Source organism: Myxocyprinus asiaticus, chromosome 1 (assembly GCF_019703515.2).
Source record: "Myxocyprinus asiaticus isolate MX2 ecotype Aquarium Trade chromosome 1, UBuf_Myxa_2, whole genome shotgun sequence".
Classification (NCBI taxonomy): domain Eukaryota; kingdom Metazoa; phylum Chordata; class Actinopteri; order Cypriniformes; family Catostomidae; genus Myxocyprinus; species Myxocyprinus asiaticus.
In genome coordinates, this window is record NC_059344.1 from 5,418,893 (window position 1) to 5,478,578 (window position 59,686).

A 59,686-nucleotide genomic window follows, 5' to 3' on the forward strand; every position below is an offset into this window, starting at 1 on the left:
GATCGGTATCGGCCGATACTGAGATTTCCGATGTTGGAATCGGATCGGAAGAGAAAAAGTGGTATCGGTGCATCCCTAGAATTCATAGGAAAAAAGGACTTAAAATATTGATCTGTTTCTCACCCAAACCTATCATATCTTCATTTGTGTTCTGCAGAAGAAAGGATGTCATACACATCTGAGATGGCATGAGGGTGAGTAAATGAGAGAATTTTCAATTTTGGATGAACTGTCCCTTTTATTCACGTTTCTGGTCTGATTGTGCACGATTCATCAGTGCACATCACTCCAAAGAAAGAAATGTATGTCTTGCAATGTTTCACCAAAATGTAATAACTTGCTCAACCTCTCAAACCTTTCCTTTTTAGCTGATGTCACAGTCAAACAGGCTCCTTGTAAATGTGTGCCAACGGTGTTTCCGGAGGGCAGTAGTCCTCCACAATTAACTGCAAACTCACATTCAGGTCTGGCTTTATTCTGGTTTGAAATGTCCACTTTTTAAATTCAGTAATGTATAAAATCAAATGCCGTTTCATGTTGACTTTAATTTTGTTTACTAGTGAGTGCATATGTATGCAATAGAATAAATATTTGCATATAACACTAAATGTGTACTAGCGATTGCATATGAAATGTAATAGAACAGGTGTTTGCACTTACACTATGTGTGATTGTTACTAAATTGAATGTGCTCTTCGTGGGCTCTATTAATACTGATATGCAAAAATATAAAATGGATGGGAACTTGCATTGCTTCATTCGATGCACACAGAACGTAAACAACTGTAGGGAAGTACTGTATGAAATAATTCATGTCACTCAAAATTGCACGTCATACAGCCCAAATCTGTAGTTGACTAAGCATCTAATTACGACAAGGTGATCTTATCAAATTACTGCCATTTGAAATGGCTCTTTTTTTGCACTTTTATTTCAGATGCTCCACAGACACCACCACAGTATACTCTCTCATCTCCTCTCCATGATGAAACTGCTAAAGTGGACAAGATAAACCTTATTGTGAAATGTGCTGGAAAGCTCATAACAGTGGACATGTTCCCACTTGAAAGCATCTCAGTTTTACTAAAGGAGGCCTGTGAAGTGGCTGAGAAAAAACCAGAGAAAATGTCTCTTGTTTTTGAAGGTAAATAAAGGTTGATCTGATGTATACAGTGTTCTTACTACGTTGCAATAAGTTATGCAATGGATGCACATTGGAATACTTGGTATATAAGTAAATGAAAACATTTAAGCTGCAATATGTCGTCTTGAACTTCACTGACACCTAGGGACATGGATGCAGCATCATTCAGATGCAATTTATGAATGAGACTGCAAAAAATGTAATTACATACTAACCTTATTTTCAGGAGATCATCTTGATGTGAATAAGACAGTGAGCCAGTATCCTAACCTACGAGGAGGAACCATAGTGCACCTAATTCATGCTTGCTAGCAGGTGTATAGACATAAATGCAACAGGAATAAGCTTTCTTATGTTTCTTTTTACACTCACACTGATTATGCTTTACTATTTATATGATTTGCCATTCTGTATTGTGGGCCATGAGAGCTAGTTATTTACACTAATGGCTGTGCAATATTTCACGTCACAAAAATCTGATTGAATAGTTAAACTGGAATACTCTTTCCATTGAATGTGTCTTTGTATATTGTCCAGTACAGTTCACTCATGTTAATCTCTTGTTTGTTTGTTTCTTGCCCCCGAATAAATAAAATTAAATAAATTACAGTGGTATGTTTTTTTTCTTCTCAGGATATGGCTGGGTCAAGACAGGCTATGTCTGTTTGAAATGCTAAAATTTAAACAGCGCTTAAAATGCTTTTTGAAAGTGAAAATTTGCTCTTCTAGTAAAAATGTTGTGCAATATGGAGTTTTTTTTTTTTTTTTTTTTTGAGTGAAAGTGGAAATTTGAGTTAACAAAATGACTCAAATTTTGATCAGTTTCTCACCCACACCGATCATATCACTTCAGAAGACATGGATTAAACCACTGGAGTCTTATGGATTACTTCTATGATACCTTTATGCAATTTTTGGAGCTACAAAGGTCTGATCACCATTCACATGCATTGTATGGACCTACAGAGCTGAAATATTCCTCTAAAAATCTTAATTTGTGTTCAGCAGATAAAAGAAAGTCATACACATCTGGGTTGGCATGAGGGTGAGTAAATGATGTGAGAATTTTCTTTGTTAGGTGAACTAACCCTTTAAGACCATAAATAGGGTAACATTTTAACTTTGTGATGCATTAAATATTGCAGTTTGAGACTGAAAATACATAATATACTGGCCTATATATATATATATATATATATATATATATATATATATATATATATATATATGCACCTGTTTCTTTTGGCAGCGCTGTTCAGAATGGGCCAATCACAAACAGTTGTTACTGGAGGATTTAAAAAATATATATTTTATAGATACTGCTGTGGTGGATTTAACAAGTACAAATTCTTGCAACCATCAGTTTTAATTAAAAATTACTCTCCAGAGTGAAAAAATTAGATGAGATGTAAAATGTTCGGAGATTTGAATGCAGATCAATGGAAGATTCAGTTTTGTGAGCCGTCTAGCGCCCCGTGGTGTAAAGAAAGCTTTGTGTCTCACAAAATAGGTTATTTCTGACAACATTTGGGTCAATATCAAAATATGTTGACAAACATGTCCCTTGACTTTTTTAGTTATGAAATAGCTTTCAAATAGCGAAAAAATAAAATAAAAGGTATCATTCTATAACCTAACCTTTAATGATATGAAATGGCTTGACTCTGTTTTGATTTTTTTTTTTTTTTAGAAAATTTATATATTAAAAAAAATCCTTGTTCCCTTCATCTGGTACACCATAACTATGACATTTAAAGTTATTTATGTATTTATTTTGTACTTATTTTTAATACAAGCATTAGTGCAAGGCCGAACAAGTGTGCAAAAAAGCAAAACCAAATTATTATTAATAATTTGAATAATTTAAAAAGAATGTTTGTCCCTTAATTTCATGGCATTGGTGTTATCAATGTTAAAACTTTTTTATTTGTTGGAACGCGAAGTGCGTTTTAAGGGAGCACACTACAATAACACATCCATTTCGTCATGAATCAACCAAGGATTGTTACTGAGAATATGTAGTTAAAGATGCTCATTGTTGTACTTGTAATAAGTGGTGTTTTATAAAAATAAATTAACTGAGTGAATAAAATATTTTTATTTAACATTAACAATTAAAGAATTATTTTTAATGACATCTCGAGCATAGTCCTTGAAAACAAGTTAAAATGTGCTTGAAAAGTCCTTTAAAGTCCTTGAATTTAACTTTGAAGCATCTGTACGAACCCTGCATAATACTGAACTGACCCCATATTATGTTTCAGCTGACCCTGCGGTCAGGGTCAATTGTAACATTTCATTTGCTTGTCTGTCTATCTATCTATCTATCTATCTATATCTATATATATATATATATATATATATATATATATATATATATATATATATATATATATATATATATGTATGTATATGTATATATATGTATATATGTATGTATATGATATATATATATATATATATATATATATATATATATATATATATATATATGTATATATATGTATATATGTATGTATATGTATATATGTATGTATATATATATATATATATATATATATATATATATATGTATGTATATGTATATATGTATGTATATGTATATATGTATGTATATGTATATATGTATATATATGTATGTATATATATATATATATATATATATATATATATATATATATATATATATATGTATATGTATATATATGTATAGGATTTTGTACATTGTCCTTAAATAAAACCACAAGGAATTATTTGCAAATTGTGTGCCCTTGTCTCCAAAGTCTTTCTAGCAAGTCCTGTCGGCCATCTTCATTTCAAGTCATGCCAGTTGCAGCTCCCTTCTACTTGAATGGAGAAAGACCAAAATCTCAAAAACGGTTGGTCAAGATTACTATCAAAGAACATATTTTAAATCAACAGTAAAATCTGACAATACTGAAATCATAAATTGTAATTCCTTACCTCATATTACCTAAAAAACACAATTTTCCCGGCTTGTATAGCTAATGCGCATGCGCGTTCAAGGTTTGATTGGCAGGTGATGTCTGTATCTAAAAGGTGATCGGCTCCTTTAACTGAAAGGCGGGACTTCTTTTCTACATCCGTTGACCGTTGGGCGCTCAGAGCTCCTTTGTTGGGCGTTCCAATTTCTCCCATTCATTTTAATAGAAGTGGCCCATCTCTGCTAAATAATCTCTGCTTGTATCCGAGTCGAGTGTGTCCGTTGCATTTTTGTGCCCAGCAGATGCCGTTAGCGTGCTGTGCATTTCGAACGCTTTCAAACAGGTTTATTTGATACAAAACTTCTGAGAGCCTCGATTCTCCTGTCACTCTCTTGCAACTTTGTAAATTATTTCATTGCAGGATCGAGTGGAACAGTTGCGTAGTGGAAATGGTGCAGTCACTCATAATAAGGCGTTTTAAAGACGCTGTAAATACATATGTAGTGCCGTTAAAGACCCACGTGATTAACGCGGAAGCTGTGTTTCATAAATTATATTTGAAGTCGGGCAGTGCTTACAGATCACGTCGACCGCTGAACCGGATCTGGTGATTTGGTGTGCATACAACTTGTGAAGGATCTGGAGGCTTTAACGTGAGATTCACCGACTTTACGCTCAAATCTGGAAAGACAGTTTGGAGCTACATTAAAATTGGTGAATAAATTTCAAACCGTTTTATTTTACTAAATGCATGACTATTCGAGGACGAACCGACGCCAGACACGCGTCTATCTGTCGCTTTCACTGGGTGTAGTTGCATATGATTTGACCCGCTCTGCTTTATAAGCTCTAAAAGTCGACATTTCATTGTTTCAGTGTATTTTCAGTATGATGCATACGGGTTTAATAGACCAGCATGCATTTATTGCTTTTTCAACATAAAACAGGAATTGAAAGCTTTTTGCTGTCACATCAAACTCCTGTGATGCAACAGTGAAACTAAAGTGGGTTTCTAATTGTTAAGGAAATAGACGTGTAGAAGTTTCATTTGATGTGATAATAATTGCATGGCATGCACATACTGTATGCAGTCCAGGTTATGGTTCCAGTTTGATCTCAAAATGCCTCCGGAGAGTCACAGTGTAGCTTCAAAATAGAAAATTAGAATTCTCTCATCAGATGTGTATGATTTACTTTCTTCTGCAGAACACAGATGAAGATTTTTAGAAGAATATCTCAGCTGAATCTGCTTTGTAGGTCCATACAATGAATGGTGACCAAACATTTTAAGCTCCAAAATGCACGTGAAAAGCAGCATAAAATCTGTAAGACTCCAGTGGCTAAATCCATATCTTCAGAAGTGATATGATAGGTGTGGGTGAGAAACAGATACATTTTAAGTCCTTTTTTTCCTAAACATTCTCCTCCCTGTCCAGTAGGTGGCGATGTGCACGAAGAATGCGAATTGCCAAAAACAATAGAAGAACTCTTAGGAGAAAAGAGCGCATAGGCTGTTTGAAAGAGGAAAGTTATAGTAAAAAAAGGACTTAAATATTATATTGTTTCTCACATACACCTATCATATCGCTTCTGAAGACATGGATGAAACCACAGGAGTCTTATGGATTACTTTAATGTTGCCGTTATGTGCTTTTTGGGCTCCAAAGTTCTGGTCACCATTCACTTGCATTGTATGGACCTACAGAGCTGAGATATTTTTCTAAAAAAATTAATTTGTGTTCAGCAGAAGAAAGAAAGTCATACACATCTGGGTTGGCATGAGGGTGAGTAAATGATGTGAGAATTTTCTTTGTTAGGTGAACTAACCTTTTAAGAATGCATTCACAGCATGTTGCAGCATATCCTACTTGTTTCTACTCCTGGAATTTCAGTGTTTTTTTTTTTGTTTTTTTTCAGATGGCAGGGCTTTCAGGATTAAGATGAACACTATATTTAGTTGAATGATGATTTGTGTATTTTAGTCCTAAAGGGTTATGACTGGGGCAGTTATGTCCTTGTTAAAGCAATCCATATGGGAAATTGACCCAGTTTCCACACTCTCTCAATATGTTTGTGCAGTCAGTAACTGGAATATATATATATATATATATATATGTTGTGGCACTTGTGTTAATGTAAGAATTGTGCTATCTGACTGACGGTAGATGTATTCGGTAGATAATTTCTGGTCACAACGTAGCGGAAAAGGACAGAAGAGAAGATATTGTTACTGCACTTAGGAATCAAGTAACCTTGGCTTTAAAAAGTGTAACTTTTGTGAAGGTGATGTGTAATTTCTAGAGCCTGACCAATATGGGATTTTTGAGACCGATACCGATTTTAGAGAGGGAAAATTCATTGATTACCGATATGGTGGCCGATTTATTTAATTTTTGAGCTGGTATGAAAACAGACCTTTTCTATGTGGATTTTGCACCGATATGACTAGGCAAAGGTACTCAGAAGGCTGCTTTCTTAAATATTTTAATCAAAGAATATTTGACATTATAATTATACATTGTCAACAAATTCTGAAATGAACACTGAGAAAATAAATAAAAATACAATAAATAGCTAAATAAACATCAGTACTGTATGTTTAGTATAAGTGAATTGCTGACCATTTAAATAAAGAATAAATAAAAATAAAACAAATAGCTAAATAAACATCAGTACTGTTTAGTATCAGTCAAATGCTGACCATTAAAATAAAGAATAAATAAAAATAAAATAAATAGCTAAATATACATCAGTACTGTTTAGTATCAGTCAAATGCTGACTATATTAATACTGCCGAGTCAAGTGGTGTTACCCCGTATTCTGCTATGCAAGTTCAGGGGAAACTTTCAACGGTGGAAAACCAGACTTTTAAATATTACATTTTGTAAATGCATGACTGGAATTGTTCGGTTGAAGGGGGTATCAAACTGTGTATCCTGAACAAAACAGTTTGGTAAATACATGTTTACTCATTAACTTCCACTCAGCTGACAACAATGAAAGTAGCTGCGTGATTAACTAGTTAGCTATAAGCTCGTTGTCACGGAGAGTAAAAGACGGATGTTGTTTATTTTACTTTCCAGCATTGTGTCTCACCAACTAGGTAATAACATAGCGTGAAATCAACACTCAGCAGACACAATCCACCACCGCACCGTTGTCTGCTAAGCTGCAAAAAGATGCTCTGATTTTTACCTTTCAGTCATTACTGACTGCACTGACAAACTATAGCTGGCTAACAGAGCAAACAATAGCAAATATAAACATGAGTGACATGGTTGTCAGGGACAGGGTTAACGTTATATTAGTAATATTGAAAAGGGAAAATGATGGGGTTATTGTTTATTAAGTTTCCATTATGTATTTCACAAACTAGTTAACAACTTACCTGAAGACACCGCTGAACTCCACCCTGTCTGCAGAGCCACCGTCAGTTCAGAGTCAGCTCTGTAAACAGTGGAGTCGGAGCACGCTCTGCTGGACAAACTACGCTATGACACCAATTCTAAAGCATTGTTTTCTGCATTATATGTTCTGAAAAAAGTTTACATATCGGCGCATATCGGTAAACATACGGCGATACCGATATATCGGTGAAAGGCTAATATCGGCCGATACCTAACCCTAACCCAATATATTGGTCGAGCACTAGTAATTTCAGCTTATTCAGCTGCATCTTTCAGAATTGCAATAAGATTTGTATTTTTTTTTTCCTCCTCTTTTCTCCCCAATTTGGAATGCCCAATTCCCAATGTGCTCTAAGTCCTCGTGGTGGCGTAGTGACTCGCCTCAATCCGGGTGGCTGAGGATGAATCTCAGTTTCCTCCGCGTCTGAGACCGTCAATTCGCGCATCTTATCACGTGGCTTGTTGAATGCGTTACCGCGGAGACGTAGCGCGTGTGGAGGCCCATGCTATTCTCCGTGGCATCCACGCACAACTCACCACGCGCCCCACCGAGAGTGAGAACCATATTATAGCGACCACGAGGAGGTTACCCCATGTGACTCTACCCTCCCTAGCAACCGGGCCAATTTGGTTGCTTAGGAGACCTGGCTGGAGTCACTCAGCATGCCCTGAATTCTAACCCAAATAAAAGCAAAATGTCATGCAGAGGTTGCTGTCAGAATCCGCATAGCTGGTCTGCGTCAGGCCAACTGTAGCTATTCTGAAGTTTACAAGACCCTAAAGGCAGAGAAAATCCCTATTTCTCTTTCATCTATTAAGAAAACAGGTCAATGCTTTGAAACAACATTGATGGTGATGTTGCCAGGATGAAAGTATCTGGAAGGTCCAAATTCTCTTCATGCAGGGATGACCACCTGCTGAAATTTACAGTTCTCAAAGATGGGAAAAGAAGCCTACAAAAACTGTCAGCAGTTTCAAGACCTCAGAAAACAAGACTCTTTCGAGAAGAAGAATAACCAGAAGTAGGGCTGGGCGATAAAATTATCTAGATATTTATCGTGATAAAATATCGATGATAGGGTCTGGACCCTGGATTGATTCCATCTGGACCGCAAGACTTTATGACGACGGTTGCGCCCTCTAATCATCTCTAGTGAGCAGCGTGACAAAACAACAGTGCTGTGTACACCAGCTTTGATCTTTCTATGCTGTATTCTTGAATATTTTTCTCTAGCACCGAACACGCTTCATTTATGCTCTTTTCCCCTCATGCGAGTAGACATGAGGCGCAGCATGATTCCGAAGCGCCTTTAGAATGTAAAGTTTTTTCCTTTTAAATTTAGCATTCAGCATGTTACAAGCTTTTGATAATAAACAAATAGATTTCTGTTCTAATTTTGTGAAAATTAATCAGATGTCATCATCTCTGGCATGGATGACATGGAAAGACAATACAATTACTAGTTGGTAGCCTAGAATTTCTCACTTTAATGAAAATGTAAAAATGGTCCAATCAGACTTTTTCTAAATTGTAATAATACCCCTGAACCTACATACAGTATCATTCCTCAATCACATGGGCATCTATGCCCCCATACTTGGGTATTTGAATGAAAAGAAATATAAAAATATTCAAAAAATATTTAAACAAATGCTGGACTGCTGTCATTATGCTTTAAAATGAACAGATGATCTTTTAACATTCATATCCAACTGCACTCGATTGATAAACTTGGTGGAAGGTCCATCAGACCCCACTGCTTTGGCTGTCTCTGGGCTCCCAATGCAGTTTTTTTAGAGACTATTTTGACTGTTTAGAATTTTTTTTTTCTTCTGCCAACTTGGAAAATAAAAAAACAAAATATGCAAATGTGAATGTATATCACGATAAATATCGATATCGAACGATATGAAAAAGAATACCGATAATAAAGCGTAAAAGAATAATGATAAGATTTTGGGCAACATCGCCCAGCCCTAACCTAGGGTTGCATGGTATACCGGTGCTACGGTAGTATCGCGATACTAAAGCTTCAATATGCTGCCGGTGCCACAGTATTTTTAAACGGTAGTACCATTAATACGGTAGTACCGTAAGCTATGTAGTATATGTGGTAGTGAATATTATATATAACCTTCATTTGAATCAGACTTATGTCTGTAATAACATTAAAAATGTAGTCTTTTCGAGTGGCGTCCCCTTTGTGCGGTGCCCTTTAAGAGTGCAAAATGCTGTTTAGTATTTGCCCCTTTATATGGTATTGTTTATTTTTCAATGTGTGATTTTTCCATGCTTCAAACACTCACGTCTAAATCCCAGCATGTTAACTTGGCGGTCGTGTCTCCTAATGGATAATATTAATTGAAATAAAACTTTGGAGAGTGAGAAGCTTTTAAAAAAACACAATTCATGCAATGAGATTTGGAATTATTTTGGGTTTTGCCTGATGAGCAAATAGGAAAACCTATTTGCCAAGAATGTCTACAGAGATTTCAAGCCAAAGTGGGAAACACCATCAACCTTATTAAACACCTTCAGACACACACCACTGCTTTTGCAGGATACACATGGTTAGTGCCACTTCATTTAACCTAAATGCTTTATCTTAAGATTTACAGTTTCTCTGAAAAATGGAACGTTGCACTTATTTTTTCCAATTACAAATGCATTGTGGCAGTAACTTCACACTTATGATCAGGGCTGCATTTCCCAAAAGCATTGTAAGCTTAAGTTGATCGTAGAGACCATTGGTGTCAGTGGTTTCTACGGTCTACTTCGCTTATGATGCTTTTGGGAAATGCAGACCAGATCGGTTTGATCACGTCCCTGAGGTGTGCGATCAAACTGGTGTGTATGTGTAATCGGCATTCTCATTTGCGAGAGGGGCTGAAGCGGTTGTAATAATGAAACAGTTGCTCAAAACAGTCTTTTCAACATTACAATCTCTTTATTTTTATGTTACCAACATTCAAATAATCACAGAAAGTGTATAAAAGTTTAAAGCCATTGCCATTTGAACTGGTTGTTTTGATGTGGGGATGATAGATAAAAAGTTAGTCCATTTGAGCCTTTTCCCATTACATCCATCAGTTATTTTCACCACTTCTGGAGCAACAAGTGGAATGGCTAGTTTCTAAGAACCACTGTGACAAACTGTGTTAAAAATTAACACTATTGTGTGGTATCGTGATACTACTAGGTATTGTGATACTTTAGCTGGTGTAGTATCGTAAGATATGATTATGGTATCTTGACAACCCTACCCTAACCAGAAGTTTATCTAATGCAGGTTTTGTTTCTAGAAGATGTTAAAAAGCATCAAAACATCAAAGACAGAATTAAGTTTTTGTCAGAATATGGAAAGTTTGATTCAGAATGGTTCAGCAGAGTTGTGTGGAATGATGAATCATTATTTAAGTTGCATGGTGATGCTCCAGAGAGGTGTCTTCAAAGGTCTGGTGATAAATACAATAGTGAATGCATCTCTACCACAGTGAAGTATGGAAGAAAAGGTGTCATGGTGTGGGGAGCCTTTTCAGCTGCTGGTACTGGTGAGCTGCTTCACTGTGAAAAGTCAATTAATGCTTTGGAGTACAGGAGAATATTGCAAGACTTAAACGTTTAAAGAAATCAAAGAGAAAAACTTTCCCATACTAAGTTACTAAGTTATCTATTTGTTCAATTCTTGCTAATTTCCTGACCAATGATTTGTGGTTAAGACCGTTAAAAGCTTGATGTTTTGCCATTTTGGGCTTGGCCCTTTTTTTGCTCAGGAGTATAGTTCTAATTTGAAGCATGTTCACATGTAAATAGTCCTCAAGTAACCAACTGTGTTGGGCATGATGACCATTATACACATTTGACTGTTCATGCGCATAGCTCCATGAGATACAAGAGAGCTCGCACCTCACATTAGATGTTGTAATGTGTCCTTTAACAATTTAAGTGCTGCGTAATTCCACCTTGTTTCACAGCTTCAGCTCCGTATGGACTTTCAGGTGGACCTCAATTGAAACACTGATCATTGAGTTTATGACCTTTTAAGAAATCTCTTGGTTTTCTCACACACTTTTGAGTCTGCCCTCTGTCCTGGTCTTCCATCTCTCGTATAACATGGTTTTTCTCCGGGGCGAGAGCGTGGCCATACAGCGGCGTGTGACTCGTTAGCGTATGTGGCTCTTTCACATAAACTGGTGGACTCTGCCATTCACCAAACACTGAAGACGCCTGATGCAAAGCAACCCCAAGGGTGTGACTGTGGCTGCAGCAACCTTTCAGGCCCAGAATGCGCTAAAAACATGTAAAGTTGCAGGTTCAGCCTGAGTTTGAAGAATGTCACCTCTATCGAATGGTGTGAATGCATGCTCCTGAGAGCCATGCCCTCATGGTAAGTGAATCAGGCTCTACTCCGAAGAAGGAGATCTTTTGACTGAGAGTCAAAGAGCTTTTGGACCAGTTGACCCTGAGTCCCAAATTCATAAGGTGAAACAGCAGTCCCTGTGGGCTGCAGCCGACTCTCAAGTCAGGTCATTTATATTTGTATAGCGCCTTTCACAACACATCATTTCAAAGAAGCTTTACAGAAAATCATACATTAACAGAAAATGAAACTGTAATATCTATAAAGTCTTAGAGTCATCATTGTGTAGTTTAATAAAATACGATTGTGAATTGTGTTTAAAAATAATTAATTAAATAATAATTGTATTTAGAACCCCAGTGAGCAAGCTGAAGGCGACTGTGGCAAGGAACACAAAACTCCATAAGATGTTGGTTAATGGAGAAAAATAACCTTGGGAGAAACCAAGCTCACTGTGGGGGCCAGTTCCCCTCTGCCAACATCATAAATATAATGCCAATATTTCTTATGTATAGTGCAAGTCATGGTTTAAAATTATTAAACTAAGTAAGTGTTAAGGGTCAGTGTTTAAATAAAGATTTTGTATGAACTGTAAGATTAATGACTAATGTCCTGGATTAACTGCAGAAGTTCACATCGATGCATTGTCCTTGTTAGTTGGCTGATGAAGCGTTTTGTTGGCAATTAATTGATAGTCTGTGTATTCCATTATAAGAGTGTAGTCCATCATTAGACCGAGGTGATGCAGGCAGAGATCAGTGAGGTGCATCGCAGTTCAACCGTCCGGCAATTTCGGTGAGGTCTATCCTATATCCAAGGTTCAAGCAATGGCATGTGATGTATCCCATGTCATATGGTTGGAGTTGTCATCAGTTCACCCTCTGAAGTCCATCGTAATTCATTCTTATTTATATTAATTGATTATTAATTTATTCTACCATGCCTTTATACCCCTGTTTTGTAGCCCTTTTCCAAACGGGCTGTTTTAGTATCTGTAGCTTTAAATGCAAAGGAGCTGCTGCTCCCCACACCCCTTTCTGGAAGTGAGCTGTGCCTTTTCTGCAGGTGCCATGGATACCCCAGCGACAACCATGCAGGAGAACTTAAACAGTTAAAAATGTATAAATAACACGAAGAACACACTAAGTCAATCATCTTACCGTATTGTGCATAACAAATGTTGGGTTATGAAATATGAAAAATATGGCTATAGTTGTGGCTATAGTTGTTGAAAATACCACTATCGTTTCATAATCATTTTTGAAATAATGACCGGTTTTATTACACAGAAAATCTTCATTGCATGACCACTCAAGTAGGATTGTGGAGGACGCCAATCAGTTTATATTGTAACCGAAACAGAGCTACAGCTTCATTGTTATGGAATAAGGTAGTTAGGGACTAGTTGCTATGTTACACAAAGCACAATGTTTTCACAACAAGTGTTTTTCGCGCAACGTGCAAACAAGCAAATTCAGAAAACCAAATTGCAAACATTAAAAAATTATAAAGTGGAAAACTTATGACTTGCAAATCTGAAGTTGGGTCACGGAGAGTTTGTATCGATCCATCCTTGATCCTTAGCTTTGAAGCAAATCCAGCCTTGTGTTGACCATCTTTGATGAAGCAGTCTGAGTTAGCACAAGCGGCTCTAGCGAGGAGTTAAATCTGGCGGACTGTGCGCTGCTCGCTCAGGTTTTAATGAGGGCTGATCTAAGCTGCTCGGGTGGCTCTCCGTGGGTGGAACCTTTCCCCTTTTGACGTCATAAGGGGCTGCAAACTTGAACGGCTCGTTCAGAGACTCTGTATTTTATTGATGGGGAAAGGAAAGAAAAGAGGGAATGGTCTTTTACCATATTTTGTAGTTGTCTACACACACTGGGGACGCACAATTATGTGAAAAAAATAAAAATAAATTAAAAGTTGATTTTGCATAATATGTCCCCTTTGTGTTAAGTGAATATGATTTTCCCCCTCTCTTGTATTTTATAATCCCTTCAAAACATTGTTCACAGTGTATTATTTTTTTTTTATCTTTTGTCTCTCATTGTACTACTTACACCTTCATCTTCTGTTCTTCATTTTGTCTCTCTCAGGGTGATTTTAAAGGCAGAGGATATCTGTGATGAGGCTGTGACTGAGCCTTTTTCTGAGTTTGGTCCTGATTGAAGCCAGAATGGCCACTGCCAAGAAAGGTAAGCCTCTCTCTTTTTTTTCTCACTATTTCTCTCTTTGCCTCACTCAAATTTTAAGGTTGATTTTTTTTTGTAGCAGCTTTGCATTCAAATTGTCAACTTGACATGTATTCAAATATGATCGTGACTTACTTTCCTATAGAAACTAAGAAACTTGATTCCCCCATCATGTCACATGCTATATATACTGTGCTACTGAAAAAAAAAAGTAATAAACCATATCACAAATTATAAGTGGTGTTCTCTAAAACAAGCATCACTAGTATTATTGTTCATACTTGGGTCGAGTGTTTGTTCAAGTCCCTGTGCCAAGGACATGATACTGTACCTCAAATTATGTGGCTTGTTTTCAATGCTATTACATTTCTAAGCGATTGGACATATTCCTGGTGGATGATAACATTAGCGAAAAAATCACAAAGACTTTACATTGAAGAAAGAACCCGAGCCATATCTAGGGATCAGAATATCATAGAGACTTGTTATAGAATGTAGGGTCAGTAAGCAATAACCTACGAACAGCCACCTAGAACAGCAACCACATAACAATGTGCTAAAGACCATTTATAATGCTATATCTATGGCATTGCAACACCTTGACAACAACCCACAAAACTCTTGCATCATGTTGGCAATTTTTGCATGGGCAGTCACCACTCATCTTTTTCTACATAAGTAAATATCTACAGTGGTAAGAAAAAGTATGTGAATTACCTGCATTTATGTATAAATTTGTCTTAAAATTTGGTTTAATCTTCATCTGAACAAACACAATCTGTTTTAACTAATAATGCACAAATTATTGTATTGTTCTTGTACATATTGAAAACATAATTTAAAAATTCATAATTTACCCCCGTGGAGACCCGGGGTAGAATAGGTCCCCAGCAACCCTTGCTGATCGTAAGAGGCGACAAATGGGGTGACTTCTTTCAGAAGAATCAGAATCAGCTTTATTGCCAAGTATGCTTACGCATACAAGGAATTTGTCTTGGTGACAGGAGCTTCTAGTGTACAACAATACAAAAACAATACAAAAACAGCAGCAAGACATAGATAATAATAAAAAATAAAAAATTGTTATACACATATGTACATACACATACGTAGTGCAATCTAATACAAATCTGTTATCTGTTATGTACAGTGCAAATACAAATCTGTTATGTACAGTGCAAATGTTTGTTTTTTTTTTCTCAGAGGAATGAAATTGCAGAAGAGGTTGGTTGTATTGGATAAATATAAAAAAGACTAAGCTGTGTATTGCACATAGTTATTGCTCAATGGGGCATTTTAACTTCATGAGATGGATAGCCTGAGGGAAAACGGTTCTGACGGTTCTGGTGCTCAGAGCTCTGAAGCGTCGGCCAGACGGCAACAGTTCAAAAAGGTAATGGGCAGGGTGAGTGGGGTCCAGAGTGATTTTTCCAGCCTTTTTCCTCACTCTGTAAGTGTATTGTTCTTGAAAGGAGGGCAGGGGGCAACCGATAATTTTCTCAGCAGTCCGAACTGTCCTTTGTAGTCTTCTGATATCCGATTTCGTAGCTGAACCAAACCAGACAGTTATAGAAGTGCAGAGGACAGACTCAATGACTGGTGAGTAGAACTGTTTCAGCAGCGCCTGTGGCAGGTTGAACATCCTCAACTGGCGAAGGAAGTACAACCACTGCTGGGCCTTTTTCGCAATGGAGTCAATGTGTGTCTCCCACTTCAGGTCCTGTGAGATGGTAGTGCCCAGGAACCTGAATGACTCCACTGCTGCCACAGTGCTGTGTAGAATGTGAGGGGGGACAGTGTTAGGTGGTTCCTCCTAAAGTCCACAATCATCTCTACCATTCTGAGCGTGTTCAGTTCAAGGTCGTTTTGACTGCACCAGCCAGCCAGCTGTTCAACCTCCCTTCTGTATGCAGACTCATTATCATCTCGGATGAGGCCGATGACAGTGGTGTCGTCTGCAAACTTCAGGAGCTTGACAGAGGGGTCCTTGGCAATGCAGTCATTGGTGTAGAGGGAGAAGAGTAGTGGGGAGAGCACACATCCCTGGGGGGCAGCAGTGCTGATTGTACAGGTGCTGGAAGTTAATTTCCCCTGTCTCACAAGCTGCTGCCTGTCTGTCAGAAAGCTGGTAATCCACTAACAGATAGACGTGGAACAGAGAGTTGGTGTAATTTAGTCCGGAGATTAGCTGGGATGATGGTGTTGAAAGCCGAACTGAAGTCCACAAAAAGGATCCTTGCATATGTCCCTGGTCTGTCCAGATGTTGCAGGATATGATGCAATCCCATGTTGACAGCATAATCCACAGACCTGTTTGCTCGATAAGCAAATTGAAGGGGATCTAGAAAGGGTCCAGTGATGTCCTTCAGGTGGGCCAGCACCAGTCTCTCAAATGACTTCATGACCACAGACGTCAGGGCGACAGGTCTGTAGTCATTAAGTCCTGTGATCTTTGGTTTCTTTGGGATGGGGATGATAGTGGAACATTTGAAGCAGCATGGGACTTCACACTGCTCCAGTGATCTATTGAAGATCTGTGTGAAGATGGGGGCAGCTGGTTAGCACAGGATCTAAGACATGCAGGTGAAATGCCATCTGGGCCCTGTGCTTTTTTTTATCCTTTGTTTTCGAAAGACACGGCACACATCATCTTCACAGATCTTAAGTGCAAGTTGAGTAGCAGGAGGGGGAGGAGGGGGGTTCCAGGAGGTGTTTGTGTGAAGTGAAGGTCAGAGTGGGTGTGGGGTGTGAGATTGGGCCTTTCAAATCTACAGTAGAACACATTCAGGTCGTCAGCCAGTTGTTGGTCCACCACAGGGTTGGGGGCAGGAGTCCTGTAATTTGTGAGTTGTTTCATGCCACTCCACACTGATGCAGGGTCGTTAGCTGAAAACTTGTTTTTCAGCTTCTCAGAGTGTCTTCTTTTAGACACTCTGATTTCCTTGTTCAGTGTGTTCCTGGCCTGATTGTACAAGACTTTATCCCCAACTCTGTAAGCATCCTCTTTGGCCTGACTAAGCTGCCTGAGCTCTGCTGTAAACCATGGTTTGTCATTGTTAAATGTTAAATAAGTCCTAGTAGGAATGCACATATCCTCACAGAAACTGATATATGATGTAACCGTATCTGTGAGCTCGTCCAGATCTGTGGTTGCAGCTTCAAAAACACTCCAATCCATGCAATTGAAGCAGGCTTGTAGTTCCCGCTCTGCTTCATTGGTCCATCTCTTTACAGTCCTTACTACAGGCTTAGCAGATTTTAATTTCTGTCTGTAGGTTGGAAGAAGATGAACCAGACAATGATCAGAGAATCCTAAAGCTGCTCTAGGGACAGAGCGATATGCATGTATGCTCCTGTCTCTGGTGGGGCATGTAATGTGCTGTTTGTATTTGGGCAGTTCACGTGTGAGATTTGCTTTTTTAAAATCCCCAAGAATAATAATAACTGAGTCCGGGTTCTGTTGTTCTGTGTCTGTGATTTGATCATTCAGCTATTGTAGTGCTGTGTTCTTGCACACGTTTGGCGCGTTATACACACTCACCAGAATAAATGAGGAAAACTCCCACAGCGAGTAGAATGGCTTACAGTTAATAAAGAGTGCTTCCAAATTAGGACAGCACACCCTCTTTAATGTTGTTACATCTGTACACCAACTTTTATTGATGTAAAAGCATGTTCCACCGCCTCTCGTTTTCCCCGTTTCCTCCGCTCTGAACAGCTGAAAGCCCGGCAGATGTAACGCATTGTCCGGAATGGCTTCACTCAGCCAGGTTTCTGTGAAGCACAAGGCAGCAGAGGTTGAAAAGTCCTTGTTTGTGCGGGTGAGGAGATGCAGTTCGTCTGTTTTGTTAGGGAGAGAGTGGAGATTCGTAAGATGAATGCTCGGCAGCGCTGTTCAAAATCCGCGCCTCCAGCACCTGCTCGTCTCCCTCGCCTGCGTCTCCCAAAAAACACATCCGCGCCTCCAGCAAAATGTCTGAATATTCAATATCCGGGAAAAGATTGACTGGCATATGCTGTCGAATGTTCAGCACTTCGTCTGTGGTAAAACTGACTGGAAAAATATTACTAAACACAGGACAAACAAACAAAAAACAACAAAACAATAGGAGCACTCCACACCGAGCCGGCCATCTGCGGCACCATCATGATGTATAGATCATGACCCAATAAAGAGGTTTATGGATACTTTAATAGAAATTGCCGAAAAGGCTGTTCCAAAAACATCAACAAAGCCATAACGACGGACTAACCCATGATTTGATGGAAATTGCAAAAAGGCTATTGAAGAACGGAAAAAGGCAGAAAGGATGTTTAACAAACACGCAACAACAGAAAACCTCATTAAATTGAAAATTTGCAGGTCCAAAGCACGTAGAATAATTAATGAAACAAAAAGACAAAGCTTGAAAAATATGTATCAAGTTTAACATCACATGCACCAACAAAGAAAGTATGGGACATGATCTGAAAGATGAAGGGTAAATAAGGTGGATCACAAATAGGACATATTAAGAGTCAAGGCACTTTATTAACTACAAAACAAGAAATTGCTAACAAGCTTGCAGAGACTTTTGAGAGGAACTCTTCACTAGAAAACTGTCTCCCTGAGTTCCAATAAAGATACAACAGGAACAGAACCAACCTGACTTTTCTTCTGATAACACAGAGCCATACAACCATCCCCTTATAATGGAAGAGCTTCTTAAAGCTTTAAAGCACTCAAATGCTACTGCTGTTGGACCAGATAAAGTTCATTACCAGTTCCTAAAGCACTTACCCCATAATATATTATAAATTCCTTTGGACAATTTTAACACCGTTTGGAAATCAGGAGAAATACCATCCTATTGGAAAGAAGCAACAGTCATACCCATACCTAAACTGGGCAAAGGTCATACAGACTCAAACAAGTACCACCCTATAGCCCTCACCAGCTGCCTTTGTAAAACCATGGAAAGAATGGTCAATGACTGGCTTGTGTGGATACTAGGGAAAGACCATAAGATCAGTGATTACCAGTGTGGTTTAGACGTGGAAGAAGCTCTTTAGATCATCTCATAAGACTGGAATCAATTGTATGTAATGGTTGTATAAAAAAAAGAGCACGCGGTGGCAGTTTTCTTTGATCTAGAAAAAGACTATGATACTACTTGGAGATCTGGCATTTTAAAAGATCTGTATGAAATGGGATTTTAGAGGGTACTTACCTATTTACATTTCAAATTTATCTAATAGAATTTTTTGTGTCCGAATAGGAACTACCTTGACGAATATACACACACAAGAATTAGGTGTGTCTAAGGGAAGTATTCTTTCAGTTACCTTGTTTAGTATTAAAATTAACAGTATTGCAAATGTTATTGGGTCAAATGTATTCTGTAGTCTATATGTCGACGATTTGTACATCTGCTACAGGGGGGAAAAAATATGAATTTTATTGAAAGGCAGTTACAGCTGTGCATAAAATATGTGATTGGTCAGTTAGAAATGGATTTAAATTCTCCAAATCAAAAAATGTCTGTATGCATTTCTGCTTGCTGCGGTCTCTACATCTGGACCCAGAGCTCTTCATGGAGGGCAAATTGCACTACACTTCTACGTCTCTACAGAATGCTAGTGCGATCCCAAATGGACTATGGGAGCATAGTTTATGGATCTGCCAGGAAAACTTACATTAAAATGCTGGATACTGTACACCATATAGGATTACGACTTTCTTTAGGGGCATTCAGGACTTCACCTATTCAAAGTTTGTATATTGAAGCAAAGGAACATCACTTGACAACAGGCGCTTGAAACTTGCTCTTCAGTATGCAGTTAAGATGAAAACAAAACAATGCAATCCAGCTTACTCTTCAGTTTTCCATCCTTAACATCCAGATTTGTATGAAGCCAGACCCAAGTATATTAGTCCTTTTGGCATCCGTATAAAACCCCACTTGGAGAACATGGACATTAATCTAGACATACTAACACAAACCCATCTATGTCCTATTCCTCCCTGGAATCTAAGAAAATTAAACATCATGTTGAATTTGGCCCAGCAAAAGAAGACAATGATCCATCCAAATAAACACAAACAGGAATTTATAGAAATGAGATATAATTTTCCGCTTCATAAACCTGTGTACATAGATGGATCCAAAACAGAGAACGGTGTATCTGCAGCTGCAGTATTTGGACAAAAGATCTTTAGTATCCGTATTCCAGGAGAAAGCTAAATTTTTACAGCGGAGCCCGTGCTTTACTCTTCGCTTTAGAGCAGATAGAGAGAGCACAACAACGGAATTTTTTTTATTTGTACAGATTCCAAATCTTGCCTCCAAGCACTTGAATCATTAAAAACAGATCACCCCATAATTGTTAATATAACAGCAAAACTGAATCTCTTAAAAGAAAAATATTTTAATATTGTTTTCTGCTGGATTCTGGGTCATATGGGACTGTTTGGTAATGAACAGACAGATACTGCTGCAAAGAAAGCTCTCACTCTGAGAATTACAGACTGTCAAGTCCCACCAACAGATCTCAAACCTGTACTAAATATGTACATTACCAGTCAAAAGTTTAGGGTCACTTACTTATTCTTTATTATTATTATTTTTCACATTTAAGGATAATAGTAAAGTCATCAAAACTATGGAAGAACAGAAATGGAACTATAGGAATTGTGTTGTGACTAAAAAAAATCCAAAATAAATCAAAACTGTGTTATATTTTAGCATCTTCACAGAAGCCCCCCTTTGCATAGACTTTGCAGAAATGTACTCTTGACATTTTCTCAACCAGCTACTTGAGGTATCACCATGGGATGCTTTTTAAACAGTATTGAGGGAGTTCCCATCAGTACTGGGCACTTATTAGCTGCTTTTTTTTTTTTTTTTTATTCGGTCCAATTCATCCATTATAAAAACTTTTTTTTAATTTTTATAAATTTTTAGTTTTGTAATGAAATAAATTAATATGTTGGCACAATTATATTTTTGTCTACAAAACTAATTTCAAACATTTAATCATACGACTTCAAATCAAAAGGTTTTTAAGATCATGAGAAACATTTCAGTCAAGTGACCACAAACTTTTAAATGGCAGTGTACAGTTGTGCTCAAAAGTTTGCATACCCTGGCAGAAACTGTGAAATTTTGGCATTGATTTTGAAAATATGACTGATCATGCAAAAAAACTGTCTTTTATTTAAGGATAGTGATCATATGAAGCCATTTATTATCACATAGTTGTTTGGCTCCTTCTTGAAACATAATGATAACGGAAATCACCCAAATGGCCCTGATCAAAAGTTTACATACCCTTGAATGTTTGGCCTTGTTACAGACACACAAGGTGACACACACAGGTTTAAATAGCAATTAAAGGTTAATTTCCCACACCTGTGGCTTTTTAAATTGCAATTAGAGTCTGTGTATAAATAGTCAATGAGTTTGTTAGCTCTCACGTGGATGCACTGAGCAGGCTAGATACTGAGCCATGGGGAGCAGAAAAGACCTGTCAAAAGACCTGCGTAACAAGGTAATGGAACTTTATAAAGATGGAAAAGGATATAAAAAGATATCCAAAGCCTTGAAAATACCAGTCAGTACTGTTCAATCCCTTATCAAAAAGTGGAAAATTCGGGGATCTCTTGATACCAAGCCAAGATCAGGTAGACCAAGAAAGATTTCAGCCACAACTGTCAGAAGAATTGTTCGGGATACAAAGAAAAACCCACAGGTAACCTCAGGAGAAATACAGGCTGCTCTGGAAAAAGACGGTGTGGTTGTTTCAAGGAGCACAATATGACGATACTTGAGCAAAAATGAGCTGCATGGTCAAGTTGCCAGAAAGAAGCCTTTACTGCACCAATGCCACAAAAAAGCCTGGTTACAATATGCCCGACAACACCTTGACATGCCTCACAGCTTCTGGCACACTGTAATTTGGAGTGACGAGACTAAAATAGAGCTTTATGGTCACAACCATATGTTTGGAGAGGGGTCAACAAGGCCTATAGTGAAAAGAATACCATCTCCACTGTGAAGCATGGTGGTGGCTTACTGATGTTTTGGGGGGGTTTGAGCTCTAAAGGCATGGGGAATCTTGTGAATATTGATGGCAAGATGAATGCAGCATGTTATCAGAAAATACTGGCAGACAATTTGCATTCTTCTGCACGAAAGCTGCGCATGGGATGCTCTTGGACTTTCCAGCATGACAATGACCCTAAGCACAAGGCCAAGTTGACCCTCCAGTGGTTACAGCAGAAAAAGGTGAAGGTTCTGGAGTGGCCATCACAGTCTCCTGACCTTAAATCATCGAGCCACTCTGGGGAGATCTCAAACGTGTGGTTCATGCAAGACGACCAAAGACTTTGCATGACCTGGAGGCATTTTGCCTAGACGAATGGGCAGCTATACCACCTGCAAGAATTTGTGGCCTCATAGACAACTATTACAAAAGACTGCACGCTGTCACTGATGCTAAAGGGGGCAATATACAGTATTAAGAACTAAGGGTATGCAGACTTTTGAACAAGGGTCATTTCATTTTTTTTTCTTTGTTGCCATATTTTGTCTTATGATTGTGCCATTCTGTTATAACCTACAGTTGAATATGAATCTCATAAGAAATAAAAGAAATGTGTTTTGCCTGCTCACTCATGTTTTCTTTAAAAATGGTACATATATTACCAATTCTCCAAGGGTATGCAAACTTTTGAGCACAACTGTGTGTGTGTGTGTGTGTGTGTGTGTGTGTGTGTGTGTGTGTGTATATATATATATATATATATATATATATATATATATATATATATATATATATATAGTGGAAAATGGAATGGAACAATTGCATCCATAAGTTGTATGAAGTCAACCCAATTATAAATGAAAGATCTTTCACAAGTTTCCCTTTTGAGTGTAGATAGGACCAGACTGTTTACACAAGATGCCGTATTGGTCATTCCAGACTTACTCATGTTTTTATTGAAAGGTGAAGTGCCACCAACATGTGATTTTTGTTAGACACCACTGTCATAAAATAAAACACATTTTACTGGAATGTCCTACTTTTAATGCCACCATACAATGTTTTTACTCAAAGTTTTTTAGTGGATGTTTTCAAAAATGTCTCTTTCAAAAACATTTATCAAGTATTGAAAAGAATGGTCTTGTATAATGTTCATTGTGTATATTACTGTATTATATACTATATTGTGTATATTACCCTTTAAAACTACCTTTATCTTGCCATGAAAATAGCCAGTGATGCTGAAATGGCTATACAAATAAATAAATAAATAAACATTCATCATTTAAAAAAGTATGTGAACACCTAGGCAAATGACGTCAACAAAATCTAATTAGATTCAGGAGTTTGCAAACCTAGCATCCAATTAATGAAACAGGTTTGGAGGTGTGGGTTAGAGCTACTTTGACTTATAAAAAGCACTCAAGCATTTTGAGTTTGCTATTCACAAGAAGCATCTGTTGACGTGGACCACAGCTCGCAAAAAAAGAGATCAAGAATTGTTGCTTTGCATGAAGCTGGAAAGGGTTACAAAGTTCTTTCGAAGAGCTTAGCTATTCATCTGTCCACCGCTAGACAAATTATCTATAAATGGAGATGATTTAGTACTGTGGTTACTGTCCAAGGAAGTGGCCGTCCAGCCACTGAATGGCTTCAAAAAAAGAAAATCCACCTTTTGGAGTGTCCCAGTCAGAGCCCAGACCTTAACCCAGTAGAGATGCTGTGGAATGACCTCAAGAGATCCGTTCACACTAAACATCCTAAGAATATGAATATCCAAAATTCCTTCTTAACTTTGTGCTGGTCTAATCGGCAGCTACCGGAAACGCTTTGTTGAGGTTATTGCTGCCAAAGGAGGATCGACCAGTTATTAAATCCAAGGGTTCACTTACTTCTTCCACAGCACTGTGAATGTTTAATGGGATGTGTTCAATAAAGACATGAAAGATTATAATTGTTTGTGTGTTGTTAGCTTAAGCACCATTGTGATTGTCTGTACTTGTGACTTTGATGAATACATTATATGACCAATTAATGCAGAAAACCAGGTAATTCCAAAGGGTTCACATATTTTCTTGCCACTGTATACAATTAGTTTTCCATGGACCTAATTATATCCATATTTTAATTCACTTTATTCGTTGGCAACAACAAAAATGTGAAGACTCACTGTGAGAGGTTGCATTTGTTGTTTTTGTCAGTCTACTTATCAAGACTTTGGGACAGCCTGCTGGTTTATAATTCTGAGGAATGAGACTTCAAAAGATTTAATAAAGCAAACAAAAAAAATAAAAAATTAATTTTTGCTCTGTTGGTGGTGATCTGGCAGTTGCCTAACATGTGGGCTGTTTCTTACTGTCAAGAAGTGTGTGTGTGTGTGTGTGTGTGTGTGTGTGTGTGTGTGTGTGTGTTTACGTCTGTCTAAAAAGTGTTAATGCCTTTTCACTCAGAGGAAAAAATAAAGTCTGTCTTTCCCTGTTATCTTTCCTCAGTTTATTGCAAGTAGGTATAGCTGCAGGCCATAGACCTCCAAATGGGGCAGAATCTCCAAAAGAGGGCAGGGTTACTCCAAAAGTGGGAGTGGTTACCCCAAAAGGGGGTTACACCAACTCCAAAAAGGGGCATCACTTCCATTCATGGTTAAGGTTAGGGAAAGGATTAGGTAAGGGGCTCCCTATATCTTCTATGGGGGTTTGGAGCGACCGCACCTTTTTGGAGCAATGCCTGCAGCAATAACCTTCTCGCTTATTGTGGTAATCAATCCGTTTCACTCTCCAGACTCTAGTTAATGTTTGTTTGTCTGGACGTACAAAGATAGCCTCCATTTTATTTTGGTTTCCAAATGTGGTGAAGTTTCATTTTGAATGAGCACAAGGGATGCATTTGTCATGCTGTGTATTGTATATCAAGTGCATCTACGGTTTCTTCAGGTCAGACAGCTGTGCAGCATTCACAAAGCATCTTCGATGAACATCTTTGAAATCAGCTAAATTTCGTATTCAAGCTCAAAACTCACCCTGAAATGGCAGTCCATGGCGTAAGCTTTTTGAAAATCTTACTTTCCAGCGTGCCATAGGGTATCCTGTTCTCAGAGGCCACATCTCTCGGTGTTGCCATGGTAACAGTGTGAAGTTCTTATGAAATGCAGTGCTTCTACAGCATCACTGGGCTTTGCTTTAATAAAAAGCCTGCCATTCTCGGATCCCAAACGAAAAGCAACATTTCTGCTGGGTTTTGATCATAACACCATAAGATAATTCACACATGAAGAACAAATTAACAAATCGTTTCCATTCTTCTGACATGGCTTATTTGGTAAGCTGGATAAGTTTGAGGATAAATTGGCATAAATAAAGATTTTCCATTTCTATTTTTTGAAGCAAGATTAACAGAAATAAGCCTAACGGAGCAGCATAACTGACTTCTCAAATCTCCTTGCTGGCAGGCAGACTATTCTATTATATTTGCAGATATTCCAAGTTTATGCCTAGTTAGGTCTGCATCACACTAGCTGATATTTTTTTCCCCCTCTGATTTTAAGTTGTAAGCTTCTTTTACATAATCACTGGCAAGAAGGAGGGAGTCAGAGCACCCATTAGCGTCTGCTAGCAGCAATGTTATAATAGTTTAAAAGTCCTCTAATGCACTGGACATGAGAAAGTAACTCTGCAAAAATTGAACTTCAAACAAAACTCTCTTTCAAGTACCAAATGAAATGTGAAACAAATCACAGATTGACAGGGAAAGACAGAATGAGTAAAAAAAGACTGTGTATGTCTGTGTGTATACTGATGTGAGTGTGTGTGTGTTTGTGTGTGAGAGAGAGAGAATAAATGATGGGACATTGTTATAGTGTTTCTGTTTTCTTAGTTTTAACCTCATGCTTTGACAGTACAACGAACAGTCATGACAACAAAGGTTAGATGTTGCGGACATCTTCAGACCTGCAGTTCCCAAACTTTTTTGAGTTTCCCTTTTATGCATTCATAGCGAGACACGAGTGCTCACGTGCAGATATGTGCATGTGAGTGATTGAAAGCAGCTGGCTGTATTCAGACAGCGCTGGTACAGAATTGAGTCAGTACTCGGTACTGCCGGTACTTTTAACATAGGTTGCAGTTAAAATATCGAACTGAGTAGAGATTCCGCGGCACCCCTAGCCAGTCGTGGCGGCACTACAGGGTTTGTTCCTGCTCTGTTGCAAATGCAATGAGGTCAATAGGCTGTCTATTATCTCCGTCTAGTGTCATCTTCATGTTAAGGTAATGGCAGGTTTAAAGGTTTAAAAACATATTATAACAAAAATGAAAACTAAATATTTTACTATATTTTAGTTTAGTTTCAGAGCCATGAAAATTTATTTGAGTTTAGTTTCTGTTTTTCCAGTTATACTATTTTTTTATTTTTTTTATTTCAGTTTTCAAAAAACATTTAGTTTAGTCTTTGTTTTAGATTATGATAATAACCTTGGTCAGCAGGAGGATGTTAGTTACTTGATTGACTCAACTCCCTGCTGATTTAATGGCTCTGTAGCAACTTTACAAGTCTTGTAATGTGACAGAGTAGAAAAAATGTGAACTTTGAGCCTGTTTGCCAAAGCAAAGTCAGGTGTAGGGAGATTCTCGACTATCGGCAGAAAGTCAGATTACAGTTTATTCTGACCAAAAATCGCACACAGGAAGAGACTGTCTGACCTACATGTAAAGCATCCAACCACAGTTTGTGTGGAGGTGAAAATGGTGCATGCTGCTTGTGCTGAGTGGTGCATTGAAGCCGTGACATGAATCATATGGAGTGCGTATATGTTTGAAAGTTTTGATCTCAAGTTTTGACTTACCTTTTGAACAAGTGAGATATGTAAAATAATGTAAAAAATTGCTAAATTCAACAGTCAATTCACAGTTCAATTTCTCAATTTCGCCTTAATGTGAACCTGGTTGCACATAAGTAAAGACATACCACTACATATGTTGGACTGATTAAAGTAATCACTTCTCACAAGATGACCTTTCTATTTAGAGTTTAATTTCCTTTTCTTTACTCTGATTGCAGGAATCCAACATTCCCTAATGTAATCTATGTAGGGTATGTCGGTCTTCATTAGATGGGTCCTCAGGGCCAATTGTCTGGATTAATAGATTCTAATTTTACCTCACAGTATTTTCTGTACAATTTCCATGTGTGCTATGACCCTGTAACAAACATTTTCATAGCCATCAAATTTACCATGTAATCAGCTGTGTCAAACATCACTAGTACTATTTCTCTGGCACAAAGACTGAGTCCTTAATTCAGTACATGTGTAACATACATTAATTATACCTCAAATAGTGTATTGAGGAGAGGTGTGATGGTGCTTTTCTAAAGTGGTCAGACTCATGCCCATATGCAGTAATGCAAAATTACTTTGAATGTGGGATCCGAGTCATATCTAGGGACCTAGTAGATAATGTGTAATTTGTATGTTTACTTTCTGCATTCATGGTGCTAATGCACTAACACCCTATACGCAGCTATAATATGCACCCGTAACACTCTGTTATAGTAATTAATAATGACACTACTGCAAAGATTGGTGTATAAAAGAGGTTTAATGGACTGAATACTGACAAATAGGAGGCATACAGTATCTGACTTTGGACAGATGTGTCAATGGGTTTTGGCTGCAGACAGCAGATGAGTGAAGCAGCATATCAAACAATGTTGTGAATGGGAATTTAAGATTATTTGAGTAGATTTGTTTCCCTTTGTAGAAAAAAAAAAAAAAAAAAAAAAGCACAACATGGTCTTGGGAAAAATGCCTCTACACAAACGATCGTACAGATTCAAGTTGTCATTTTTATTTGTATAGCGCTTTTCACAACATACATTGTTTCAGAGCAGCTTTACTGAAAAGCATGCATTAACAGAAAATGAAAATGTAATATCTGTAAAGTCTTTGTCATCATTGTGTAGTTTGATTAAATATGATTATAAATTGTGTATAAAAATAAACAATTACATAATAATTGCATTTAGAATCCCAGTGAGCAAGCCAAAGGTGACTGTGGCAAGGAACACAAGACTCCATAAGATGTTGGTTAAAGGAGAAAAATAACCTTGGGAGAAACCAGGCTCACTGTGGGGGCCAGTTCCCCTCCGGCTAAACAGCATGAATATAATGCCAATGTTAATTATTTCTGTGCAGTGCAAGTCATGGTTTAAAATTAATAAACTAAGTAAGTGTTAAGGGCCAGTGTTTAAACAAAGATTTTGTATGAACTGTAAGATTAATGACTAATGTCTTTGAAGTCCATCCTGGATTAACTGCAGAAGTTCACATAGGTGCATTGTCCTTTGTTAGTTGGCTGATGAAGGCTTTTGTTGGCAATTAATTGATAGTCTATGTATTCCATTTTAAGAGTGTAGTCCATCATTAGACCAAGGTGATGCAGGCAGAGATCAGTGAGGTGCATCGTGATATGAGTCCTGAGGTTGAGACAGGGAAACAAATAGAATAAAATTAGCGTAGATGCCATAATTTTTTTTTTTTTTTGCAGAGTTATAGATCATGTTAAATGTGTCTGGTTCCGGCAGACCTAACTAAAGCAGCCTAATTGTGAGTTGATGGATAAATTAGGTGTATGCCTGGCTAAATAGATGAGTCTTTAGTCTAGACTAAAACTGACTGAGTGTGTCTGCATCCCGAACAGTGTTTGGGAGACTATTAAATAGTTTAGGAGCCAAATAGGTCACTTAAGAACTACGGAGCTAGACCATTCAAATCTTTGTACGTAGTTAACAAAATTTTAAAATGAATACAAAATTTAACAGGTAGCCAATGTAATGACGATAAAATGGGGCTAATATGATCATATTTCTTGGTTCTAGTCAGCACTCTGCTGCATTTTGAACCAATTGAAGTTTGTTTATTGAACTTGCAGGACATCCTCCCAGTAATGCATTGCAATAATCTAGTCTTGAATGCATGAATTAGTTTTTTGGCATCAGCAACAGAGAGCACCTTAGCAATATTTCTGAGGTGGAAGAATGCTGTTCTACAAACATTGGAAATTTGATTTTCAAAGGGCAGATTGGTATTAAAAATAACACCTAAGTTCTTCGCTGTAGAAGATGATGTAACAGTACATCCATCGAGAGTCAATTTTGGCAGCTTATTTTTAGAGGTTTTTGGTCCAATAATTATCACCTCTGTCTTGTCTAAATTGAGTAGAAGGAAATTTCTGGCCATCCAATCTTTGATTTCATTTATACACTGCTCATTTGGAGAATTGTGACATTTCATCGGGTTTTGAAGAAATATAAAGTTGGGTATCGTCGGCATAACAGTGGAAACTTATTCCATGATTCCTGATAATATCTCCCAGGGGAAGCATAAATAAGGAGAAAAGCAGAGGCCCTAAAACTGATCCCTGTGGCACTCCATACTTTTGTGTGATTTGACAATTCCTTGTTTACACAGACAAAGTGGTAGTGGTCTGCTAAATAGGACCTAAACCATGCTAATGCAAGTCCACAAATGCCAACATTATTCTTAAGCCTATTCAAGAGAATCTCGTGATCTATGCTGTCCAAGGCAGCACTAAGATCTAAAAGCACTAGAAGAGAAATGCAGCCGTGATCAGATGATAAGAGCAGTCTCTGTACTGTGATGGGGCCTAAATCCTGACTGAAATTGTTCATATATATACTATTTCTCTGTAGAAATTAACATAGTTGGGAGGATACTACCTTTTCTAGTATTTTTGACATAAACAGTAGATTTGAAATTGGTCTATAATTAACCAATTTTCCAGGATCAAGCTGTGGTTTCTTAATAAGCAGTTTGATAACTGCCATTTTAAAGTTTCTTGGGACATGTCCTAAGGATAGCGAGGCATTAATTATATTAAGAAGAGGTTCTGAGATTACAGGGAATACCTCTTTTTTTTAAGAGCTTAGTTGTATTGGATCTAACATACATGTTGTGGCTTTAGATTTTTTGCTAAGTTTTGTTAGCTCTTCATGACCTGTGACAGCGAAGGATTGAAGTTGCTCGTGAGGAAAATTATGAGACACTATTTTCTGATGTATTGTGACAGACAATTGCATAATTCCAATTTTATTTCTGATTATTTCATTTTTATCAGTTAAGAAATTCATGAAGTCATTACTATTGTGCTGCGACGGAATATCTGGTACAGTCGAGGCTTTATTCCTAACCAGTTTAGCCACAGTACTGAATAAACGCCTAGGATTGTTGCGGATATTTTCTATGAGTTTGCTAATATACAGTACTGTGCAAAAGTTTTAGGCACTTGTGAAAATGTTGCATAGTGTGGATGTCTTCAAAAATAATGACATAAATAATTTTCATTTATCACTTAATGTCATACGAAGTCCAGTAAACATAAAAAGCTAAATCAATATTCGGTGTGACCACCTTTGCCTTTAAAACAGCACCAATTCTCCTAGGTACACCTGGACACATTTTTTCTTGGGTGTTGGCAGATAGTATGATCCAAGCTTCTTGGAGAATTCGCCACAGTTCTTCTATCTATTTAGGCTGTCTCAACTGCTTCTGTCTCTTTATGTAATCTCAGACTGACACAATGTTCAGTGGGGGGCTTTGTGGGGGACATGACATCTGTTGCAGGGCTCCCTGTTCTTCTATTCTAATCGTTTCTATTTGCAAAAGAAATGTTTGGGAGTCTAACATTTATATTTCCTATTGACACGCTAAAGCTGAAGATATAAATAACCATCTTAAGACAAATGCTTTTGTGAAACATCTTATGTGACTAAGACTTTTGCACAGTACTGTATGCTGACCTGGCAGCTTTTAGTGCCTGTCTGTAGCTGCAGACACTATCCTTCCATGCACTGCAAAATACCTATAATTTTGTATTCTTCCACTTGCGCTCCATTTTCCGACCTGCTCTCTTGAGAGCATGAGTACCATGGTGCGAGGATTTTTTCTTTCATTTTCTTTAATCGAAGGGGGCGACACTATCAAGAGTGCTAGAGAAGACTGTATTTATATTTTCTGTTATTACATCAAGTTCTATTAGATTTTTTGTTTTACGGAGTATATGAGATAAATCTGGAAAATTGTTAGTGAAGCTATCTTTAGTGGTCGAAAGAATAGTTCTACCTGAATGTGTGGTGTAGATTGAGTGACATTAGCTGATCACAGCATACAAGAGACGAGGTAATAATCTGAGATGTCATCACTCTGTGGCAGAATTTCTATAGTATCAACATCAACTCCATATTACAGAATTAAATCTAGCATATGATAATGCCGATGACTTGGTCCTGTCACATTTTGTCTGACTCCAAGAGAGTTGGGAATATCGATAAATGCTAATCCCAGATAGATTTTTTATTTGTATCTGACGGTGTCACTTTAAGCATTATTAGTTCAAAAGACTTAAACTTATATCCTGTCCTCTGAGTAACACCAAAAACATCACTATAAATTGCAGCAACACCTCCTCCTCGACCCTTAAGATGAGGCTCATGTTTATAACAATAACCTGGGGAAGTAGATTAATTTAAACTAGTATATTCATCCGGTTTAAGCCAGGTTTCAGTCAAACAGAGCGCATCCAAACTATGATCTGTAATAATTTCATTTACAATTAGTGCTTTGGTTGAAAGAGATCTAATCTTTAGTAGCTCTACCGTTATATGATGTTTATCTTTATTTTATTTTATTTATTTTTTTTTTCAAGTTTTACCTTAATCTAATTTTTTCTTAATGATTTAGTGAGGGGTTTGTGTTTGGTAGTTCGGGGAACAGACACAGTCTCTATGTGATATCTAAGTAATACAGTCACTATGTGTTGTAGTTTATGTGACATGTGTGACGTCTCAAGGCAGCTAGCAGACGTACTGATTAGCCAGTTTGTCTGCTTCCTGAACTGGGCCACAGTTAGTCAAATACTATTACTATTAAGACTATGAGCCAAATTAGAGAGGAGAGCTACACCTTCCCTGGAGGGATGGAGTCCGTCTCTCATTAGCAGGTCAGGTCTACCCCAAAAACTCTTCCAATTGTCTGTAAATCCTATGCTATTCTCTGGACACCACTCAGACATCCAGCCATTTAGTGACACAAATCTACTATAAACCTCATCACCACGATGAGCATGGAGGGTGCCAGCGCATATTACAGTGTCTGTCATCGTTATCTCTAGTGATCTCCGACTGGCGAAGCCAGACATCGTTAGTGCCGACATAACAATTTTAGATAATCTATGTTTTGTATTAGCCAGCACTTGTAAATTTGATCTGAAGTTAGATGCCCGATCCCCCAAATTGCATTTAACAATAGTGGCTGGAGTCTCTATTTCCACGTTTCTTACAATATAAACTCCTATAACAAGGGCATCTTCAACATGATTCTCAGTGGGCAGATTATAGTTTGCAAGTGCACATGGGGACAAAGATCTTACTTTTTAGAGAAATTTCCTCTGGTCTGATGAAATAAAAATGGAACGTTTTGGCCATAATGACTATCGTTATGTTTGGAGGACAAAGGGTGAGGCTTGCAAGCCGAAGAACACCATCCCAACCGTGAAGCATGGGGGTGGCAGCATCATGTTGTGGGGGTGATTTACTGCAGGAGGGACTGGTGCACTTCACAAAATAGATGGCATTATGAGGAAGGAAAATTATGTGGATATATTGAAGCAACATCTCAAGACATCAGCCAGGAATTTAAAGTTTGGTCGCAAATGGGTCTTCCAAAACGACAGTGACCCCAAGCATACCTCCAAAGTTGTGGCAAAATGGCTTAAGGACAACAAAGTCAAGGTATTGGAGTGGTCATCACAGCCCTGACCTCAATCTGATAGAAAATTTTTGGGTGCTGAACTGAAAAACGTGTGCGAGCAAGGAGGCCTACAAATCTGACTCAGTTACACCAGTTCTGTCTGGATGAATGGGCCAGAATTCATCAGCCCATTTCACAAGTGCCTAAGCAGCCAGAACCGCCAAAACAGCTCTGACCCGTCGAGGCATGGACTCCACAAGACCTCTGAAGGTGTCCTGTGGTATCTGGCACCAAGACGTTAGCAGCAGATCCTTTAAGTTGTGAGGTGGGGCTTCCATGGATCTGACTTGTTGGTCCAGCACATCCCATAGATTCTCAATCATCTTGAGATCTGGGGAATTTGGAGGCCAAGGAAAAACCTTGAACTCTTTGTCATGTCCCTCAAACCATTCCTGAACAATTTTTGCAGTGTGGCAGGGTGCATTATCCTGCTGAAAGAGGCCACTGCTATCAGGGAATGCCATTGCCATGAAGGAGTGTACGTGGTCTGTAACAATCTTTAGGTAGGTGGTACATGTCAAAGTAACATCCACATGAATGCCAGGACACAAGGTTTCCCAGCAGAACTTTGCCCAGAGCATCACACTGCCTGCCTTCTTCCCATGGTGCATCCTGCTGCCATCTCTTCCCCAGGTAAACGGCAACGCCTTTTTATAGTGTCCCTGTCACTATACTGGGGCATTAGGACCCACACAGACCACAGGGTGAGCACTCCCTGCTGGCCTCCCTAATACCTCTTCCAGCAGCAACCTTCGTTTTCCCCAGGTCTCCCATCCAGGTACTGGCCAGGCTCAACCCTGCTTAGCTATAGTGGGCAACCAGGCAAGAGCTGCAGGGTGATATGGCTACTGGCCAGTAAATGTTATATCACCATATTGTGGTATCCCAAAGCTATTATGCCAGACTACATTAAACTGAAGGCCAAATGACTGTGATTTGGAAAGCACACAAATTAGGCTTTTAATTTAAATGGTGGTTAATGTTAATATATTGATGCCTCAAAAATGTATCTAGAAATAATTAAGACATTCCCATGAGACATACTTGATCACTTAAAATAAGAACAGCCTTATTGGTTTTGTTAATCTTATCTGCGATTCATTCTCATAATGGCATATTTTGTTGTCAATAAAAAACATTCAGATGCTTTTTTGATCTAAAACTTTTTTTATTTTTGGTCAGTATGATTCAAAATAGATCCTATTTGTGCACAATTCATCAGGGCACAATATAAGAAAAACAAAGTTTGTGATAGTAATCTTTCATCTTTCAACTTGCTGTGCCTTCTGAAAGTAGAAAGAAACTTTCTTTTTGGCTCACGTCATCCAGGACATTAGTTAAAGCAATTTAATGCCAGAAAAAGATGTGCTACCATTGGGATTTGTGTATGTCTTCTGAGGGTCATCTTGACCTTCAGCCTCCAAAATCCACTGTAAACAGGGGCCTGGGTAGCTCAGCAAGTAAAGATGCTAACTACCACACCTGGAGTCGCGAGTTTGAATCCAGGGTGTTCTGAGTGACTCCAGTCAGGCTTCCTAAGCAACCAATTGGCACGGTTGTTAGGGTGGGTAGAGTCACGTTGGGTTAACCTCATCGTGGTCGCTATAATGTGGTGCTCACTCTCGGTGGGGTGCTTGGTGAGTTGTGCATGGATGCCACGGAGAATAGCGTGAAGCCTCCACACGTGCTATGTCTCCGCGGTAATGCGCTCAACAAGCCACGTGATAAGATGCATGTATTGACGTTCTCAGACACAGAGGCAACTGAGATTCGTCCTCTGCCACCCGGATTGAGGTGAGTCACTACTCCACCACAAGGACTTAGAGCGCATTGGGAATGGGGCATTCCAAATTGGGGAGAAAAGGGGAGAAAAAAAAAAGTAACATTTTTGAAAAAAAGCTACTTAAGTACAGTAACAAAGTATTTTTACCACCACTGTTTGTCAGTGAGTCGGCCTAACGTGGCTGGTCCTAGGGTACTGGAACTCTCGGAAACAACATGCTGACTTTCCGTGTCATCGTGTTGATGAAACACCAACACTGCCATGCAAGGCAAAACACATTTTGTCAGAATTAAGATATATCTGAAATCAGTTGTTTTAGGACAATTTCATGGCTTGTTTGGAATATTTGCTTTGGAACTTGGGCTGTTTTCACACTTAGTTTGGTTCATTTGGACATGAATGAACACGGCAACCACACTCGGATCTGCACCAAAACAATGTGTCCGACTCCAAACGAACCCTGGAGCAGTTCGCTTGTAGTTTGAATGCAATCTGACACAACGAACCAACCAGTATCTCTATGACAACCATAAGCATACCTGATGGAGGTCTGTAAGTCAGCATCTCACTATAATTCATATTCAAAATGTGGATTTAATATAGACCAATGAGGGGACAGTTTGCTCACATGTGATTTTTGTTTCAGTTTTGGTCCTTTTTTAAATGTTGCCTTGTAAAAGCAATCCGAACAAAAAAAGAAAATGCATCATCGTAACAAATTTAGCCCCTATTTTGGAACAAATCAAACAAGCTACAGGTCTGAAAACCCCCTTAGACTCCGATCTGTCCTGTGACAGTCAGGTTTGGCTTAACTATGCTCAAATTCAGAGAAAACAGTGCAGGACTTGTGCATATTTCCATAGTCCATATTTGGCTGGACAATTAAAAAGCTTTGCAGCACACATTTGGACATTTGTGAACTATCTGAATGATTTTTTTTTAGCACCTTATAAATCTATTATATCTTGTATATAAATCTAATATATCTTGTTTTGTTATTTTGTACATTGTGTATATTATGTTCCCCTGTCTGTATGTCAGTATGTGGAACATACACTTACTGTACATTTTTCCCTCATTGCACTTGTGTATTTAGGGATGTTACCTTTAAAGTGATTTGAAAGGAAAGGAAACGAGGATGCAGAATTTAGAAATGGAAAGCACACAACTTTCACTTGGGAATACATCACATTACTGAAGTAAAATGGGCTGTGAAAGCCATTTTATTTCAAGATAATCAGAGCGTTTACATGCACACTATTAAAATCGGCTTATTCAGGAAATCTGCCAATGCAAGAAAACCTTGTTTACATGAGATTTAGAAGCATTGAGTTGCTCTCTGCTTTTGACGTCAAAATGTGAACAGTCATGCGCACAACCCAGTCATGAGCACATTGGCTGTAAAAGTGGTTACATGCAACGCTAAATCTACTTTTGTCAGTTGTTATTTGCTTAAGCCATTTAGTGCCTTAACCAAATAAAAATAAAAAATAAAAAAAGATTTCAGGTGTTAACATTACCTTAGACGTTGCCCTTAGGGGTTTTTTTTGGTTGCATGTTACCGCCTTTACAGCCAATTTGCTCATAACAGGGTTGTGCGTATAGACAGATATGGAAGAAGTAGTATGGGTAGGATGCAATTCAGAACTTAGCCAATATTTAACAGTAATGTTTTATTTCCAAAAAAAGTATTTCACAATATAAAGACAGAAATGCACTAAAATAGCATCTATTCAAGTAACATTAAACGCTTCCCAAAGTCTAAGTGGAGGTTGATTAATTTAAATATCTAGTCCCCATAGTTTGCGCTTTCATTGCAATAGGCATTAAATCTCTTAAACTCTCATCCTCCACAATATTTGTAGTGGGCATCCACTTTGCTACAGCAATTGTAAAGCAGCATTTACATGATTTGTTGCTTGATGGTATTTTATTCAATTCTGTTGGCTTTAATACAGTTCAAGCCAGTTTCAATATTTAATATTTAGGGATGGGACGATATATTGAATTGAGATATTTTGCAAACCAAAGAATTTACGAACCATAAAACCTTGATTTTTCAAATTTGCAACTTTGTTTTCTGCACATGTGATCATTAATGAAATGACCCGTCTAACATCATAATCTCTCTATTGCTTGATTTTACCCCTATAATTGTGCTTTTTTTTTTCCTACAGGGTTTGCACAAGGTCCTCGAAGTGCTTAAAGTGCTTGAATTTAGCTTTTTTAAATAATAATTTTATCATAATATTTTAATAATCATTAAAAAAAAAATGTTATTACTTTTTATTCTCACTTCTTTTCTTAATTGGTTTTAAAATGGATTTTTATGTATCTTGTATTTTCTTTATGTAAAGCACTTTTTGAATTACCATTGTGTATGAAATGTGTTAGATAAATAAACATAAGTACTGAAATACCTGGAAAATGGCCTTTGTTTTGTTTTGAAGTGCTTGAAATTAAAACGGACCATTTCTTCTGTGTAATGTGTGTCCATCAAAGATGAGATCCACGTACTGTACTCCACTTTCATTGAATATTATGTCTTTTAATATCCTTTGTTCTTTACAGCCAGATAAAAAGTACAAAGAAATATTAATTTTAATCACACATAGCACAGATTTTTATTTAATTATTATTTTTACTTCGAGCATTTTATATTGTGTATTAAAGAACTTTATTTTGAATAGAAATTATAATGTGCATTTTGTTCAAGCATTTTTCTAAAAATAAAAATGTTCTATCAGACTTTGTCATGGATTTGTTTTTATATTGAATCTTGAACCTCATATTGTATATCAAACTGAATCAGGAGATAACCATATTGTCCCATCCCTATTAATATTGCAATCAACATGTTATCTTTCTTTATAGATGAAATACATAGTTGCCTTTATATTTAAAGAAGGGGGGCCTTCACAATGGAATCATCATATTTGGCGGTCCTTGGCAGACCAGCTGGCCTTCCAGCTAAACCAACTGAATACCAGCTGGGCCACGCTGGAAAACCAGCTAAGACCAGCCAACAATCTTAGGCTGGTTTTAGCTGCTTTTGCCAGCACTGTTCATGCTGAACATTCCATTCAGCATGTCAGAATATTCAGGAAGTTCAGAGACCTGTAGCCGATCACAGCTCATTTTCTGAAGTGCATGTGTAATTAGTGCAGCTTTAAGCTCTTTGCTTTTGTTCTTCCTGCAGCTTCATCTAAAACGGGGGGTGTTCGCTTTGCCCAGGAACCCGCTGCTGCCGCCACTCACTCTCATGTGCATTTTGATGAGAAACTACACGACTCCATCGTCATGGTTATACCGGAGTCAAATGGAAATTTCCTGGTTAAGGTGAGAGGGAATTATATTGCCGGGGCTACTCATTAGCCTCATTTGTATTCCCTGTGATGGTTTTCAGTTAGGATTATGAACTCATATTACAGCAAGAGCATTAATTATGTGAAATTTGTCATCATGTTTGAGCTCATTTCCCACCTCACACCAAAAGTCACCCTTTAATAATTATGTGTCTTATCAACACAGTAAAATTTAATAAATAAACAACTGAAGCTGTTTTTGATGGGAACTGTATATTGTATCATTTCCAGTCTGGATTTAGAAAACAACACTGCACTATCGGTGCTGCTAATAAAGTGACCAGCTATATTACTGAAGCCCTAGATAGTAAAAATACTTTACTTTGATAGGTTTAATTTATAAATCGATTTATGGCACAATGTTGATTATCACCAAAATTAATTTCGACTTGTCCCTCCTTTAAAAAAAGAAAAAATGTGGGTTACCGTAAACGATAAAATACTCACTGTTTCAAAACTATACCCACAAAACATAAACAATATGTGTTGGCATGATTTTAGTGTAATAAAATCGCTTACTAATATTTTCTGTGTAAAGTTACAGCCAATTTTACAGCTTCGTTGCTATGATTACGATACAAAACAACAATAAAAAACTACATTTTAGGGTTTACACATCACACATCCAACACATTGCATCCGAATGTATCAAACCATTCACTCAAGCACTGCAGCACTATAAATTAAAAATATCAAACAGTCACTTATGGTTTTGTGGTCGGGTCAAATTGCGTTTTAAACTGTCCCATCCTTCAATAAAAGTTCATTTGCAAAGCTTGAATCATATTGTGACTGGCTCACAAGCAATCCACACTAATATGAGCTGAAAACACATTCAATCAACGCTGAAAAATGATGCACACACTTATAAATCTGCACTGATGTGACCAGAAACTTCAGTCATTATTTCCTGATGTTGGGATGCTTCAACAGAGCCCAAAGCTGAGACGCTGATCTTCACAGGGACGACATCTTAAATCTTCCATCGTCTGTTTACTCTGGACGAGACATGGTTCTCCCAGTCAGTGGTAGCAGAGGAATAGAACAGAAAAGAAGCTGTTTTTTAAACTTGTACCGCTCTTAAAATGTGGCACACATAGCCAGAAACGCAGTAAAACAGTCAAAGATGTCCATTTAGTGCATGTTTATAGTATAATCGATTATAGTCATAACAGCAAGACACAAAATGGCAGTCTCCTATTAAGAGTTATAACTTGACATTGCGTCTATTAAAAGCGGCACAAGATGAACGGTCAAAGCAGTTGGTCTGTTGCATTTTTGTGTAGAAAAACATTTAAAAATAGTCCAGGTGGGCACAAGACGATGTCCTGCATAAGTCATTTTCGGTGTAGAGGAATATAAGGCCCATCTGTCTTGTTCTATCCTCTTCACCCTACTGTCTGAGCGCCTGTGGGCGGGCCAAAGGTCCGATGATGTAAAAGTAGGCGTTGATGTCTTGCTGTATAGACAGTCATGTGCTGAGGAGAAAGTTTTGAGTTTTGAAACTTACAATATGTTTTTATAGAAAAATGACCTCTTGCATGTTAAAATATCAAGGTTAATTGTATTCCCTTATGTCATGACCGCTTTAATTAGGGGAAAATCACCCAAACTTCAAAACAGACATTAAGTTTGACTCTCCTAATCCTGATTGTATATAACGTAGTGACTGCTGTACCAGGATACACCATCAAAGACTTCTCGGATTCTCTTTTGTTCTCCACAGGTGGGCTTCCTTAAAACTCAGCACAAGTATGAGATTGTGTTTACGTTGCCTGAGGTGCCAGGGCTTGGGAAAGATGTCTGTCCGGCCCCCATCCCAAATCCACACCTCCGGATCACTAATTTAACCAAATCTCCAGATGGTAGGTTCACCAGTCCTGGTTAAAAAAAAAACATGATGTACCATGATATTCTTTGAAATACCTTGTTAGCGCCATGTAAATACTATGGTTAAGTAGAATACAAAGGCAAATTACAGTAACTGCACATTCTGTTAAAATTGAGTTTGAACCAATTGAACCAAAATCAGGTCTCTTTTGCTATGATCTGTAATATTCTCTGAGAAAATGGAGTAAAACCATTTTATAATCCACATGGTTGGCTGGACAATAAAAAAAAACAAAACTTTGAAGCCATTGTTTCTCACTTGGTTGGCGTAGTTGCATTGTTTTGGCTCTGTAGGGCAGAGGTGTGCAGCCACAGAACTTTTTTTGTAAGAGAAATAAAACTATTGAAACAACTGTTGAAGAAATGTATTCAAACCTTCCCCAGTTTAAAGGTACAATCCATCACTTCTGCAACTGTTGCATTGATAATAGCATAGCAACAATAAAGCCCAAAGTATACTTTGATTTTGACAAGAACGCTCAGCGTCTGCGTACAGGTGAACGTGAGCCTGTCAAAGTATACTTCATTTGATGGTGCGCGCATACACAGGTGGTTGCCACATACGCACTACAACTGTACGAGACACCGGACTATTTCTCTTCAGGAGTTTAGACCCATAAAGTTGTCTTAATAGTCCATTCAGACTCGAGTTACACAAATGCAGGTATTTCCAGACTTCCTCACACATGCGCTTTTGTTGTGCACATCCACTTTTGAAGTTTTTGCCTTCGTCTCCTGTTGTTTACCGGCGAGTGCTTCTTCGTGACAACAATGGCTCAACTGCGTTGCCACTTTTTGGACCCACTAATTAGTGCAAATAATTCCAGGCGCATGCACATTCTGCGTGTTTAAAGACACGCAGTTAGAAATGTTCAGCACTTGAGCACTCTGCTGATGACGAGAATTGTGTCACGCATCCTGTACGCGAACACTCAGCATTAAGCCTACAAAATAAATAACATCCTTTTTATATACTTTCACAAGTACACAGATTCAACCTGTAGATATACATGTTAGATGTAATAATGTACCGTTAACTCCTGCAAGATGGCGAAAAAAAATAGCGAAACGTGGTGCAGTGGTCAAAACGTCTCTCTAACGCGTTCAGAGTGAACGACCCCTTAAGTGGAGGTCTTTGTTCCTTGTGTCTCGCTGCATAAGCATTAGGTACGTAATATGATTGTACTTTTACTCCATGGTGTATAGTGCAAAATTTCTTCGCATGAGCTTGCGTTTCCAGTCTCCCGCATTTGAATGGGAGTGAATGGGGTGCGAATAGTGTGATTGCCCCTTTAGATAAGTATCTTTGGACCTGACAGCTCCTGCTTCAGTTGTACTTGTTTAGAATCTTATCTTGGCAAGCGTTCATTGGTTTAAAGTAGAGGAAATATTTTTGTATGTGTACGTTTATAGGGTTTTCATTTATGAAACAACATATTCAGAATAATGTTACATATAATATTGAGGTAATTTTTGCCAAACATTCACATTCATTAATTTTATGTTTTGCACTGTACAATCCAGCTGATATGATCAGTAGGCCCACACTTTTTAGTTTATGGGGGTAGCTGACCCGAAACACTTTTGGGAAGTTGGCATGTGGTGTGGCATACACACTCAGTCTAAATCTTTTTAAACCACACTTTCACATTTATGTATAATTATTAAGCATGCAGCTTTTATGACCTCATAGTAATTGAAGGACTACTATTTGTACTTTTCTAAATTACATTTGTGACTCTGCATGCAGGACCATTTAAAATGAATGCATTTAAAGTTAAAAATATGCTTAAAAATGGTGACAATCTTAAAAGAAATGGTGACCATTTCAGAAATTCTAACCTAAAATGTTGGTGTCATTTATTTTACTTGATTATTCTACTGGACATTTTCATTCTAATGAACAACATGGCAAGATAGCTTAAAGTTTGTGGGCAAACCCCAAGGTTATTGTGTATTAACTGAAGCATTTGTTATTTTCATCATCGTTTTTACTCAATTTTGGCTTTTAAATCTTTAGTTGTCTTAAAAAAAAAATTATGTAAGTAAATATTAAAATGTTATCAAATATTAAAATGAAAATGTTTTATGTTGTTCTTGTACTGAGGACATTAAAGATATAATGCAGTTGCCCCCCTACAAGCACACCTAGCCCCAGTCAGGGCATCCCAGTTAAAGGGACAGTTCCTTTATGTGCTTTTTGGAGCTTCAAAGTTCTGGCCACCATTCACTTGCATTGAATGGACCAACAGAGCTGAAATATTCCTCTAAAGATCTTTGGGTTCAGCAGAAGAAAGTAAGTCATACACATCTTTGATTGCATGAGGGTGAGTAAATGATGAGAGAATTTACATTTTTTGGGGTGAACTATCCCTTTAAAATGGTGCAGAATTGCCTCTGTATATAAAATAATATAATTCAAATTTGGTCAAATTTATAAGGATAGTTCACCCAAAAATTGAAATTTTCTCATCATTTACTCACCCTCATGCCATCCCAGATGTGTATGACTTTCCATGTGTATGAAAGTGAAAAATTCAAACGTAGTTTCTCAGCCCTGTTAACAGCTCTAGCGTGCATGCGTCAGGCGCAAGGACGCGTGAACGAGTTTCTCTCATGAACGCGCAAAGGAGAGCTGAGCTGAAGTGATTGTCTTTTTTTACACTGTACTTTTTTTTTTGTGACTCCATCAATTCCCATACTTCCATTTGTGTTCTTTAATAGATGTATAATAAACTGTTATTTTAAAATGTATAAAATATTACTAATAAAGAATGATCAGGTGTCTCCAGACATTTCACTGTTGTGTATACACAAACAAGAGTCTAATTGTGACCTAATGTTAGCTGTGAGTGAGAAGTCTCCTGCTCAAATCTGAGCTGTGAACGTGTGGGAACTGGTGGTAAAGATCAGATCATCACGCTTTTCTATAAATGAGGCAGACGTCATTCTTGCTGCCTTTTCTAGAGTGCCTGATGATTGTGTTATTGTATATTGATGGCTGATCTCTCTCCTGCTCTTTGGTTGAATGGTTTCCCATTTTTATCTGTCTGCAGGAGGTCTAAGGGTGACGTGTGAATATATGGCCCATCAAGAGGGAGTGATGAGTGAGGAGGTTCAGATTGTTAGTGAGAGCAAAGAAGATGTGTGTGTGAAGGTCAAAGTTCATGCCCGTGTTATGGGTAAGTGAGATCTGCATGTTAAAGTAAATGTTGTAGCCTTTCTAATATTGTGTCCATAGTTAAAATAGTAATTTATTATCGGTTAACTTGAAATAAAAGTTACAAGAATAATTGCCAATAATGATATATTTGAAAAAGAACTGTTACCATTAGGATATGTCAAAATGCTCTTGAGGTTGACTTTCAGCCTCCTTATCCCAGTTAAAAAGCCTCCTCAAAAGTGGGATTCACATTCAGATCTGGTTATATTCTGGTAAAAACTTGCTAAAAACGTTTCACAATTTCGGATGGATAAAATAAAGTCTCACTTATGGCTGGGCGATATGGCCAAAAATAGCATTCGTTTCGATATTTATCATGATCTACATTTCATACCATTATTCGGGTGAGGAAATGCATTCCACATGTTTGTTAGACCTCAAGAATGAATTAAACAGGGGGCCTGGGTAATTCAGTGAGTATTGACGCTGACTACCACCCCTGGAATCACGAGTTCGAATCCAGGGTGTGCTGAGTGACTCCAGCCAGGTCTCCTAAGCAACCAAATTGGCCCGGTTGCTAGGGAGGGTAGAGTCACATGGGGTAACCTCCTCATGGTCGCGATTAGTGGTTCTCGCTCTCAATGGGGCGTGTGTTAAGTTGTGCGTGGATCGCGGAGTGTAGCATGAGCCTCCACATGCGGAGTCTCCGTAGCGTCATGCACAACGAGCCACGCGATAAGATGCGCAGATTGGCGGTCAGAAGCGGAGGCAACAGAGACTTGTCCTCCGCCACATGGATTGAGTTGCGTAACCGCGCCACCACGAGGACCTACTAAGTAGTGGGAATTGGGCATTCCAAATTGGGAGAAAGTGGGATAAAAATTAAAAAAAAAAAAAAAAAAAATTAATTAAACAACTTGTTTGTTTACATGTAAACTCCACAGGGTAAGCTACCTTTTAATTTCAAGTTCAAGAAGTATGCTGAATTTAGGATTTAATCCTACAATAGTTGTGAGAACTCTTCAATTAAAGTTCACCAATTTCATCGTCTTCAGTCGACGTTTGACTCCACTGAAGATGGATGCTCCGCGCTCCAGCTCAGAGGGTGGCGGTAATGCACTATAAAACTGATTGCCAACATAACATGGAGAAGAAATGCTTTCTTGCCTGTGTCAAGAAATTAATCGACGTGACAGTACTTTGGATCATGAAAAGATGTCAAAACTAAATAGTACAGAAATAAACAGCAATGGTGGTGATGTCAATGGCAGTATTGCATAGACAGTCTTGTCTTGTTTGGTTACAATATCATTTTAACCAAAGAGCTAGCTGCTAGCGAGCAGCTACCTAGCCTCATTACTGGTTTGCATGACAGCAGAGTGAGCCCCTAGCTAATCGACTGATTTAATGACTGTAATTCAGTTAGCTAGGTATGTGTATCACTTTGCTAACTTCTCGCATTTTTAGTGACATGCACCTGATTCAATCATCTAGCTGTACTGTAGAACATTAGCTAAACATCGAAAATTACTCAAGGTTATCACCGATATCGAATATTTGTTTTTCCCGATAAATATTGATATTGTTTCATCACCCAGCCGTATTTTCACTTTTTTTATTATTATTCAAATTAAATATTCTGTTTCACTCTGACATGCATCCCCTGATAGCACGCATACATCTCCCAGACGTCTATTTGATTTGTGTGTTCACATCTGGAAGATGTATTTTTTTTAATTGTTTGCTCATCTGCAATACGTCTTTAAGACGTTTCCTCTCGGATGTCAGTAAGTCATTCAGCAGATGTCTTTGAGACGTTTATGATTTTGAATGTTTGTAAATCTGATCTTTTTAAGATGTTGCAGTGCTTTCCGGTTGAAAGAATCAAAAAGAGACATTACGGAGATGTATGTGTGCTATCTGGTTTACATTACAGTTGAAGTCATTAAAACTCATTTTTTAACAACTCCATAGATTTAATATTAGCAAACTATAGTTTTGGTAAGTCCTTTAGTACATCTACTTTGTGCATGCCATAAGTAATTTTTCCAACAATTGTTTACAGCTGGATTGTTTCACTTTTAATTGACTATATCACAGTTCCAGTGGGTCAGAAGTTTCCATACACTAAGTTAACTGTGCCTTTAAGAAGCTTGGAAAATTACAGAAAATGATGTCAAGCCTTTAGACAATTAGCCAGTTAGCTTCTGATACGAGGTGTACTGAATTGGAGGTGTACCTGTGGATGTATTTTAAGGCCTACCTTCAAACTCAGTGCCTCTTTGCTTGACATCATGGGAAAATCAAAAGAAATCAGCCAAGACCTCAGAAAAAAAAACTGTGGACCTCCACAAGTCTGGTTCATCCTTGGGAGCAATTTCCAAACACCTGAAGGTACCACGTTCATCTGTACAAACAATGGTACGCAAGTATAAACACCATGGGACCATGCAGCCATCTTACCGCTCAGGAAGGAGATGCATTCTGTCTCCTGGAGATGAACGTAGTTTGGTGTGAAAAGTGCAAATCAATCCCAGAACAACAGCAAAGGACCTTGTGACAATGTTGAAGGAAACAGGTAGACAAGTATCTATATCCACAGTAAAACGAGTCCTATATCGACATAATCTGAAAGGCTGCTCAGCAAGAAAGAAGCCAATGCTCCAAAACCGCCATAAAAAAGCCAGACTACAGTTTGCAACTTCACATGGGGACAAAGATCTTACTTTTTGGCTATAATGACCATTGTTATGTTTGGAGGAAAAAGGGTGAGGCTTGCAAGCCGAAGAACACCATCCCAACCATAAAGCATGTGGGTGACAGCATCATGTTGTGGGGGTGCTTTGCTGCAGGAGGGACTGGTGCACTTCACAAAATAGATGGCATCATGAGGAAGGAAAATGATGTGGATATATTGATGCGACATCTCAAGACATCAGCCATGAAGTTAAAGCTCGGTCGCAATTGGGTCTTCCAAATGGACAATGACCCCAAGCATACCTCCAAAATTGTGATAAAATGGCTTAAGGACAACAAAGTCAAGGTATCGGAGTGGCTATCACAAAGCTCTGACCTCAATCCGATAGAAAATTTGTGGGCAGAACTGAAAAACTGTGTGCGAGCAAGGAGGTCTACAAACCTGACTCAGTTACACCAGTTCTGTCTGGAGGAATGGGCCAAAATTCCAGCAACTTATTGTGAGAATCTTGTGGAAGGCCACCCAAAATGTTTGACCCAAGTTAAACAATTTAAAGGCAATGCTACCAAATACTAACAAATTGTATGTAAACTTCTTACCCACTGGGAATGTGATGAAAGAAATAAATGCTGAATAAATCATTCTCTCTACTATTATTCTGACATTTCACACTCTTAAAATAAAGTAGTGATCCTAACTGACCTAAGACAGGTAGTGATTTCTACGATTAAATGTCAGAAATTGTGAAAAACTGAGTTTAAATGTATTTGGCTAAGGTGTAAACTTCTGACTTCAACTGTACATAAGCAAAATGGGTTGTGAATGTTGTTTGATGTTGACTTCAACCTTCAAACTGTGCTTTGTGGAGAAGACAAGAATGTCAGATGTGGGGGTATTTTTTGCCCTCTACTGGTGCATTGCTGTAAGAATTGATTAAAAATATCAACAATCAACTATTTTGTTTAAAGTAACTGATTTGATCAGCATATCTGTTTGCTTACCTTTGAATTAATGTGATATTGTTTTTCACAGTGAATTAAAGAAATATTAAATACAAGTTAAGCTCAATTAACAGCATTTGTGGCAAAAAACATTCCACCAAAAAAATAATTCTGACTTGTCCCTTACCAGATAGCACATGTACATCACCATGATGTCTATTTAAAAGTGTTTAATTTAGAAAGCATCGCATTCTAAATAACATCTGCTAAACATCTTAAAAAGATCAGATGTACAAACATTCTAAATCGTAAATGTCTCAAATACATCTGCTGAATGTCTTATTGACATCCGAGAGGAAACGTCTTATAGACAAATTTCAGATGAGCAAACAACCTAAACAATATGTCTTCCAAAAGTAAACACACATTAAATATATGTCTGGGCGATGTACGCGTGCTATCAGGGTCCTGTATTAAAATTAAAATACACTAAATATTGCAGTTACAATAAGGCACTTACAATGGAACTGAATGGGGCCAATCCATAAATGCTAAAATACACATTGTTTCAAAGGTATAGCCACAAAATGTTAACATTAAACATGTTAACATGATTTTAGTGCAATAAAATCACTTACTATCCTATACTATAACTATACACAGATAATGTTAGTAAGCAACTTTGTCACACTAAACATGTATAATGTTTACGTCTTGTGTCTATACTTTTATAACTGTGTATATTTACCTTTATGGACTTCCATTGTAAGTGTATTACTGTTACTGCTTTTTTTCTTTTTCTTTTTCTTTTTCAACAAACAGATGAATCAAAATCATTTTTGTGGTAATCAACTTTGTGCCACAAATTCTGAAAACTGAGTGTGAACCTTGTATTGAACATGGATTATTCCTTTAAGGACTAAGTGTTTTAGTATAAATCATTCCAGATTTTTCAAGTAGCTCTGTTTCATCAAGTGATCTCAATGCATTGTGCGGGGGTGCTGATATACAGTTGTGCTCAAAAGTTTGCATACCCTGGCAGAAATTGTGAAATTTTGGCATTGATCTTGAAAATAAGAAAAAAAAACTGTCTTTTATTTAAGGATAGTGATCATATGAAGCCATTTATCATCACATAGTTGTTTGGCTCCTTTTTAAATCATAATGATAACAGAAATCACCCAAATGGCCCTGATCAAAAGTTTACATACCCTTAAATGTTTGGCCTTGTTACAGACACACAGGGTGACACACACAAGTTTAAAGGGCAATTAAAGGTTAATTTCCCACACCTGTGGCTTTTAAAATTGCAATTAGTGTCTGTGTATAAATAGTCAATGAGTTTGTTAGCTCTCACGTGGATGCACTGAGCAGGCTAGATACTGAGCCATGGGTAGCAGAAAAGAACTGTCAAAAGACCTGCGTAACAAGGTAATGGAACATTATAAAGATGGAAAAGGATGTAAAAAGATATCCAAAGCCTTGAAAATGCCAGTCAGTACTGTTCAATCACTTATTAAGAAGTGGAAAATTCGGGGATCTCTTGATACCAAGCCAAGGTCAGGTAGATCAAGAAAGATTTCAGCCGCAACTGCCAGAAGAATTGTTCAGGATACAAAGAAAAACCCACAGGTAACCTCAGGAGAAATACAGGCTGCTCTGGAAAAAGATGGTGTGGTTGTTTCAAGGAGCACAATACAACGATACTTGAACAAAAATGAGCTGCATGGTCGAGTTGCCAGAAAGAAGCCAATGCCACAAAAAAGCCTGGTTACAATATGCCCGACAACACCTTGACATGCCTCACAGCTTCTGGCACACTGTAATTTGGAGTGACGAGACCAAAATAGAGCTTTATGGTTACAACCATAAGTGCTATGTTTGGAGAGGGGTCAACAAGTATTGTGCTCCTTGAAACAACCACACCGTCTTTTTCCAGAACAGCCTGTATTTCTCCTGAGGTTACCTGTGGGTTTTTCTTTGCTAACAAACTCATTGACTATTTATACACAGACACTAATTGCAATTTAAAAAGCCACAGGTGTGGGAAATTAACCTTTAATTGCCATTAAACCTGTGTGTGTCACCTTGTGTGTCTGTAACAAGGCCAAACATTCAAGGGTATGTAAACTTTTGATCAGGGCCGTTTGGGTGATTTCTGTTATCATTATGATTTAAAAAGGAGCCAAACAAGTATGTGATAATAAATGGCTTCATATGATCACTATCCTTAAATAAAAGACAGTTTTGTTTTTTTTGCATGATCTGTCATATTTTCAAAATCAATGCCAAAATTTCACTATTTCTGCCAGGGTATGCAAACTTTTGAGCACAACTGTAATGTCTTTGCATTGCTACTGATGTCACCGAATGAAACTTTTTACCACGCTGTGAGATCGAATAAATAGCGATGATTCAGCCTCTCAGATGGCCTGCTCCAGTTAAAAGCCAAACTTTTCCTCCCTCTCTCTCTCTTTCTCTCTTTCTGTTAGACCGTCACCATGGGACTCCCATGCTGCTGGAAGGCGTGCGATGCATAGGAGCAGAGCTAGAGTACGACTCCGAGCAAAGCGACTGGCAAGGATTTGACTAAACGCCTAAACCTCATAGACTTTCTAATCAGTGCTATCATATCTGCTATGTGGGTGGGGACAAAATATTCCTGATTCTGGAATTGTATTGCTAGTTGCTCAACAATCTGTAATAGAACCCAGTCAAGGGTTCTTTTGTCTGCCACTGCTGTCTGCACGCAGCATTTCAGAACACACTGTGGTTACTAGCTTGTTCTTACTGTTACAGTGGATTGCTGGAATGATTTGTTTATTGCAGATCTCTATGATTTGTCGTTCTTTTTTTTTGCTTTTTTCAGTTTCGCAAGAAAACAATCAAGTAGTGTGTTATTCTCTAACTGAATTCCAGTGTTATGGTCGAATGTTTCTTTTAGATAAAATGCAGTTTTATGTCTTTGTTTATTACTGTACTTTGTTGCTCCAGGCTGATGTTATTAAAACTGGTTAATCGAGTTCTTGAACTGAATGTGAGCCAAACAGCGGAACTGTGGGCGCTACCAACCACAAAAACAATTTTGTATCATGAAACTGTTTGCCATTTGTTGTTGAAATGGATTCAAGTAAATCATTTGGATTCATAACATAAAAAAAAAATGTTGGTCTTCATGAAAATGATTGTCGCTCTAAGGGCTGTTCGAAACTATTGGCAATGTATTTGTCTTTTGTTTGTTACATTGGTCCCCATTTGTAGAGCGTAAGTGCCTACCATTATGTATATTCTTGTCTCTTTCTTTTAATGCCAGCATGTAATTTTGTATCCATTTCACGCTGAATGTTGCGCGCCTTACTGAAATGTCTCTTTCTGAATTCATTGAACCGTACATGCGTGGTCCCCGAATTTCTAATTAAGTATTAAAAATATGAATATGAAATCTAGCCTACCTTTCAAAAGGTGAATGTTCTTGAAATCTGCAGTCTAAATGTTTAATACACGTTAAATTTATATTAGTTATATATATGTATATACACCAATCAGCCACATTAAAACCACCTGCCTAATATTGTGTAGGTCCCCCTTGTGCAGTCAAAACAGCACAAACCCGCATCTCAGAATAGCATTCTGAGATGCTATTCTTCTCACCACAATTGTACAGAGCGGTTATCTGAGTTACCATAGACTTTGTCAGTTCGAACCAGTCTGGCCATTCTCTGTTGATCTCTCTCATCAACAAGGCATTTCTGTCCACAGAACTGCCGCTCACTGGATGTTTTTTGTTTTTGGCACAATTCTGAGTAAATTCTAGAGACTGTTGTGTGTGAAAATCCCAAGAGATCAGCAGTTACAGAAATACTCAAACCAATGATTGTTGATTATCTAATCAGCCAATCATGTGGCAGCAGTGCATAAAATCACGCAGATACGGTTCAGGAGCTTCAGTTAATGCTCACATCAACCATCAGAATGGGGAAAAAATGTGATCTCAGTGATTTGGACTGTGGCATGATTGTTGGTGCCAGATGGGCTGGTTTGAGTATTTCTGTAACTGCTGATCTCCTGGGATTTTCACACACAACGGTCTCTAGAATTTACTCAGAATGGTGCCAAAAACAAAAAACATCCAGTGAGCGGCAGTGCTGTGGACAGAAATTCCTTGTTGATGAGAGAGGTCAACAGAGAATGGCCAGACTGGTTCGAACTGACAAAGTCTACGGTAACTCAGATAACCGCTCTGTACAATTGTAGTGAGAAGAATATAATCTCTGAATGCTATTCTGAGATGTGGGTTTGTGCTGTTTTGGTGGCACGAGGGGGGCCTACACAATATTAGGCAGGTGATTTTAATGTTGTGGCTGATATATATATATATATATATATATATATATATATATATAAATAAAAGGTTTCTTCCAGTCTACTCTGTTGAGGGCTTGTGTGTGTGTCTTAATCTTTTTCTTTTCTTTTTTTTTACTATAAATAAATAAAGTTGCTTTTTGAGTTGAAATGCTTTTAAAATAATTTGTGCAGTAAAATTACTTGTGAATTGTTGCGTTGAACATCCACTAGTGGTCAGTCTACTCCATCAAATAAACACAGTGCGTATTGTTTCAGTGTAACAAAATAGGTTGTATTGTATATTTAGAAAATATACAGTATATAAATCATGCCATGTGTGTATTTCACACACCCACAAATACAATAATAAAATAAAATTACTGAGTAAAATTATCTCATGTCAGTATAGAGATCAAGAATTGGAATTGGACACTTACAGGTTAAGGATCATTAAAACCAGAGCTTTTAGGCAACTTTTTTTCTAGGAGGAAACGTCGGTTTGATATGAGCTTTAACTTGATAGTAATACTTTCTATTGATCTTGATACATAGCAGCATTATGCATCGACATTACGCATTTCTCATTCATTCATTAGCTTGTTGGGGTTTTTGGAGTGGAATAGTGCACATCTTTTGTCAACACAAATTTAGTAGGGCATCAGAAGGATTTAAAGTTCATTGCCTTTCAAGATTGTATTGTTAATTGTTTAATTATAATTCTGATAACCTAACAGGAAATGATGCATAGACAAGATAATATTTTGTCTTGTGTTATAATTTTCATTCTGATGGGATGGAGATCCATATTTAAAGGAATATCCCAGGTTCAATACAAGTTAAGCTCAATCGACAACATTTGTGGCATGATGTTGATTACCACAAAAAAGAATTTAAGCAAATATCTGGGTTACAGTGAGGCGCTTAAAATGGAAGTGAATGGGGCCAATCCGTAAACGTTAAAATACTACGTTTTTCAAAAGTAGGCCTATAGCCTCAAGACATAAACAATATGCGTGTTAATGTGATTTTAGTGTGATAAAATCAATTACTAACATTTTCTGTGTAAAGTTATATCCAGTTTTACAACTTTGATGCCAACGTAATGCCGTAAACAACTTTACAGGTCAAATAATACAAAAGTTTTTACAGATGAATCAATGGAAGTGCTTTTATAACATTTTAAGCTTCACATTCCTGCCTTTAAACCCTCCAAAACTTGACAAGTTGAAATAGATTTCTTGTGGTAATCAACATTATGCCACAAATGCTGTCGATTGAGCTAAACTTGTATTGAACCCAGAATATTCCTTTAATACTGACCCCAATCAGCACGTCAGTGTTTGAGTTTTTGTAAGTCAGTAATAATTTAAATGCCTTCCCTTAAGGGCAGAATTGTGCCTCTATGCCAGAGTGTCAGTGCCATTGAGTGTCACTGTAACATTGCATCGAGGCACTTTAGGGTCTGATACCAATTTTAGGTAGCCTAAGCGGTACAAGCAGACGCATTGGGCGCCAAACCTCAAGGGGCCTCCGGCAAAAGGTATCCAACAGATCCCAATGGCCACCCCCGGTAGATATGCAGACTGAGCTAGCACCAGCATGTTTTCAAACTCTTGAATGGGTCTTCTGATGATGGTTATCTATGTCTGAGATATTGATACATACATGCGAAGACACAAACTGGCCAACACTTATCCATAATTGCACATAATTTTCAGTTAATATGTGGCAGATATAGTGATTGCTGCAACATTGACAGTATGAAAACAAATGTGACAAAGTAGGAAATAAGCTTCATGTATTAGTAAGTCGTTATCTAAAGGCATTGCCAATATGAGAATTCTGGGTAAAATTACTAAATCACACAGTTATAACAATTGCTTTTCAAATGATTGTATTATCATGGCGTAGTTTTACGTTATATTTATAGAAAATACCCTACATTCACTTTATCATATATACATAGCCTACACTATTTATCATATTCCGAGTTTTGCAAACCACTATTTAAATCTGTGCATCATTCGCAAGTTGGTTCGCATAATTGGTTAGGATTAGATGCACCCTCATAATGCGATTACAATGCAATTAAGGCCATACTGCGATTAAACCGTTGCTCATGTAAACAAAATATTGTGATTATGCTAATAATCAGAGTAATGATAATCGCAGTAACATATGTGGAGTACTCCTATTTTAATCACTTTATACTGGTATGTAAATGCTTTAATTGCATTTCTTCCACTCTGATCAAAGTGTGCCTGTGCTAGTGCTGCAGAGAGACGATGTTATGCTCAAGCACAAGTTCAAAAATATTGAAGGAAGGAGCCTTTATTCTGTCACATATTATACATATTATGCATTTTTATACAATGAAATTCTATTTTTTTTCCATCACATATCCCAGCCAAGCTGGGGGTCAGAGTGCAGGGTCAGCCTTGACACAGCACCCATGGAGCAGATAGTGTCAAGGCCCTTGCTCAAGGGCCCAACAGTGGCATCTTGGCAGTGTTGGGACTTGAACCCCCAACCTTCTGGTCAGTAACTCAGAGCCTTAACTGCTGAGCCACTACTGCCCCACTTTGTGGATCAAAAGCTTCACTGTTTTCCAGCAGTAGTGCTCCCTAATTGCAGAATCTACAGCCCCACAGCAAAAGAAAACAGATTTTCCAGAGCTTTGAATGTCTGTTTGCAGTCTGAATTGTATGTCTTGGGGCTGAACACAACAACATCCATCGTGTATTCCGATTCACAAGCAAGTGACACTTATGAACTGATTATTTTTAGTGAATCAAAACAGACAGAGCAACCAGAGTAATCTGACAAACAAATGAATCTTATGAACCGATTCTTTTTATTTAATCAAAACAGAATCCGACAAACAAATGACTCTTATAAACCGATTCTTTTTAGTTAATTAAAACAGAATCCGACAAACAAATTACTCTTCTGAACCAATTCTTTTAAGTGATTCAAAAGAAATAGCACATCCAGTTTAGTCCAACAAACTAATGACTCTTATGAACCGATTCTTTTAAGTGATTCAAAAGATATAGGGCATCCAGTGTAATCCGATGAACAAATGACTCTTATGAACCGATTTTTTAAGTGATTCAAAAGAGATAGGGCATCCAGTGTAGTCCGACAAACAAATTACTCTTATGAACCGATTCTTTTTAGTGAATCAAAACAGACAGCGCATCCAGTGTAATCCGACGAACAAATGACTCATATAAACCGATTCTTTTAAGTGATTCAAAAGAGATAGGGCATCCAGTGTAGTCCAACAAACAAATGACTCTTATGAACCGATTATTTTTAGTGAATCAAAACAGACAGCGCATCCAGTGTAATCCGACGAACAAATGACTCATATAAACCGATTCTTTTAAGTGATTCAAAAGAGATAGGGCATCCAGTGTAATCCGACAAACAAATGACTCTTATGAACCGATTCTTTTTAGTGAATCAAAACAAACAGAGCAAGCAGTGTAGTCCGACAAACAAATGACTCTTATGAACCAATTATTTTTAGTGAATCAAAACAGACAGAGCAACCACTGTAATCCAACAAACAAATGACCCTTATGAACCGATTCTTTTTAGTGATTCAAAAGAGATAGGGCATCCAGTGTAGTCCGACAAACAAATGACTCTTATGAACTGATTATTTTTAGTGAATCAAAACAGACAGCTCAACCACTGTAATCCAACAAACAAATGACCCTTATGAACCGATTCTTTTTAGTGAATCAAAACAGACAGCGCATCCAGTGTAATCCGACGAACAAATGACTCTTATGAACCGATTCTTTTAAGTGATTCAAAAGAGATAGTGCATCCAGTGTAATCCGACGAACAAATGACTCTTATGAACTGATTCTTTTAAGTGATTCAAAAGAGATAGGGCATCCAGTGTAGTCCGACAAACAAATGACTCTTATGAACCGATTCTTTTAGTGAATCAAAACAGACAGCTCAACCACTGTAATCCAACAAACAAATGACTCTTATGAACCGATTTTTTAAATGATTCAAAAGAGATAGTGCATCCAGTGTAGTCCGACAAACAAATTACTCTTATGAACCGATTCTTTTGAGTGATTCAAAAGAGATTGAGCATCCAGTGTAGTCCGACAAACTAATGACTCTTCTGAACCGATTCTTTTGAGTGATTCAAAAGAGATAGTGCATCCAGTGTAGTCCGACAAACTAATGACTCTTATGAACCGATTCTTTTGAGTGATTCAAAAGAGATTGGGCATACAGTGTAGTCCGACAAACAAATGACTCTTATGAACCGATTCTTTTTAGTGAATCAAAACAGACAGAGCAACCACTGTAATCCAACAAACAAATGACTCTTATGAACCGATTTTTTAAGTGATTCAAAAGAGATAGCGCATCCAGTGTAGTCCAACAAACAAATGACTCTTATGAACCGATTCTTTTTAGTGAATCTAAACAGTGTAATCCAGTGTAGTCGAAATTACTCTTATTAACCGGTTCTTTTAAAAAAGCGTTCAAAAAGACTCACAAACTGACTAATTTTCCTTATGCCAAACTGTATTTAAAGATACATATTTGCAACAAGATTTGGTAATATGATTTTATTTAAAAAAGCATGAAAACATTACATTTCTTAGCGAATAATCAGAGATTAGGCAAGTAGCATGTAAACGAGAATGAAGCCAGGTTGACTGCCATAGTAATTCATATTTTAGTCAATTTAAATGTTTCAACGTGACGCACATTTTAAGTTACCTGACCAAACACTTTTGTAGGACAATACAATGTGTCTACACATTTACATAAAAATCAATCTGGCACCTGTAAATTACTAAAGATTAAGACAATTTAAGATGAGACTTGTGCCTACTGTTGTGTTTGTAGTTGGAGTGTAATGTGTGTGTTGGGCTGTATAAACTCCACGTTGCAATAAACCCAACTTTTTTAATCGAAATTGAAATCCAGAGGCTTAACTGTGTTTAAGTAGATATGATTTAGTTATTATTATTGCCACCAACGTGTAGGTATTCAATTTTCACAATGCAAAATCAACAGCAAAAACCTTCTCTGATTGAACATCTGAAATCACTTCTGTACAGCAAAACAAGCTATTTAACATCCCTACCTATAGGACAACACATTAATCCTTATAGCGGGGCATGCTGTCACAAGGGGAACCTGCTGTTTGTTGACAGATTTGAGAATACCTATTTTTAAAAAAATATGTAAATATGAATAGCCTATATTTAGAGTAAAAAACAATCAAATAAATAAATAAAAAAAGCCATTTGTCATTTTCCAAACTATAATAATATTGCAATTAGCTTGAATGGAATTCAATAATAATTAAGTAAATAATCAAATAATTATTATATTAATACACATCTTAATTGGGTGTTTGAATATAACCACTGTTTGAGAAAACAAGCATGCATGCAATTTGGCTGGTGCATTTAATCGACCACTATTTCCTCATTTTTAAATTGTCGGCATTTGCCCACAACCTTGTCAGAAGTGTGAGCTGTACCTTGAGCCAGTTCAAAAATACTAACAAACAGGTAATAATAATTATAATGATAAAAACTGCTTTACTTTGTGAATTTTGAAATACATATTGTGTAAAATAAGTGTATTTCATTTCAGTAATTGAATAGTTTCAAGTCATTTTAGTCATCAAATTGTTGAAGTTGAATATACAATTTCCACAACTCTTAGGTGACCGTTTGACACAACTGTTAAATGAATCAATCTAAATGTATATATCAGCATTAGGCGATATGTCCATTGGCTACCTTGCAATCGGCCATTGGAAACCCCATATCGCTTGACCAGTAGTTACTGGGTTATAGCCCTTGTGACAACTTCCCCATGCGACAACCAGCCCCGTTCTCTCTATAGGCTAAAACAGCTGCGCATGCCCACTTTCTCAGAGAATCAGACCCAGAGGCTGAAGCAGTAGTCTGAATCCTAAATGTGTTTGACAGCAGCCACCGTGTCAAGATCAAACAGACCTTTTCTAACATTTGCTCTTACTGTAGGCACAGCAGACCAAAACAATGACACAGAACCAAATTCAGTGAAGTTTTCTTTTTAATTATTACAAATGCAAACATGACCATTTACTTTTTGAATTGATGTCAGTTTTTGTTAGGTTGAGTTTATGGGAAACGTATGGGCTGTTTTGCAACTACTGTATGGAAAAGGAAATGGCCAGTGTGTGAGACAGTGGGGGCAAGAGAGCAGTGGAAGCAATTAAAGCTCTCTTGACTGTACTGTGGGTTTGTGGACATGAGTGACAGCTCCATTCATAACATTCACGGTTAAATCTGTGCTGAGCAGCTGAATTCAATAATGAACCATTTCGGCACTGAATGATAAACACTGTTCAAAGTGGCAAAACTGCAATTATGTCATTGCGGCCTCCGTAATGGGATTGAGCACTCAGATAAAGGATTCTAATTTTGTTGTTGTGTATTATGGTGGAAACGGTTCAATGATGAGATGAACACCTGCGGTTCGTGCGCTGTGAGGGAAGAACAAATAAACATCACTTTCCCACAATCGTAACTCGCAACATCTTTGAGATGTCTGTTTTTGATCTTTTCATCTGGAAAGCATCACGATCTAACATTTGCTAAACATCGTAAAAAGATCAGATTTACAAACATTCTAAATCATAAACGTCTCAAAGACATCTGCTGAATGTCTTATTGACATCCGACGTATTGCAGATGAGCAAACAACGTAAACAAAAATAAATAAATAAACGTCTTCAAGATGTAAACACACATTAAATAGACGTCTGGGTGATGTATCAGGGCATTATACTCAATGCACAAAATAATAGATTTTTCCCCTTAATTTTCACTTATTCTGCTTGCGGATGTAGCCCACATTCTATCTAGAAGTATTATGTTGTGCTAAAGTAAAAAAATAAATAAAATAATAATAATAATAATAATAAAATGCGCAGTTTCTCTAGCCTACATGCATATCTAAAATACGGATCATTGAAGTTTTAAAAAGGGCGAAAATCAAAACAAAATGAGCAGTGGCAAAAAAAGTGTCATGAAATCGAAAGAAATAGCTGTTTTCTTAAAATGCTATTTTTTGTTTGTTGTTGTTTCAACGTGATGATGCCCATATATATATATATATATATATATATATATATATATATATATATATATATATATATATATATATATATATATATATAAATTCTCGTCTCCTTTCAGCTTTAGCATAAGTCTGCATATGTGCATCAGAAATACCAATAATAACTGTACCATATTATCCAAAAAACGATAATAATAATAATAATAATAATAATAATAATAATAATAACATGGCCTAATAATAACAATAACAGGGCCTAATAATAACTGTACCATATTATCCGAAAAATTAAAATAATAATAATAATAATAATAATAATAATAATAATAATAATAATAATAATAATAACAGGGCCTAATAATAACTGTACCATATTATCCGAAAAATTAAAATAATAATAATAATAATAATAATAATAATAATAATAATAATAATAATAACAATAACAGGGCCTAATAATAACTGTACCATATTATCCGAAAAATTAAAATAATAATAATAATAATAATAATAATAATAATAATAATAATAATAACAGGGCCTAATAATAACTGTACCATATTATCCGAAAAAAGAAAATAATAATAATAATAATAATAATAATAATAATAATAATAATAATAATAACAGGGCCTAATAATAACTGTACCATATTATCCGAAAAAAGAAAATAATATAATAACATTTTAACACATTTGACTTTTTAGATATCTACTTAAAGTGCGATCCATAGCAATCAAAAAGCATGTGAATAATATCTGATTTTCTAGTTTATTCAACTTATTTAACTCAACGAAAGCAACTATAAAACGTAAAAAAAAAATAAATAAGTAAATAATTTCATTCCAGTTTCGCTGAAAGCTAAAGAGCGTCCCGTAACCTCCTCGTGCTCTACTACTAGTTTCTGTTTAGGATTACAACCCGGAAATGACGTCGCTGCTGTCAGTCAATAGAAAAAAAAAAGAAAAAAAAAGAAAAAAAAAAAAAGGTATTCCGCTTTCACTGCATTATATATTCATATCAAGGCTGTGCAGCAAGATGTTCGAAATGTTTCAGTCGTTTTTAAATAAATGAGACTTATATAACTCGGTAAATTTAGTCATAGGTTATTCCGGTCCAGTATAAAGGTGACCCCCCTCTTCCCACCAAAATCGTGAAATCCGTTGTCTTCTGTGGACATCAAGCTCTTCAGCCCAGAGCAGCTGCAAAAAACTCCCGTGCAGACAACGAGTAAATTGACTAATTGCACAAACGTGGTCCGAAAAAAGGGAAAGCTTGCTCTCCTCGGATGCATGTTTGTTGTGTGGAATTACTTATACGTGGTTAAGCAGAGAAGCGCCTCCCAGTGCCTTGGTCATAGACCTTGAATCCTAGCGCATATATGCAGAATGCATTTTGGGTTGAACACGATCCTATAGCCCACTTGCCCACAGGGACCCCTCCACCGCCACCTCCAATTTCTTTCCCTTCTTTATAGATC

General features: G+C 37.4%; 1 protein-coding gene across 1 annotated transcript; it reads left to right on the plus strand.

Moving 5' to 3' along the window:
* Window positions 1-4,636: 4,636 nt before the first annotated feature.
* adissp (adipose secreted signaling protein) lies at window positions 4,637-50,848 on the plus strand. The gene is made up of 6 exons (XM_051700159.1): window positions 4,637-4,803; window positions 13,955-14,053; window positions 37,877-38,016; window positions 39,769-39,907; window positions 42,989-43,114; window positions 49,227-50,848. The coding sequence occupies exons 2-6, from the start codon at window positions 14,035-14,037 to the stop codon at window positions 49,325-49,327; spliced, it is 525 nt and encodes a 174-aa protein (XP_051556119.1). The 5' UTR covers window positions 4,637-4,803; window positions 13,955-14,034; the 3' UTR covers window positions 49,328-50,848.
* The last annotated feature ends 8,838 nt before the right edge of the window (window positions 50,849-59,686 follow it).

Coding starts and splice junctions, on each gene's coding strand:
- adissp (XM_051700159.1), top strand. Junction 38,017..39,768: donor ATGGAAATTTCCTGGTTAAG/GTGAGAGGGAAT, acceptor TGTTCTCCACAG/GTGGGCTTCCTTAAAACTCA. Junction 39,908..42,988: donor TTTAACCAAATCTCCAGATG/GTAGGTTCACCA, acceptor ATCTGTCTGCAG/GAGGTCTAAGGGTGACGTGT.